Raw genomic sequence first — 72,089 nt, 5'->3', positions numbered from 1 at the left:
CCCCTAGAACACTGAGGTCATGACGGTGCCTGGGTGTGATGTCAATGTGGGGCCCCACCATCTGTACCCCTAATCATCCAACCTCTGTGCTGTTTCAGCAACATAAGTACCAAGGTTTCCATGCCCCTAACCTACAGCTAAACTTTGCTGCAGTAGGGGAGCAGAGCATACTTCTGCCTCCTGAAGATGCCTCTGGCAGATTGACAATCTTCTTCCCTCCAAACACACATGCTTACATACTGGAGGTCACCCAGGTCATGTTGGTCACCTGCTACATCATCAGACCCACAGGGATGGATCAACCGTTAATTCAGTGGTGAGTTTTGTAGACTTTGTAGTTTTCCAGCATGACCTGTGCAGCTCAAACTGTGCACATCTGTGGCACATGCAGTCTATAAGTATCAGCCTCATAGGTTTTACCACTGATGATGTCTTCAGGGATCTCTACTCCTTATTGAAAGTGCTTGGATACCTAAGAACAATGACTGGTGATAGCGTATCACTCTACAAGCATGAAGGAATCATTATAGGATAGGAAAAATTAAGCAGGGATCTGTACGAAGCTATTTGGGCTGTTGAACAAAGTAGGAGTCCCACTGACAGTGAGAAAGAAGCTGTGGGTATCTAGAAGCCACCAATTTTGGATTCCAGATGCTATATTGCCAGTAAATTCCAGTCAGGCCTTTATTGTACACCTGTGTGTGAAATATGCATTTTGCTTACAGGAAGAAAGGCAGAGATCATAGAAACATAGAATCGTTTGGGTTAGAAGGGACTTTAAAGACCATCTACTTCCAATGCCCCTGCCATGCCCAGGACATGGTATAACCAGTAGTGTGAGGTACCTTGAACTAAGAGCAATGCAGTGCTCCAAATCCTGCATGTTCCCCGCTCTTGTAAGTGAGCTGGGAGAGATGCATGGCTGTTTATGGGAATGAGAAGTATAGGAAGTAGTATTGCCTAGACCCCCAGAGCTAGAAATGGCACAAGGCATAAATGTTTGACTTTACTGTTGGCAGAAATGCTTGGATCTGTTTTGTCCCTGTTATGTATGTATTTATTTGATTTTCTTTTAAATCAAACACATATGGGAAAGTACCTATGGAACTGCTTCTACACAGGCTGCTCTTCTTTAATCATAGTTTCCTGCGTGTTCAAGTGCCAATACAGAAACATCTGCATCAGTACCTGTAACATCTCACACTATTCATACCACCTTAGTAAGTGGCTCCTTGGCAACAATCTTTCTGCTAGAGATCTGGTACATTCAGCACTTCTGCCTAGGTACAGATGTTCCATATTGGATCCTGCAGTGAAACAGAGCATGGTTTACAAGTCTCAGGCCTTGCTTGAGCTGAATGATGTATGTTTTTAATGTGGGCAAAGTCAGACATAGGTATCAAAATTACTGATCATAGGTAGCATTCATCTAAGGAGAGGATTTAGGGGGGCAGAAACCTCCAGGAGCCAAAGGAGTAAAACTGTTATTTAGCTATTAAAATTCTGAGCTGGTGCTTGGAGTCCTTTCATATCTCATGATACCATAGCCTAAAGGTCAGGTGAAATTACATTTATCCACGTCCTGATAGTACAACTGGAACACTCTGAAGCAGTACTGTTCAAGGATCAGTAAGAATATTTAATCCTGATTTTATATTGGCATCACTAAGCATGCTAATTATTCTATTATAGGTTGTGAGTAGTTCTTTTTTCTTCTGTATAAATTACTTATACCCTGCTGAGTCTTTATAAGTTATACCAGCATGGACAGTTATGATCCACTTACTAAGAATTAATTTATGCCATACTACATATCACGTCAATTTTCAATAGCAGCTCATTGTAAATGGCAAAAATCAGCACAATGTTTAGAATAAAGATCTAGAGATTGTTAATTTTTATTATTGTTATAGTTCCTCTATATTTCCAGATAAATGTAATGAAATATGTGATTCCACAGGCACATGAAAAAAGGATAGTTTAAAAATCGATTCATAAAGGAAGATTTAATTAGAATTACAAAGGACAACTAAAGCAATGAACTTTATTGGCTGGCATATGGCTCTTTCATATGTAGACCTTTGAAGAAGGTGCTTATTAGCATATTTCTATATTTTGCCTGGGAGCACTTCAACCAGACTTATTCAAGTTTCATTAATATTTTAAAATTTGTAGCAAAAATGTAACTTTAATTATAGGGTTGGATTATTTGAAAATTAAAATACTGCCTTTAGCTGTACTAAAAGAGCACTCAGAAGAGACTTTGTGAGAATCTTATTTCTCCTTAAATCCCACAAGATGGAATCAATTTCTATTTTAATTAATAGCTTATTTGCCAGTCATTTACAATTCAGTGCATAGCCTTGACTGTTAGCACCTCTAAATACCCATCCCTCACATTGGGTAAATTATTTTCTCAGTATCAGGAAAAGGTCTGTGACGCAGTATCTTTTTTGAGGCAATGATGGCCCAATGATATGCATATGTTACTTATGGTCATATGAAGGAGAGATATGATCGTAGAAGAATAAGGCCATCGCAAGGATGCCATGACATGGATGGGCTGCCACCCTCACCAGCAGCAGAAGCAGTTTCTAACTCTGTGCCTGCAGTGCAGGTGGTGCAGAAAGAATTGTTCTTCCTTCATTTCTTCTTTAACCTTAACAGTGTCAAATGTTGATTAAATTAGGTTAGCCAGACATCAAATTCTCCTCTCTACTTCCTTCTGTCCCCCCAGTCCCAAGCTTTCCCACCCCTTCGTCAACACTTCTGTGTGTCCTTATACCAACAAGCAATCAGAATCTGTACTCCCTCTCACAGCAAGACCCAGCCCTTTATTTTCTGCCTATTCAGCTTTGTTATGGCATTTACTTATCTGTCCCATATTGGGACCTTCAACTCTTCCTCACAATAAATCTCTTTACAATTCTCTAACTTCCTACCTCACCTCTCAGAATAACTGGGCATATATTTCTAAGTAGATATACCATTTGTTTACCAACATTTTGCCTGTGTAGCATGGGTTATGTGTTAAAAAAATCCTACATTTGGCAGTAGTATGGCCGTACATATACAGGGGGCTGAAGAATATAAAGGGATGCTTATTAGAGAACTGCTTTTTTTTTCTCCAAGGAATCTCCCCTTTCACCAGTCTTCCATACTCTGCTGTTCTGCATCCAGAAATCCCAATTCTTTTTCCTCTGACCTACAGTTAAAACAGAGCACCACTGCCAAGGACTAGGGAATATGCTGCATCCACAGCTGCTGCAGTGGATGGCAAACCCACACAGCTACGGCTGCAGCTAAAGGAGGGCATGTGAGGATTTGAGTTGCTGCTTTAAGGGAGTGCAGGTTATACACATCAAAACACTGACCTGTTCTCTGAATGGTTATGTTATAAAACAAAATTAATTGCTTACAGAATGTGGGGCCCCAGAAAAGGAAGTTCAAGCAAGCAGTATAGTAAATGCTTTGCAAAGAAGCTTTCAGATTTCCAAAGTCAATTGGCACTTTCCAAAACAGTGTCGCCAACGTCAGCCCGGTAGGTGCCACTGAAAACACCACCAAAGTAAATACTAAAAGGTCAGCTCCCCTTTTGTGCCAGTTGTGTGTGCCTGTTCTTCAGCCTTCTCGCTCTAAACAGACTGGTATTTGTATGTGCACAAATATTAAAACATACATTCTTACACTGGTGCCAGTGTTTGTTTTTCTTAAAGAAGCAATATTTATATATGCAAACAAGTTACAGAAGGTATGGACTGCAATATTTTCACACCACAGTTTCTTCTTGCCTTGAAAAAAAAGGAGAAAACGGACAGGTCTTTCCTGATGTGGATGAGAGCTTTGAGATCTTGGTATCTTTGCAGTAGTACCTGACCAATCTGAGGTTAAGCTTTGTGAACCATATGGTCTTTTGTGACTGGTCCTCCTAAGGATGCTATAAAACTCAGTGCAGCCAAGTGGAAGCAACAATGTTTACTCAAAGTTTGCTTCCTTTGGAAAAGAAATTTGGTGTGGCTTCATTTTATTTAGTTTGTACCTTGCGAGAAATGCACTGACTACAGAGGAGGTGTGAAATGGTGTGAAACTATCAAAATGCAGTAGGGCTGCTGGAATCACAGTCTGGATCTTGCAGGGGACAGGGAGTTAGAAGGCTTCCTCACAAATCAAAGAGGATGCAAAGGAGTCTGTGGCTGGCACAGTATGATTATGCAAGTGTGATGTATATCTGGTAGGGTCAGTGAGCTGGACATTTGTACTACAATGGAAAGATGTCACTCTCTGCTGCTATTATCACAAATGCATTAGACATGTAACTTCCTCACATGCGAGTGGCATGGCTAAAAAGGGGAAATTTTGATTGCTTCATTTCCTCTGTGACAATGATATTGATTCAGTAATGGAGGAAAAGAGGCCCTATCCTTCAAACCTGACTGACAGTCTGCATGTCCTTAGCAGTTAGGAAATCAAAATACTGCTGTGTTTGTGATCTCTGCTATTGCTTGTCAGTATTCTAATAAAATAGCACATATTTTCCGGTCATTGGTCTAGTCTTAGAAAAGTAGTTTTAATATTTGAATATTTAGGGTTTGTAGTATATTCTGTAATAAATGATAAGTGTACAGCAGTTTGTTGTTTTTTAAATCTCAGCTTACCACTTTTAAAAATAGCAAAATGATAAAATTCTGCCACTGCAAAGTTGCCAGGGTGCATAGCAGAGAGATTTTATGACAGGTTGCTTTTTGCTGGGATAAATGCTTCTCGAGAAATTTTCAGAGGTTGAAAGTCTTTGGGGAAGTTTGTGAAACCTGATCCTGTGGTTTTGGTGAAAACTTGTGGATTATATTTCTTATGTATTGGGGCTTTTTTTTCTCCTAAATATTTCATATCACACACATTTATAACCTAATTGCAATGTATAAATGATAGCAGATCATATACTCAAAATAATATTATCACAAAGAAAGCCACACAGCATTGATGTGGTGACCCACCTGACACTGGGCACATGTTAACTTTAAGCACTTTCTCCCGTCAGCTAGGTTTCCCTTTCACAATCACTTCTAGACATCAGGACTACCCATTCACTGACATATGATAAGGTTTAAAAAATGACCTGTCAGCAAGACTCACATCTACACTTAAATAATGATAAGAATAACTGAAATTTCTAAGGTTCCCAAAATAAACATTAGAAAAAATGCTCTGAGGGGGCTATCTAATGCATTATTTCCAGATGTATAACAAATAGTGTGTTTCTTTAAAAAGTGCTAGGAAGGCAGTTTCTTCCAATGCTTGAGACAGTTTAAAGGACAAAGGCACATAAAGGAAACAACAGTAAAGATGGTTTGGCATTGGTAATGTCTATAGAGATTGCTGTAAGGAAACTCAAGGTCAAATTCCTGATAATTTTCAAGATTTTTTAATCTTTAGTTATAATGTATGTATTTCTATGTGTAAAAGAGTGATTTAAAACATTCAAGTGAAAATATTTGTGTCATATTTCACAATCCCCATATCCAACTGCTTATCCAACTTCCATACCTTCCCAGGCTGCAGCTCCTGATACAGTTATCAGTTCTTAGAGTGACATGTCTACTCCCAGCCTTCCCTTATGCTACTCCAAAATCTGTTTGGGAAGCCTTTATTCTTTCTTGGCCTGCAGATGTTCTTAAATCAGGATTTGGACCTCTGGTGATTTAACATTTTCCCTAGTCTCACAGTACATTTGGCAACACAACCCAAGGCAAGATGCACACGTCTCTTGTCAAAGTGGAAAATATCCAGTTGTCCTGGGGAACCCTCAAGAAGGCCAGCTGGCAGTTCAGCTCTTGTGAACAACCACCTTTTCTTGATAGAGTCTAAAAAAATGCCTAACCAGAACGGATACGTTTCGAAGCATTTCCAGAGGGTTTGTATAAAAAACTCATGAACAGTTACATACCATCTACCAAATACAAGGAGTCCACTAAGTTTAACTGGAATGTACTGAAATTTTTGTGTGCAGTATTCAATCTTATACCCTATACTTTGTGCGCTTACAACCATCTTTTATCAAATTCCATATTTTTCTCCAGTTACCCATTTAAAAATATTTTCCACAATTTGCTCCCACAATATTGTTTCAACCATTTGTTACCTGCCAGAATGAATTTTCTCAGTCTCTTTCATTTCGCAGCTTGCTTTATTTTGAGCCTGAACTCTTCCTCCCTGTTGCCTTTCTTATGCTTTCTGTACTTTTCATTCTTGGGACAATGCAGGTGTTTGTTTAACTGTATTCCTTTCTTCAACTTCTCAGCAATTGTTTTCACTTTCCTTGTCTTTATTTAATCATCTTCTGTCCATTATTTTTCTCCTTCTCTACCAGCCTGACATGGTAGTTCAAGCTAATACCACCGCATGAGACTCAGGAAAACACGTCTTCTCCAGCTATAAATGCCAAATAAAACAAAGACAGAAGACAGCTGGGTCTTGTTACACAGATGAGATTTTTACAAAAAGTTTGATTTGTTAAATGTCAAGTGCCTGTTTTTTTGTGTTTTTTTTTTAATGTCTACTTTTATCTTCACTTTTCAAGATGCAATGCAGTTCTATAGCAATTTAATATCACTGCTACAAATTAGTTAATAAAACAAAAGTAGAAGCTACATAGCATGTAGGAAGGGTATGGAGCTTCTGACAGGTAATACTGTGTCTCTCAAGTAAAATTACTTTCTGATCTCATGCCAATTCTCTCCCTCTCCTCGACAGCCTTTCACTTGACTACAGAATATAATATGGATCCTGGCTTTGATATTCTTAATTTTGGGTGTTTTTTGTTTTGTTTTTTTTTTTTGTTGTTGTTATTAGACCTACTATGGTCTATCAGTGAGTGAAGAACCATTTCAGATTTCTGTAAGGAACCCAAAAATGTAGTCTGCCTTGTTTTTTCTGTGATGTTTTCTGCTCATTCTCTGAAAGTATCTTCAGTGATTTTACACAGATAGTAACAAACTGGTATGCTTGTTATAGTATTTCTACTGCTTTGCCTTCCAGGTGTGCCATTTAATCGTAACCATTCCAAAGATGACTTTCTTTGAAGAAAATCCCTAGATTCTTTACTAAGCTCTTAAAACAAGATGGATAGAAAGGTAATTCTTTGGTAAGCCTTTAAATCCACAAAAAGAAATGTTGACATGGCACAGGTAAATTGATGAGCTGATGAGAAAAATCTGAAAGATGAAAACAACCCATAATGAATTAAATGACATTATTTGTAAGCCCAGATCTTCTGGGGAGTAAAATCTGATTTCGATTCACCTCACGTTTTCCCCATTAAAAGAAAATCTGTAATAATATTTCATTAATGAAATAATCCTCCTCATTTAAAAGACTATCTTAGATCAATGCAAATATAGTTTCAGAGAAACACTTGCTTTTTGAGGATAATTTTATGTATCAGAATACTATTAATAGAATATGGATTTATAATTTGACATTTTTTTAAGCAATCTAATGCAGATTTCTTACTTTGTATAATTTTTTTTTTTTTTCACACCTACAAGAAGACTATTTTCCTCCAGGTCAGGGCTGTATTATAGCTGGTAATTCTTTGAGTTTAAAATAAGAAAAACACTCTTATCTCTGTCACTGTTCCTTCCTGGAGTGCTGAATAAGACACCTCATTTACATTTATTAGTTAGTGCTACTTCTCTGCCTTTTTATTCTGTCTTTCTGTCTTCTTTTATATGATTTTTTAATTAAATCTTATTCTGTCCTTTCATTACTTATTAATGTTTTCACTGGGGAAGCATGATTTTCATTCTCCTCACAAAGCACAATTTATTTCAATAACCTCATTTAGACAGTTATCAGAAATAACACAAATAATGCATTTGTTAATTATGCAAATTGAAGTGACAATTTCAGAACACCCATTCCTAACATCATGTCAAATGGTCACACCTGCAATATGGCTTCTGCTTCATAAGCAAATATGTAGACTATTAGTGTGACAGCATCTGGTAGAGATTATTCACAACTTCTAACAGAACATTTGAGATGGTAGGTAGGTAAGTAAGAACATTCTCCCTATTTCAGCAGTTATGACAAATATGTCCATTATGAAGATGACTTTGACCATCAGAGTTAACCTCCTCATGTTGGCCAGCCCTCTACATAAGCCTACGCTGACTATACAATTCAAACTCCTAGTTTAGGTACCTGCAGTTAGGCAGTGAGAATAACCTCTATGTCGCTGCAAATAGCCAGATTTCATTAAGCAAAGTATTCACAAAGATGCTTTAACTTTAGCTCTTGCTTTAGCCACATTCCCATTGAGCATTTTCCTGGCAATACCTCCAAACTGCTGTTACCTGCAAACCTCCATCCACATTTTATCCTGACTGCTACATTTCTTGTAAATTTGCATTCATCAAGTAACGATGAATGAAAATTTTAAGCGAAAGGTTTAAAGTGAATGCCAGCAGGTGGTTTTTTTTACTTTATCTTGGTTCGTAATCTTTACATTGCCAGTGAACCGTTTTCTAGCACTTTCAGTTTTATCATTATAAGCAACAGAAGATTGTAACATTACAGTTTCCTTCATAAAATATTTTACAAATAAAATGTGAAATGACTTCATTCTGCTCGCTTCCTTCAGTTTTCTGATAGCTTCCTATATTCCTATATTCAGGTAACATAATTTCTCCCAGTATTAACAAATAGTTTGCTTACTTTTAATTCTTCACAGTGCCATAGTGCAGAAGAGTACAACTGGATGATTGCATCTTTTTCTTTGGCATGAATCATAGAGTCATAGGATCATATGGCCTAGGTCAAGGTTATAGGAAACTTTAGCATTCCGACATCTTTCTCATAGCTTCTGATACGATATGATTCCAGTGCCTGCCAGGTTCACCATGGCTTGCTGGCTCATCAGTCTGAAAGGAAACAACATGCACAAGATAACTTGCAAGTAAGAATCTCTTGTTTTCAGAGATGCTGCAACATAACCCTGAGGGTCTATTTGTTGAAAGGATATACATGCTTTTGCCACCCAGAGACTAAGCTCAAGTGCCATCAGCAGCTTTACAGTTGTAATCCAAACCAAAACAGTCTGCAGAGTGAAGTATAAGAGCAGTTCACAGCAGCAAGGAGTTGCTGGGTATTGTTTATGTATGCAAGTGAGATGGGTGTACAAGAGGAAGTGGTCTGCAAAACAAAGGATTTCAGTGCTTGCATGAACGCAAACGGGAACTTTTTCAGAGGGGTTATTGGAGCTATGAATTATCCTTTCCATCTGACTCAATGCTCTGTTTCAAGCTTCTCCTCTTCCGTAGCTTACTGGCTCTTGACTAATTATAAGCTAATATGCTAAGAAGCAGTTGCACAAAATTGCCTTCTCTATATTGGGTTTACATGCTAGCCTTTGGCTGCTATTCCCACCACAACATCAGGCTGCTTGTATAAGTGGTAAAAAAGACACATTGGACAGTTAAACAGTAATCACCACTGCAGCCACAGTCCCACAGGGGCACAACCATAAAACTAGCATTCATAAAATAAGGAACTACATACAAAAAGCTGCCTACACTGAAGAAAACAGACTTTTCAGATGCTAGCAGTGTTAAATGTAGATGTGAGCACATTTTCACCAGGGTTGCACAGGAGGTAGCAGTGACATCTGTCGTGGTTTAAACCCAGTCAGGCAACTCATTCACTCACTTCCCCCCCTTCTTGCCCTCCCCCTGCTCCTGGAGGGATGGAGAGGAGAATCGAAAAGAATGTAACTCCCACGGGTTGAGATAAGAACAGTTTAGTAACTAAGGTATAACACAAATCACTACTGCTACCACCAATGATAATAATGATAAAGGAAATAACAAGGGAAGAGAATACAACACCTCATCACCAGCCGACCCATAACTCGCCCCACCCCACCAGACCAAGCACCCACCGATACCTCCTCCAACCCCGCAGTCTACCAGCCCTTCCAGGGCACTCCCAGTTACCTCCTGGGCATGACGTGCTGTGGTATGGAATACCTCTTTGGTCAGTTTGGGTCAGGTGTCCTGCCTCTGCTTCCTCCCGGCTTCCCCTCCTCCCTGGCAGAGCATGAGGCTCAAAAAGTCCTTGTTCAGACCAAAACATTGCTATCAGCTCTGTTCCCAAGCCGAAAGTCAAAACACAGCACTACACCAGCTACCAAGAAGGAGAAACATGACTGCTACTGCTGAACCCAGGACAACATCCCAGAGGCTTAAATACCTTGATGATGTGACATTTTATGGCATATGCCATTATAATTCAACCTCTTTAATTTATTGACATCAGCTCAAAATCTGGTGTGGAAAAATGAAAATTAAGAAGACATGTTGCATTTAATTGACGTATCTGAGGAAAACAAACTGAGGAAATTACAGTTTGATTGTAAGCCCTCTCTATCATGTGACCCGGAAGAAGAATGATTTTAAATGGGGCCCTGAGCAGCAACAAGCCTTTGAGCAAATTAAACGCGAGACAGTTCATGCAGTAGCCCTTGGACCAGTCCGGACCGGGCCAGATGTAAAAAATGTACCGTACACTGCAGCTGGGGAGAATGGTCCTACCTGGAGCCTCTGGCAGAAAGCTCCAGGGGAGACCCGAGGTCGACCCCTCGGCTTTTGGAGTCGGGGATACAGAGGATCTGAGGCCAGCTATACCCCAACTGAGAAAGAGATACTGGCAGCCTGTGAAGGGGTTCGAGCTGCTTTGGAAGTGATTGGCACTGAAGCACAGCTCCTCCTGGCACCCCGGCTGCCCGTGCTGGGCTGGATGTTCACAGGCAGTGTCTCCTCTACACATCATGCAACTGATGCTACATGGAGTAAATGGGCTGCACTAATTACACAACGAACTCGAATAGGAAATCTCAGTCGTCCAGGCATTCTAGAAGTCATCATGGACTGGCCAGAGGGCAAAGATTTCGGAATGTCACCAGAGGAGGAGGCGGTGCGTGCTGAAGAGGCCCCACCATATAATAAACTCTCAGAAAGTGAAAAGCAGTATGCCTTGTTTACTGATGGGTCCTGCCGTATTGTGGGAAAGCATCGGAGATGGAAGGCAGCTGTATGGAGTCCTGGACGACAAGTTGCAGAAACTGCTGACGGAGAGGGTGAATCGAGTCAGTTTGCCGAGGTGAAAGCCATCCAGCTGGCCCTGGACATTGCTGAACGAGAAAAGTGGCCAGTACTTTATCTCTATACTGACTCATGGATGGTGGCAAATGCCCTGTGGGGGGGGGTTGAAGCAATGGAAGCAGAGCAACTGGCAACGCAGAGGTAAACCCATCTGGGCTGCTGCACCGTGGAAAGATATTGCTGCCCAGGTGCAGAACCTGCTGGTGAAGGTACGTCATGTAGATGCCCATGTACCCAAGAGTCGGGCCACTGAGGAACACCAGAACAACCAACAAGTGGATAAAGCGGCTAAGATTGAAGTGGCTCAGATGGACTTAGATTGGCAACATAAAGGTGAATTATTTTTGGCCCGGTGGGCCCATGACACTTCAGGCCATCAGGGCAGAGATGCAACATATAGATGGGCCCGTGATCGAGGGGTGGACTTAACAATGGACACTATTGCCCAGGTTATTCATGAGTGTGAAACGTGTGCTGCAATTAAACAAGCCAACCGGTTAAAGCCTCTTTGGTATGGAGGACGATGGTTGAAGTATAAATATGGGAAAGCCTGGCAGATTGACTATATCACACTGCCAACAACCCGCCAAGGCAAGTGCCATGTGCTTACCATGGTGGAAGCAACCACCAGGTGGCTGGAAACATACGCTGTGCCCCATGCCACTGCCTGGAACACTCTCCTGGGCCTTGCGAAACAGATTTTGTGGCAACACAGCACCTCAGAGAGAATTGAGTCAGACAATGGGACTCATTTCCGGAATAACCTTATAGATATTTGGGCCAAAGAGCATGGCATTGAGTGGGTATATCACATCCCCTACCATGCACCAGCCTCTGGGAAAATCGAACGGTACAATGGGCTGTTAAAAACTACACTGAGAGCAATGGGTGGGGGAACTTTCAAGCATTGGGATACACACTTACCAAAGGCCACCTGGTTGGTCAACACCAGAGGATCTGCCAACAGGGCTGGCCCAGCCCAGTCAGAACTTTTACATATTGTAGAGGGGGACAAAGTTCCCGTGGTGCATATGAAGAATTTGCTGGGGAAGACAGTCTGGGTAATTCCTGCTTCAGGCAAAGGCAAACCCACTTGTGGGATTGCTTTTGCTCAGGGACCTGGATATACTTGGTGGGTAATGCGGGAAGATGGGGAAGTCCGATGTATACCTCAAGGGGATTTGATTTTAGGGGAAAACAGCCAGTGAACTCAATTGTATGCTGTTGCCTGCTGTGTAATATTTTTACAGCTCATCAGCTAGATGTCTCCAGGTCACCAGTGACTAGCCCTGACTTCCCTCCAACCATCATCCCAACAGAGAATGAACTTTGATAGAACCAGATGAGTTCTGCAGTAAAGGAACGACCAGCATCAGCAGGCAACGATCCAATACTGCACACAGCCTTTCCTGCCCTGAAAGATTGTTACAAGAGATGGAACCTGACATCATGGACCGAATGGACTCGGCAGCATTATAGGGATCGGTCCATGCACTAAGAAAATGATCTTTTTCTCTTGGTCTGTGTGTATATGGATGTATATATGTGGGAGAGCGATGGTGTATTGAAATTGTGGGATATGAGCATGACGTGAATGGTATGGAATAAGGGGTGGATAATGTCCTGGGTTCAGCAGTAGCAGTCATGTTTCTCCTTCGTGGTAGCTGGTGCAGTGCTGTGTTTTGACTTCCAGCCTGGGAACAATGTTGGTGATACCGATGTTTTCGGTTGTTGCTAAGTGATGTTTACCCTGACCAAGGACTTTGTGAGGCTCATGCTCTGCCAGGGAGGAGGGGAGGCCGGGAGGAAGCAGAGACGGGGTGCCTGACCCAGGCTAGCCAAGGAGGTATTCCATGCCACAGCACGTCATGCCCGGGGTGGGGGGTAACTGGGAGTTACCCGGAAGGACAGGGGCTTCCGGGTGGGACTCGTTTCTTGGCCGGTGGTATCGTATTCTCTTCCCTTGTTATTTTCTCTTATCATTGTTGTAGTTGGTGGTAGCGGTGGTAATTTGTGTTGTACATTGGTTGCTGGACTGTTCTTGTCTCAACCCGTAGGAGTTGCACTCTTTCGATCCTCCTCCCCGTTCCTCCGGGAGCGGGAAAGGGGAGAGCCCCGGTGGGGGGGGGGGGGAGGGGCCCTCGATTGTTGTCAGCCCGGCACCACTCACTGGGAGTGAGTGAACAAGTTGCCTGACTGGGTTTAAACGACGACAATGTGTCTCTGAATTACCAATAGAGCTGTGTTTCTCAAGAATAAAACAGTTCACAAGGTCCTCAGCAATGGATGTGGCTAAGACATTTTCAGCTGAGGGAATCCATCTATCAAAAGATCTTGCAACATTGGAGTAATTTTGGTTTGGATAAAGGTTTCCTTGCCATACCCACAACAACACAAATACTAACACACATAATTTGTTTACTTCATTTGTTGTCCCGGACTGTGAAGTCTTTTGTGACTTTTGTTACCAAGCAGAGAGTCAAAAAACTGCAGAGGCAGTTTGGGCAAAATATTAAAAGCAAGGCTTTGAGCACAGTTCCTCCATTTTAGCCACCAACTTGCAGATGGATACATTTGCCCTTTTTAGCTCTATGTATATTTATTTGTAAAATGAAAAAGTTCAATCAAAAAGCAAAATCAAATCAGACCACTCAGCAACATGTTGGGCCTATTAGATCTCAGCAAAGGAGCATTCAACAGCCTGCTGCATATCAGGAAGAGATTAAATTTAAAAACTGATCTTCCACCTTATAGACATTTCCCCTTAAAGGTCTCCTGCTTGGGCATTTTTTGTGAGGGTCTGGAGCAATTTGCCACACTGTTAGGACATATAAGCAGAGGGGTGCCTAATTTGAAGGTCACTGGAGCTTACTTACATGCTTGACAGGTTTGTGATACACACAATACCATACAAAATCCAGGGACTGAACTTCAGGTGTACAGAGGGTTTTCCTGGCAAAAACTGTTCCCATGGTTATTAGTTGCCTACAGGACCGGGCAACAACTAAACACTGATTTTGTGGGCCTAATTTTTGGAAGGAAAAAAAAAAAAGTGGAAAGTGGCACCAAAGTCCTGTAATGGATCAGACTTTAATAGCTCCTTTAGGTCAATGCAGTGCTGTGATACTGTAATGTCAAGCAGCAAAGCAGAAGGTATATTAACTGAAGATGTTTAAAATCAACAGAAAGGTGGCCTCGATTTTTCTTCTTCTGTTTTCAATTAAAAGCTCAGCTCTTATAATTTAGCAGGTTTGCTAAATATGTGTGTATATGTTTTAGAGTCTTTCTCTCTTCCTCACTTGGTCGTGTCACTCTTTCTCAACCCAATTATCCACACGTGGGGGCCCTGTGCATTATTTCTATTAGGAACACAAATTGATGATGGAGTAAAGTATCTTTCATTCAGGTCTTTGGTCATTTACAATGACTGATGGAATTCTGCCTCCTCCACCCCTGGAAGACCCAAACAGCAGAAGATACTCTTTCCCTAAAAATGTTCTTTCCTAGGCTTTTCTTGGTGCCATATTCTCAGTGTTTGTACAGCATATACCTGGTGACCCATTTCTAATTTCTTTCAAGTGTTTTGGGGGTTTTTGTTTGCGTTTTTTGCTTGTCACAATTGTTGTTGCTGCTACAGCTGTTCAGAAACCAGTTACTGAATCTGTCTGACTGCAGGTGCCTTTGGGAAAAGATAGTTTTAGTTTCAGGAGATGTAATGGTGCTTAACTCTTTATTGCAACAATTTTAGAATATGGATAGCAGTTATATCTTTGGTGTCAGAGGAATTCAGAATTCATAGAATTCAGAATAACAAAACAGGCGAAAAGGGTCTCCCCCCAAGCTGATAAAGTCAACAGATCCAGGCAGTTACATTTAATTATATATACAAAATTAGGTCAAAATATAACTTGGAAATCACAACACTTTTATCTGGTCACAGATTTTACAGCCATATATCAAATAAGAAAGAGCACAGTTCACAGAGTGTAAAGGGTTTATTCACTTGTTGATAAATTACCTGCTAACCCAAAAAGAGGTAAAGATCAAATTCAAAGAGGCCTAGCTCTTTTTATGGTAGTATTTATTTTATCTAAAACTTGTATTACAATATAATAAGGTCTTCAAAGACCAAATATGATCAAGTGCTTTCTAAGAAGTATGATGAATACTCAGAATGAAAGATGTTTGATCTATACTATGTTTAAAACCCAGCAGATGTCCAGTGCTGAGTGAAAGGGGCAGCTTCTGTGCTTTCCAGTGATTGATAGGAACTCCATTATGTATCTTCACTCCTTTAAAAATCTTCAGGTTTTGCGTACAACCATTAATAGCTATAACAGTAAACCTTTTCTGCAGCTTTATAATGAAATAGCACTTGTGCCTGTACACAGAATAAATGGCTTGGTATGACACACATTCTTTACTAGGTGATGACGGTGAAGCTGTACATTAGTGGTTTAGAGTTTAGAGGTCTACAGAGGATGAAAGTCCACATAGCAAGACAAATGGGATGTGAATATTATAAAAATCCAGATCTGAAATGTAGTCTCCAGCAAGTTCTTCTAGTTTTTTGTTTCCTTTCCCTTTCTTCAAACTCTTAGATGGCCAGACTATAAGCAAGGCTCACTCTTGTACACCAAAAATGACAGACATTAAGGCATCCTGGTGCATAAATCCTGACAAAACTTGCATCTAGTCTGTGTATGCAGCTGCACAGTGGTATTTTACCTCACAGTTTTGCTGGGATGAAAGTGTAGTAGTGCCTGATACCCAGGTGCATAAGTCCATTTCCCAACATTACAAAGAAAAAGTCTTAAAGATCAACCAATATAGGGCATAACAATTTTTTGCATATCACAGTGCATAACAGAATACCTATAGCATCCTGCAAGACAGGTTAGTTTCAAAGTCTTTAGAGAAATTATAACTAGAACGGAGAGAGTACAATAAGAAGCAGTGTGTTACTTGCATGGCATTGTTTCTCTTGGGCCCATGAAATTTGGAAACATTTACAGAGCTGGTATGAAGCCAGCTGGATTCTGATGAATTTTAACCTCAGCCTCTCATTTTCTGAAAAGTAAAATACAGAAAACCTTTGCAAGCTGGTACAGCAATCCTGTGAAGACTGGAATCTGATCAACCCTGCTGTTAGCTCCATGTACCAAATTATACTAAATAAATGAAACATTGTCCCAGTCCTTTTACATACAAAATTCAGGCTAGAAGACTTTGATGAAATACAATGAAAAAGTACATCTCTAATACCTAGTCTTGTGGGAAGCAGAAGTGAGTGGTTACAAAGTTTTGAATTCTACTTCTTAAAGAGAAAACTCATGCTGATGGTCTGATCTACAGTAAAATTCCTGTCCTGGTACCTCCAGCCCTACTGACATGTTCCAGACTTTTGCAGAGCTCGTGTATGAGCACCCAGCTTTTTCTCCTTGCTGCATCTCAGCAGGAGGGTGCTGCTTTAGCATCCTCTCCTCAGATACCAGGGGATGGAGGCGGCTGGGGCCGGGGCTCGGCTCTGCCTTTTATGCTCGACAGCTTTTGCGGGACCAAGGCCAGCTTCTGGCAGGATGCAGAGGACCCAGACGACCCTTCCTGCCAGCCACACTCGAGACACCGCCGGGGGGGGGGGCTCCTGGGAGCTCCGCCGCACGGGGGAGGACGGGCAGCGGTCGAGGGTGCGGGCGCTGATGCGGGGCCGTTTTCGGCGCGGTGCCCGGAGTTTGGCGCATTCCGCCCCGCGGGGTGCCGGGGAGGGTTGTCCGCCGCACGTCACCGCCGCCCGCGATAAAAGCCCGGCGGGGAGGGAGCCAGGAGGAGAAGCGCGGAGGTCCTCGGGGCGGCAGCGACCCGGAGGCCGGCGGGGGAGGCGGCGGCTCGCTCAGCGGCAGTCCTTCGCCGCACTCCACTGCTGGACGTGGCCGCACCGCGGCTGCCCGCTACAGTGAGCTGGGAGAAGCCGTGTCTGCGCCCCCCGGCCCCGGCCCCTGTGCGGGCCTGGCGAGGAGGTGGTCGGCGGAGCGAAGTTGGCTGCAGAGGGAGGAGGCAGCCGGCGGCGGAAGGGTAAGGGCGTTGTAGGGGGGGGGGCTCCCGGCGGCTCCCGCAGCATCCTCCCTGCGGCGGGGGATGCGGCGGGATACAAACCCCGGCGCATGCAGGGTGACTCGGCCAGGAAGAACGTCGGCGGGGCCGGCAGCCCCTCGGCGAACGGGGCCTGGGCGGTGCACCAGAGCGAGCCCGCTCTGCCCCCTTCGCCGCTTTTTGTTTCCCTCGCAGCGGCTGGGTCCGGCGCGGTCGGTGCGGCCGGATCAGCGCGTTTTCACCCAGGCACCCATGGCGCAGGAGTGACCATGGCATTCCCACCTAGAGCACTCAGTCATGCAGTAGGCAGTGTCGGTATATGCTGTTCTTGGAAGTGGTACTACTTTTACAGAGTTATCTCTGCTGTCCTTTGTTTGGTGAATAGACTAACCTCATCAACCCTCATTTGCTTTCTCGAGTTGGAAATCATTAAAAGAAAAAAAAAAAGCTTTAATCAAAGTCGTATTTTGAAATGCACCAAGAGGGGATATTTCGTATCAACTTAATTGTGTTTTTCAGTCATTATTTTGGCAATGGATGCAGGCCTTTTAAGTTACTTTGTTCTTATTCCAGTACTGGAAGACCCTTTCTACAGTCTAATCTTCATTTATGTTTGGCTCCTTTTAAGTAGCTATGAAAAGCATGCTTTCCCGCATGAAGGCAATTAAATGTGCATGCCAGTGTACCATATAAAACAGCTTGAACAGACTGAAGTTCATAAGGTTGAAGATAAGCCATCTTCCCAAATCAACAGTGTATACTTACTAGAGTAAAAACAGAGTAGCATCCTGGTTTCTCCCCCTGAAACAACAGTGGCAAACTGTACAAACTACAGTTGTTGTTGCTTAGTAAGTTCATACAGACCAGCAATTCAGCCTCCAAATTACATTACTCTCTCTTATGCATTTACAGCCAACAGACCTGGAAGAAAGACTTTGTCTTGGACCTAACTCCTGAGCATTTTGAGATCATTCATCATGAAGTATGTAGTACAGGAATGGCTCAGAATAACCACCTTGCTATTCATAGCTCAAGGACTTTCTGCAATGGTTCTTCCCAATGCAACGCTCTTACAGGAGCTTTTGGAAAAGTACATGGATGAAGATGGTGAGTGGTGGATCGCCAAGCAGAGAGGGAAAAGGGCTATCACAGACAGTGATATGCAAAGTATCTTGGATCTTCATAATAAATTACGGGGTCAGGTGTATCCACCAGCTTCCAATATGGAATATATGGTAAGGAAAAACTGATAGTGACGTGCAGAAAGAAATGTGCTTAGAATGGTTGCTGTCACTTTGTAACACAATATACTTTCAGTTTTGGCTTGCTTGTTTTCCAGTTTAAAGCACTTGTTTCTTGTTTGTCTTTTTTTTTTCCTTTTGTACAGAGGTGAACTGTGAGATAAAAGTATCTGCTTGTGGATCAGACATCATGTTCTACCGATACTAATGGTTTTAATCCTTCATAGCTCTCCTGAATTTAAGTGGCAATTCTGCAGTGGTAGGGTTCAATTTCCAAAATTACATTGCTCAAAGTAGTTGATTGTGACCTAAGAAGTTACCATCTAAGAAGAGTTACTGAACTCTGAACTTTCAAAATAACTTGAATACTCTCCCATGCTTCTAGGTTAGATGGAATTTCTGAGGAAGAAAGTCTTCTATTTAACTTGGCATCTGTTACTGGATTGGAGTCCTGTATGTTCCCATGTTAGACAGATTAATAATGTAATGCATAATTTATATTTGTGTTTTTCCCTTAAGAAGCATCTATATTTGGTTTATTATTAGTAGATTTAAATCTCCCATGGTTTTGAACTTTGATTTTATGCCATAGTTCAAGGCTAACTCTGTCCTTGCTAATTAAATCAAATCAGGTCATTAGAGCTTTGAAGAAGTCCAGAGGTCTGACAAGAATGGACAACTTTTCTTCCGTTCTTGTTTCTGCAGAAAAGCACAAATCTCTTTCCTGTGTCCACACTGTGTATTATTTGTGTATCAGTCCAGGCACCAGAGAAATAGCATTACTAAGGGTTGGGTTGTTTATACCAAATGTTACACATATTTATTTACAAATATTGTCAGGTTATGACAGCAGGTCATACTAACACATTTCAAGATGTAGATGTCTTTTGCAGCTTGGAGTGGTGTCTATCAGCTTGGAGATCTGATTGAACTGAGCATATATGTGCCCTGGAGAAACTGTGCTTACTTAAACCATTAATAAAGGCAGTTTAACTTAAGTTTACCTGTATGAGTGTTACTATATTAGACTAAGAGCCATCAGAGAATTAGTTACTATGTTTCATCTCCAAATAAGGGGATGATAATATCTGAAACTCCTTTCTTTAACTCCTTCATTTAAAATAGTCTGCACATCATTGAACTAGTATGTTTCTGTTACGACTTTATAAGACCTTTTTATAATATAAGTTAGCTTCTTGTTTCCAATAATCTAAGTTGATTTATTTCTGGAAAACTTAAGAAAAACCTGTCCAGAATTTTTATAAAATAAGAACAGGGAAAACTGCATTGTTTTCCTATGTTAAAATAGCGTAACACTTTTTCCCAAGATTCTGCAAAAGAGTAGCTTTGATTTTTATTTAAGTGCTTTTTTCCATTCCTAATGATATTTTACATTTACCTGTGTTACATATTTTGAAAAGAACTTGGATATGCTGGTTGGAGTTACACTTCTGACGTCTGTATTCTTCACAGATTCCTCCTGCACTGCGCACACTTTGGCCTAGACCTTGTGTTAGGTCTACATCTGGAACAATTTTTTTGTGTTGTTGTTGTTGTCTTTTTATTTCTGTGCTTCACTGTGACCCCTGACCCAGAGTACAAGTAGCATGGAAAAGAGATTACACAATTTTAGTATTAAGGAGATATACTTATGACCTGTTACTCAGAACAGGACAGCAGCTTTCAAGAACCTTGGATTCAATTTTGGGATAATATCCAAGGGAATCAGGGATTGGGGTGGGCAAAAGTTTAGGATTTGTGAATGGGAAGGGTCTGTGTAAAGAATCTGGCCAAAGGAATGGATATGCGTTCAGAGACAGAGGCCCATGAGAAGGGCATGCAGGGGGGCTGAGAGTCTGGTCAAGAAGATGTTGAGAAATCAGTGGCATGGAGAGAAAGAGCATTTGATGAATAGATGTGGTTAGGGGGAAGAGCTGTGACTTCCTGGTCAAAGAAAATTTGGAAGCAAGAGTTTACGGAGGGAGGTTAACAGCACACAAGTTCACTAAGAGGCTATACAAAAAGACAACCTGTGAGTGAGTGATAAGGGAGATTGTATGTGGAGGAAGCTGGCAGGAGTCAATATTGGGAACTGAGAGGATAATTTAGGAGACAGTGGAAACCCTCCACTGCTTAAAAGAAGGAGGAAATTATGGGATTTCTGATTGTTTGCATGTATTGTTTAATAAGAGTGAAATTTGAGTACAGAATGGTAAATGTGGTGTGGAGCCACAGATTGAACAGCAAAGAAGGAAAAATAAATGATAGCTCATTAAGGAAGCATGGTTTGTTTTGTGTAAAGTGATTCCTTTGGAAAAACTAGCATCATAATCATAGTGCATTATTCATATTGCACATTATATTTATTGCATAATTAAATTACTTGAGGCAAACTCTATTCTGTCATTTCATAACTTTTGAGAGATATAGCTGTATACGTATTACTGCTAGTTTTCTGTCCATAATTAAAGCAAATGCCTGTTTTGACACTTTATAGTGAATTTATTTTTCTAGATTCATATCAATAATAGGATTAACAAGTTCTACTTTTCCAGGTGAAGTGATAAGCACTCTTAGATCTGTCTTTCCAAGGGTCTGTGACCTCTGGGTTAGTTTTGTGATTCTTTTCCAGTTTGTATCTACGCATGGTAGATATGTCTAAGGAACAGAATGTTCTCATGGTTGTCTGGCTGAATTTACCAGATGACAAGTTCATCTTCCCAAGTACTGTGACTCTAGCAGTGAGCAGTAATAGATTCGTCGGGTAAAAGGATAAGATAAAAGCGTGTGAAAAGAGAAACTTCTGCCGTGAACCCCCCCCCAGCTTCCAGCAAACAGCAGCTTAGGGTCTTCCAAAATCTGCTGTTATACTTTTTGTGGCCAATAGTCTTGGGTGGAATTTTCTTTTATGAATCTGAATGCTTTTGAGTCCATTTGTATTGTTTGAATCCATGGCATCAAGTTGCAGAGCACGGTATATTTCAAATCATAGAATAATTAGGGTTGGAAAGGACCTTAAGGTCACCTAGTTCCAGCCCCCTGCCATGGGCAGGGACATTTAATTATGGATTGTGGGAAAAAGTACTTTTTTTTTTTAAGAAATAATAATTTCCTCAATGGTGGCATCTTTTCAGCTGGAGAGTCCTACTCCTCTTACGTGAAAAATGTTCTATCTGGTATGGTTGTACTGTTTTCATTTTAATTCAAAGGGAGAAAAACAAACTCTTGATACTTATGGCATACCACAGATACAGTTTTTTGCTTCCTAATCATTTCTAAAATTCTTTTACTTTTTTCACTGTGCCTGAACTAAAGCTGACATTTTCATATAGATATTCACAATTACTCCAAGATCTTTCCAGTGTGCTAAGAGGTCATTTACTACACTACAGTGTATGAAAGTTGTCTGTAATCTCCAGCAATGTTCTCATTATTTTGCATGTGTTCACACCGAATGCTGTCATTTTGTTTTCCAGTCACTTATTATTAGTGAGGCTCCTAACTCTGTCTTTTATTTTCCTATCTTGTTTTTAACTACCATTAAGTAGTGAATACCATCGTGCATTCCCTTTTCTTGGGCTGTTGTGAAGAAGTTATACAGCAGAGGACCATGGACACATCTTGCAGGGAATTTGAAAAGTTATTTTGTATTCTTATCTCTGTTTTCTGGCTTCTATCACTTTTTTTCTTAAACTCATGATATCTTAATTTTAGTCATTTATTAATGATAATGAATTAATGAATAATTAATTAATGAATTTATTAATTTCAAGACCAGGTTGGATGAGGCCTTGGGTGATATGGTTTAGTGTGAGGTGTCCCTACCCATGGCAGGGGGGTTGGAACTAGATGATCTTAAGGTCCTTTCCAACCCTAACTATGCTATGATTCTATGATTAATTTTTAAATAACTTAGGAACTTTGTAGGAAGCTTAACTGCACTTAATCCTCTTCCACATGTTGACACCTTCAAAATTTAATACATTCAGGGAGGATTTCATATTATCTGTGTATTTAGAATGTTTTTTAATGTTCTGTATGGAATCATCCCATGGAAGTCAGCCTTTAGTCTGCAGTTTCTCAGGATCTACTGGACACTTTTTAAAATATTACTACCCACACTCTGTTTTCTGTTACTGTGGTAATGAGGCCATATTAGGAGAGATTGTGTACCACAGTAATTCTGAAGTTCCGTGATCAAGTTCTTCCAGATTCTTGAAGGATATTGTCTGGTCCTGCAGTTTGATGCTGTTAATGTATTCAGTTCCATCTAATGTGTTCTAAGTCTGATATGGATCCTCCAACTCCCCTTCTGTCTCTTTCTCCATATAGAAGGATTCTGGCAAGAGAACCTGTGTAAGCTCCTCTGTAGGGAACTGTAGTCCAACCAATTCAATTAACTTCTCTGCAGTGGCTTTATGTGACCTTCTGACTGCATGTTAGATCATTCTTTCCTAAACATTTTATTTCAATGCTGAGAGAATTCTTGAAGTGTCAACATTATGACTTAAACAGGGGAAAAAAGATATTTTTAAGGTGATGATGAACATGAAAATGAATGGCAGATACATACTGTTGATGTTTATTGAGGTCTCTCGTCATAAGAGAGATGCTCCAAACCTGTGATGATCCTTGTAGCCCTCCACTGGACCCTTTCCAGTAGCTCCTTGTCTTTCTTGTACTGGACACAGTACGTCATGCATTCTATTTTAAATCATTCTTTTAGTACTGATTCCATGACTTCATGCATATTTTCCCAAACAAATGAGTAAGTCAAATAGCTCATGTAAGACCTATATTCCATGCATGTGCCTCTGTTGTACTGAAAAGTGTTTAGGTTTCTATTTTGATAGATTGCAATGCATTTCAACCTGGTATTTCTCAGCAATTAGCCACACACTGCATTTTGTAATTACTGTAATTAGAAAACATCGGTGTCGTCTAGAACAAGGAAGTCTTTGCTTATTTATAGTTGTCTTTTTTCTAATCCTGCTGATAAATGCTAGGGAAGTCATTGAAAAGCTTGTGCTTTGCTTCTATAAAGTTTTATTTTGCAAACCTTGTGAAGAAAATACAGTCTTCTAGAGGTACTTTTCAAAAAGTTCAGAATGCAGTAATTTATTTGCTATAGCTGCATGGTTCTTAAGGGCAGTTATGGGTGTGTATCTGAATCAGTACTGAATCCATATTTTGTTTACAGAAGAAAAAAATATTCTTACTTTGTGTTGTTATAATACCTCTGAAGGTCTTAATTTTAAAAATTGATAATGATCTGATGAAAGTGCTGATACCATGATACTCCTTTCAAAATCATGACTGACTCATGACTCCTGAGGGGCCTTACATTTTAAGAGGCTTAAAGGTTTGCCTTTCCATTTCAGTAACTTCATGAAAACTTCAGAAGAATATTAGTAGTGACTGTAAATACTTCTCATTCAGATTTTTCTATTTTTTCCTCAGGCATATTCCTTCTGTATTTAAATACAACCCATCGGACTTTTGATCATATGAACTCAATAGCAGGTGGAGCTGTTCCATGAATAATAATGGAACTTTCATGTCACCATAGTGACTGAACAGCTATAGAAATAAATTATTGGCTGTTTTGTGATGCTTTTAGATCCTATGATCTGCATAAGTCTGAAGGTAGAAGTTTCTCTCTCTATCTCTCAGCTTCCAGCTGAGATTTTTTTGTCTGTAGTATACTTAGGAGAACTGAAATAGCATTAGGAAAAATGAAGGAAAGCCTCGTAGTGTACTTTACACATTTTAGTGTAGTGCACTTACACATTTTGGTGAACTTTTATGTGCTGAATAGAAGTGCCCTGTTAAATTTCCTAGACCTTTCTGACAAAACTTGTTCATGTCTCTGTTTAGCGTATCTTGTTCATTTTGCCAAAACTCTTGAGGGACACTTGGTAAAAAAACATTCATGTTCCTTTCGAGTGGAGGACTTTGGTTTGTGGAATCCCTCAAGTGTCTGGAGAGCACTTTGGGTGCCAGGAACAGGGCACCTCTTTTAGAGTGAACCTGCCTGCTTTCCCTCTGGTTTTCCACTTTTCTGCTCCACTTCAAAGGTTGGTGGAAGTGCTTCAGCTCCTCTGCCTGTGCTCAAAGGCTGTTGACACTGCATCAAAGAATACATTGACGTTGACTTATGCTCTTATTCTGTCTGGCAGTTTTAGCAAAGGATTGTGCAATGTGAAGTGTCCAAGAAAGCAAGTGGATAAGTCCGTGGTATGACTTTTACTGATGTAATGCCAACAACAACTAAGCAACTCCAAGCAAAGAAACTGAAAGTGGAAAATAGCAGAAGGGCTCACTGTCTCAAAGTTTAAGGGAGCCTTCCCAAAATAATTAACAACATAGGACAGAAAATGTTCATCTTGTATTTTTGCTGTCAGAGGCATTCTTCATCCTCCGTATCAAAAATATTATTAAAAGTTAATCAGTAGTAGTAGTATAAGAGCTTAAATACAAAATACAGTCTGAACACAGAATCAATAAGATTTATAAAAGTATCTCCATGTAGCCTTAGTCTTTATGATGATACCTGCCTGGGAATCTTCTTTAACTTAAGATTTTTTTTTAACAGATACAAAATACTTATTTTTTTAACAATTTCATTGAAATGGTAGATATGAATTTATCCTCAACTTTAGATTTGGCTTAAGTACAATGACTGCCATAGTTAGAAAAGTGTGATTTATTAAGAAGACTGTCTTCTGTCCATACAGAGGATGTTTTTTATTTTATAATGAAGGAAGATAAGTTTCTATTGAGGCTATTTCACTCATTAAATACAGAATTTTGGCTGCCTGATAGATACCACAGTATATTTGCCCTCAATTCCCTGTTGGATCTCCAAATGATCAAGAACTCCTTTAATACATTTATTAAGTCTTTTTTCTTTCCTTTTTTTTTTTTTAGGTTTTATTTAAACATATTTCTAACAGTCGTAAAAAGTCACATATGATCAATGGGTGCTTTATGGCAGTAAGTTCAATTCACTTATGTCAGATTACAGTGGTCATCTTCTCAAAGGATTCACTGTGACACATGTTTGAGATACTGTGGCTAATTCCTGTTCAAAGTCCAGGAAATTCTGTAGCATCTCTAAAACTGCTGTATGAAAGCAATCAATTATAGCTGGTTTATCGTAGCAGTCACTACTAGGATTTGAGGTAAGGACCCATACTATGGTCAATTTGTGATTAGCTATAAATATTTATGATTACTATTTGTAATGAATGTGTGTAATTCATAATTCAACAATCAACAAAACTCAGAAATCAAGATCAGTGTTTACACTCTTGCTTCTTTTCCATTTGTGTCAGAATTTAGAAGTGAATAGGTATTTAGTCATGTTCTAATAGAAAGTCTTTATGCAGTACTTTTAAAAAGTAGCAAAATAAATGCACTGTTTCAGAACACCTTGGAAAGCTGAATATTCCAGCAAGGTTTTTTTAACATGCTTTGGGTACACACAGAATTAAATGTGATTAGTCATGTCTGCTGGTTCCTATTCCTGGTTTTACTTTTGAACACAAAAAGCTCAAACACATGAAACTCTAATAGGGAGATACTTCTAAATATTGATGCAATGTATTCAGTGTTGGGGAACAATATTTTTGGCTGTATACCACTTTCATGTTTCCAGGCAAAAGCCACAGTTTTCCTGCTTCTTACTTTTGTCCAGAAAAGTGGCTGAAACCTCAAGGTATGTTCAGGGATCTCTGCCCAGTTAAAGCTCTATAAACTCTAGTCCGCCACACGGTAGCATGTAAAGTCCTTACTGTTTTATTTCTAGACAGGTAGTAGTTCTCCAATGAAAAATAGGTGCCTAACTTTCTTGGTAGTATAAAGTTTAACAATTTCAGCTATTCTCTTTCTTTTTGCTTAAAGGATGTATCAGTACTAGTCAGTGTGGTTGTTTTTGTATATTCAAGGAGAATTGTCTCGTGTTTCAGTACTCCTGAGCTTTTGTGGTCACTCTGCTGTATCCTGTAAGGGATCTTGAGCTTGTACAGAGGCCACATTTTTTTCATACTCAAATGGCTGAAAGTAAGCATCTCAGTCATGTGCTAATTCTCATTAGTTTCTATGGATTTCATTCAGCAGCCTTGGTATGGATCAAAATGCCTCACCTAACCATAACTGAAAGCCAAGCTGATGAAAACTGCCAATGTCTGTTCATCAAGAAGAAACCATATCAAGCCAATCTATTTTTTTTTTTTATATGACCCACTAATTGACCAGCATAGTGTAGCAGAGGGGAGTAGTAGGTGTCATATTTTTGACCCTGGAAAGCTTTTGACACTCTTCACCCTGACATTTTTGCAAGTGAAAATTGACAAGCTCCCTGTTAAACTGGCAGATGATTGAAGGTGTTGCTGCTTCTGGAGCCCATGCCATTTGGGTAAGCACTTGGGTTATGACTTGTGTGAGCATACACTTAAAGAATACACTTGAAAATTGCAGAAGACATTAACATGGGCGCAGGTTAGGATTGTTTCAGAAAACACGATAAATTAGAACTTGAGAAGTGGGAGTAGTGGTTTGGAACCAACATGATGAAGTTTAACTGCAAGTTATGGAATAAGGAAGAAATCAAACAGGCAAAATATAAGGAATAAAACGTAGAGGTAACACTGCAGTAAGAAGATACAGGAGTCGCACTGATTTAAAATTTAAAAATTAGTATAAGGGAGCAGTCTTTGAAAGGAGACTTCTCCATGTGAAGCTGGTGAGACCTTGTCTGAAATGCAGTATCCAGTTTTAGTCATTTTTTAAGAATGGTCTAGCCATTCTAGAAGGAATGAGAGGGATTAATTATAAAGACAGCATATGTGCTTTAGGTGTAAAAGTGAAGGAATGAAGCAGCTGAATTTGTTTAATTTGGGAAATAAATGAAGGTTGTTAACAGGAGAGAGGGTGATTTCTTTTTTCCTTGGCAATAAAACATCAGCTAGCATTCCAGCATTGCAGGACAGGAGGTTTGGGTGGCATACCAAGGAAATCCTCTTTACTCTTACAATAAAAATATTCCAGAAGAAAATTAACTATTATTCCAAAAATGTTGTTGCTAGTTTTGATTTAAAAATAGGGATAATACACATATATTTGATTCTGGCTTAGAGGAAGAGGCTAGATAGATACAGTCAACATCAGTCTTCTGAAGTAATTTTCAGTTGTACCTTTCTGTCACTTTGCACTGGTGCCCTGCAGCTGATTTCTAGTTCTTGACTGTATTTCTGGCTTACTTTGCTCATGGCATTTCTCATTCTATGTTTCATCTTTCCTTTTTTTTTTTTTTTGTTCTCAGTGTCATTAAAGAATACAGTGGATTCTATTAAAAAGTAAATAAATACCCATACTGTACTGTGGTATTTACTTTACCACTCTCTATATTTAGAATATATACAGCAATGAGGTATTTATACTATGCCATGGTAAATGTTTACTTTCAGTGGTGCCTGATGGTACTTACTTTTCCATCTTTCCTGAGCTTAAATTTTAGCTTTTTTCTTTCTGTATAGTCCCATTCCATATATTTTTTTCTTCCTTCCTACATACATGAAAGCCTCTCCAATTAAAATGTTATCCCGTTTTATTTTATTTTATTTTACTTTTTCACTGGAAAACGTTTTTTGAACTACTGGGGTCTTCAGTTCTGTTGCAGTACTGGTTGGTATAATTGGTAGGCTCACTTAACACTTTGGATGGGAATGTACTTATTTGATCTAACGCTCATACAACAGAAATGGTGGGAGTCATCTACCACCACAAGCTTTTGATGCCTGTGGTGTATATGTCTTCATTTGAGCCAGTCTTTTTTTATAATTAGTAGAGAAAACTGAGAATTTCCAACACACAGTTTATCTCAATTAAAGGTGGGTAGCTAAAATTACCTCCCTCTACAGATGCTTACTTGTCTGTGTAACTGCAAAGGTAATTTGGATAATTAGCTCAGATGTAGGTATCTGCTTTAAGGCTGTTTAAATTCAGGGGAGGTTAATCCCTGTGTGGAGTGATTAGTTTGGCTGGTGATGAATTGTAATTTAATATGAGGTATCCTCACAGAAACGTCAGCTCCGCCATAAGCAGAGCATTAGTTTCAGTCTACGCGCTACTTGAACCCCATGTTGACAGAGGTTAAATACCGTAGTTTGTAGTCCATAAAGCTAAGCTGGTGTTAGATGCGGTTTATTTTAACGTGATACATTGTAAACCAGAAGCATTCAGAAGATCCTTATTGCATGCAACATTCCTGCTGTAAAACTTGTAACCTTCTGGGGTAGAAGAAGAGTGGGCAGCTGGAGTTGGTAACTGTTATTACCATTCAGTTTAATCTGCCACCTGGGTGGTGGAAAACCTGGTTTTTAGCTTCAGCTGATCTAGCACATGTGGAAAGTTTGTGTAATGCTGCTAGCGCCTAATATATGGGTATGTCTTTGATGTTGCACTGGGTTTTAATAGGATACTGATGAAGGCAGTGCCTGTGTTAGTGAGTGTTGTGGTGCCACAGGAGCAGGTATGTAGAGCAAAAGAACTGGTGCTGAGGGCTTGACATTCATGCTGTCTGTATTTCAGTGGTTTTTATTTTGAACTGGGATTAATCTGTGTGGACTGAATACCCATGAACCACTGCAAAGTGTTAGATGCACTCCTAGAGCACACCTTGCATTTTAGCTGGAAGAGATCCAGTTTGTACTCCAGGAGTGCTCTGTGATACACAGTAAGTGGGAGTGATCAGGAGTTCCATTTCCAAAGCACATTCCTGTTCTAAATTAAGAAAAAAAAAAACAACAACAAACCAAACCCTAATTCACTTTGAGTTCAGTCATGGTGGTATTGCAACCCAGTCTAAAAGATTAGCATTGTTTTCAGGCTGCTGTCTACATGAAAGTGAATGTTTTATATAGTAGATAGTAGATTGGTGTGAAATCTAAGAAATGCAGTAGAAATAGCATAAATAATAACTCAGATGAAACACAAGTTGTTTTCCAAAGCTGAAGCAGGAACACACTTCTGATACTGTAAGGCTGAAGTATATAGAACAAAATATTTTTCTCTTACAGTAAAATAGGTGTTTGCAGGGACTGAAAACTTAGCCAATGCTCCTTCTGTGTGTAGTGGCTTAGGTGAAATAGCTTTTAAAATAGCAGTTTTGCTATTTGGGTATGCTGTTGTGGATAGCAGAAGCATCTGAGCTGTCTATGATGCCTTGTGAGTGGTAGACTATTCAGAGTAGATGATAAAATTAAGTCTTGAGCAGCACTGAGCCTTGACCCTTGGTTTTTATATGAGGATGATGCTAACTGTAAAGACCAAAACATGTTACCTTGCAATGGGAAGAGACTACTTCCTCTAGTAGACAGCTATTGCAGAGATGGGGAGAAAAGAAGTTTTTTTTTCTCATCCATTATCATGATGTCAGAGTGGTCATAGCTACCTAGTTATGTACCTCTCTTTCCCTCCCTCTCATATAGAGCAAGTTTACATCTGCACCTTTTTTGAGAATTTCATGTTGCACTTTGGACACCAGAGGGCAAGACAGGTACAAACCAATGCATATCTGTCCTGGGTTCAGCAGTAGAAGTCATTTTTTCTCCTTCTTAATAGCTGGTGCATTGCTGTGTTTTTGACTTTCGGCCTGGGAACAGCACTGATAATGCTGATGTTTTTAGTTACTGCTCAAATGTTGTGTCTGACCAAGGACTTTCTGAGCCTCATGCTCTACCAGGGAGGAGGGGAACCCGGGAGGAAGCAGAGGCAGGACACCTGACCCAAACTAACCAAAGAGGTATTCCATACCACAGCATGTCATGGCCAGGATGAATAAATGAGAGTTACCCAGAAGGGCTAGATCACTGCTTGGGTTGGGCGGGGTATTATCAGTCAGCGGGTGATATTGTATTCTCTTCCCTTGTTATTTCCTTTATCATTATTATTATTGGTGGTAGCAGTAGTAATTTGTGTTATACCTTAGTTACCGGACTGTTCTTATCTCAGCCAGTGGGAGTTACATTCTTTCAGTTCTCCTCCCCATCCCTCTGGGAGCTGGGGGAAGAAGCAGGGGGAGTGAGTGAATGAGCTGCATGGCTGGGCTTAAACCATGACAATATCCAAGACTAAGAAAATGGTATGTTCTACACCATTTTGTGCACTACAGTCTCTTTAGTTCCATTGTTTCTTCCATGATACTGTTGAATACAGGGCTATCGTTACAAATCCAGCTGTCTTATAAACTACATTTTCTCATCTTAAAATTATCAAGATAGCCTTTGGTTCAGTGCTTTCTAACCTTCTGCATATGTAAATAATTTGAAAAGTGAAATTTCATTCTGTGAAAAGTTGATCCCATTATCTCCTTTCTATATCATACTTAGGCTTTGAATCTTTCCTAATTTCAGCTTTCACTGGCAACTGTATGTGTATAACAAATTAACTTCTTACAACTGCAGTCTGCAGACTTTATCTTACAAGTCACGCATTCTTGGCTTTTACAAGTCATGTAACAGGTTTAAAAACTTACGGACCTGGCCGTAACTAGAGAGACATTAATCTATTCTATTCCATTCTGTATCTAATATTTCATCTCTATTTGAGCACATTTAAACTCTAACGTAGTCTTGAAGAAGTAACAATGGTAAGTTGTACTGTAGGTTTCATGAACTCATCTGAAAAACTGGATCAAATTAAGCATTGGCTGGCAGGATAATAGCAGTTTTTTCTTATGACAGACTGTGCTAGGTGTATGTGCATGGCATCCATGTCAGGTAGTTTTTCTGTGTGGCACTAAAAATAAGGGGTTTAGGTGTTAAAGGCTGAAGAATAAATGAATGGGTCCTTTCCTCTATGGCGCAGAGAGAAAATGTCCTGAATAGCTGTCTTGGTTGTGTAGTACATGCGTTGAGGAGGAAAGCAAGACAAGTTGCATCATTTGCTGCGAACCCAAAATACATATATGCAAGGCTTTTGACATCTGATTCACGTCTCGGAACATGTTGCAGTTGAGGTTATTTGTTGATACTGTGTGTTTGAGTTATGCAGTATGACTGAGTTAATTCAATCCTTATAAAACAGCAACTATTTACTGTAAGATTTCTGATTATTTTTATCATAAAACTTTTTATTCACAATTTCTCATCAAAATTTTGAATGATTAAACTTAAATGAGTGCATGAAATGTATGCTTTGAGATTTCATGTTGTATTTTTTATAAAAAGATAACCTGTCTTTTAATTCCTAAATTTAAATTCTGATATATGAGACAGTTCCCATGAAATAATATTACAGGCATTGTACAAAGGTACTGAAATATGAATTACTCAAGTTTTAAAAATCATCTTCTTTCTCCATTGTTACAAAGATTAGCTAAAGCTGTTTTAGATTAGTGCCAATGAACAACATTTGTCTAGTCTATTATAACACTTTTAAAGTTTGATTAGAGAAAGGAAAATTGAAAAATTTCAGTTGAAACAAAATTTGGTTTTATCTATTGGAGAATTATATTTTTTTGTTTTCAATGAAAACTACCAGAAATTATGATTAGTTGACCTCTAACATTCCCATTACTTCATTCTTTCCTGTTCTTCTTTCATATATGTCATAAACTGATGTCTTTTGTGAAGTTCCTGTCATTAGACCTGTCATTATGATGGACACAGTGATCAAGGAAGGATGGTGTTATCACTGTCTTAATGGACACCAGAGCAGAATCAATAATGAATCTGCTACAAGGAAAGTGCACTATGATGAGGCTCACTTCACCATAAACAGTAGTAAATAAAAACCACAGAAAGCACTAATTGGACAAATTAAAACTCTTAACATAAAAAGAAATAGGGTGATTACTTAATGGTGAGCCTTAAGCTACGACCTTTTTTGCTTAATTACTTGTGCAGATTCCTACTTGATATAATCTCATGCACATAGACCCATTCTTCAAAAACCTGGAGTTGGCTCCTCTTGGCTGATGTACTAACCTTTTGTGCAGTCAGGAATGACTGCAATGGGTAAAAATACCCAAATACCCCAGTCTCATTGTTGATATTATCTCCTGCTCTATGCTTTGTGCAAAGAGCTTTGCTGCATTCCATCTGCTTAGTCATGAAGATTATTTCTTTACTCCATCTAAGGTTGTGGACTAGAAACTTAGAAGTGTGCTTATCTCTGGGTAGGCAAAGCAAGGGAGAGTAAGGACAATATTTCATAGTGTGTGTGAAGGCAGAGAAGCAGAAGCAGCTTTTTGAAAGGCATCCACTCTCAGCAGTACCTTGGAGTGTGGGTGCTCATCTGTCAGGAGGATTGAATTTAAGTTTTTCATCAGAAAGCTATTCTTGCAGAGTTCTGGATGGCTCTGTCATGCATAGCTATCATCATTCTTTAAAAGAAAATTTTGTTAAAGGTAACTACTTCCCAAGCTTGAGGAACTGATTCAAGCAGCTATTATTGACTGCCTAGCTTAACTTCAAAAAATCATTATTTCACTTAAAATAGCTGCATAAAATGTTTTGAAAGTTTTGTGGAGAAAAATACCCACAACAGTACAATTTCTTTATCCACAACTGCTGTTTTAAGAGTTGAAAATGTAAGGGGATGCTTTACCAGAGAATAGATTGTGGTATTCTGAGATTTATAAGAGCTACAAGAAATTTTATCTGGCTTTGGAGGTAGGAATTTCTAAAAATGAGCAGGTTGCCCGCATTTTGGTCTAATGTAAGTCTAATTTACCCTGTATCTGTATTTCAGAACCTGGTTGGTAAAACCATTCTTAAAGAGCAGTTATTTGGGAAATATGTTAACTTTATGACTTGTTCATATTCAGAGCTAAATCTAAGTATTACAGGACTTTAATCTGACAGTGTCATATAATATATTCAGCAAAGACAAATGATAGTGGCTTATATTTCAAAATGTTACAGTCTCATGATTTTATTACAGAATATTGAAGCCTATCATTTATAAGACCAAAACATATATGTGGAAAAGTGTGCTAATCTTGATGGTTTTTACAGTGGGTACAATAGAAAGAAGAACTATTAATAATGGTGAAACAAAGAAAGGGAAAAGATTTGTACAGACTGTCATATAAAACTTTCTGTTTTAAGATTAGAATATTTTCTTAAGGAGATTAAAGAATGCTGTGGCATATGACACTGAAATACTGGCCCAGTAGGGTAAACAGAAAATTCCTACTGTTTAGAGTCAGCGGGGTTCGTATCCATATGCGTGTTAAAAGCTTTATTGTGTCATTATTACATGCTGTCAAAATAAATGTTGCATTTTGTGAGTCAAAATGGACCCTATAAATTTTGTAACTGCTGATGATAGTAATAAAATCTAATTCAATGCATGAGAGACTTCTGAAGAGAAGCAAGAACAGATATGCTAGGATTAAACTGAGTTATATTAAAGTCTTTACATAATCATGGTCTTGCATAACCAAGGATATATTTATTTTTAATGAGTAATCTGATTAATAAGGGGAAAAACTGCATGTCAAAATAATTAGAAAAATAAATTTTAGCACATGGAATTTGTCTTTTATGTTTGTGTATTCTTTGGCTTAGACATGATCTCCAGTGTCTGCATGGAGATTTGGTTTTGGAAACACTGAATTAGTGTTGATTTAGAAATTCAGTCTGAACTTATGATGAAGTAATTGAGGCTCTATCAGGAAAAGTGTTTCCTTCCTGGAAGTGTTTCAGTTTCCTAACCTGAGCATTGATATCAGATAGTCAAGTATCTAGAAACTGTATCTGCAACTACAGGAGTTGTTAAAAGTCCAGCAGTGGTATGGAGACTTTGCACAACAGGGACCACTTTGAGCAAACCGCAGTTTAGCACAGTGAAAATGTGCATACATAGTATTGTATAATTTCTTGCAGTAGGAGTACATTTGTAGTATGCTTTTAAAAGAAATAAACTTGCATTTGCCTTTCAGCTATAAGCCTATTCTTCCATGTCCCTTAAAGAATAAAAGAATAAGTAATTTTGAGGAACAATAATTGATAATCTTTAACTTGTCCTAAGCATGCCTCTTGCTAACATGAATGCCTTTTTTACCAATCTGTCATAAAAATCTGTTAATGACAATCTTACTCTGTTTTTCATATTTTGTGTTTGCGCTTTATTATTTCAACAAAAGCTGATTATAGAAGAGGGAGAGAAAATCACTTTCATTTCAGATATACTGTTGGTTTAGAGGAAGTAAAGCCTTATGTTGAAAGTGTGCTGGATAACATCCTTTTGGCTAAGAAAAGTACCTATTACTAAAAAGAACTCTCACAAGACAGAAAATGCACTTAATATAGCCTCGAAAGTTGAACTAAGTCTTTCAGTTTCATATTTGTGCTTTATTCATTGCAGCATTGCTTCACATGCTTCCTAAAGGAACTGCTGTGAAGGGGTTAAAACTGTTTTTTTTTTTCCTTCTGGTGAAAATGTTTTTTCTTTCTTATGTAACACAAATTTGCATACAATTGTCAAGTCTTACTCTTTTATTTATTCCTCTGCCCTGGCTAGTAACAGAGGCTTCAAAAACGGACAATCCTGTTTTGTTGTTTTTAAAGTAGGAGATACATATTTCTAAGAAGGTGTACCTTTCTTTCCTTTCAAATTTCAGACATGGGACACAGAACTGGAGAGATCTGCAGAATCGTGGGCTGAAACCTGTCTATGGGAGCATGGGCCTGCAAGCCTTCTTCCATCAATTGGACAGAATTTAGGTGCACACTGGGGAAGGTAGTTTGAGATACTGTTTCATACTATATTTTTTAGAAATCTAACAAAACTTGCATGTTACTTAAAGGGGGAATAATAGAAGCTACAACTTTTGAATGATCTAATAGACTACTACTGGCTTTCATAGGTACAGACCTCCAACATTTCATGTCCAAGCATGGTATGATGAAGTGAGAGATTTCACGTATCCCTATCCTCATGAATGCAACCCGTATTGTCCTTACAAATGCTCTGGTCCTGTTTGTACACATTACACACAGGTATGTAGATGGGTTTGGGTTTTGTCAGCTATGGAAAAGAGTGGTCAAGACTTCCAGATATGTTACTGTATAACAATGTAGAACATTAATCTTGCAGCATATACCATAGCACTAAAGCACAAATGGGACTTGTTGTTTATTAGACTCCATAGTTACAATCATTGGGTAGCGGTGACATAGAGTAGGGTTATACAAATCTTTAGATTCCGTCCTCATTAATACCGCTTCCTTAATAGGATTAAGGAAAAAGCTCATAAACCCGTGTTGAACTGAGTGTTACTGCTCAATGCACTTTACAGAATCTAGTCTCTGTTGCTGGTATGTTGGTACTTCTTTCTGTAGTATGCTGAAGAAACACATATTTTAAAAAGAGAAAAAAAGTTTTATGAGGTGAATTCCTCAGCTCAAACAACAGTTTTTTTAACATGCTACTTTAACCTTAGCAAGATTTTTAAATTGGATAAGAATCATTTTATTTGTTACTTCTGAGATCTGCATGCCTAACCTGAATTTTTCCAGAGGGGAATCAGTTGTATTTTCAGTGAATTGAAAACACATGATCCACATGTAATTTTCAATATAATATTAGAAAACTTCAGAATGATTAATTTAAAAATATTTATTTTGTTTACTTGAGCAATTTACAATTGTAGGCAATTTTAAGACAAAAATACCTCCATGTGTTTATTTACCATTTCTGTAAAAATACCTGTAATTACACTTATCAGCTGCATGGGAAATCTACAATGCATATATATGGTTCTTTGTGGTACTAATTCTTCACAGTACCTATCTCTATCAACTCCTAAGTCTTGCTGAAACTACACAGTTGTCTTATCTTGAATTAATACAAATTTACCACCTGTCATATTTGTCTAATTTTAACATTACAGACTTTGTAATTCAGATTATTTTGAGATCTGTAATGAAAATTGTTTCAACAGATGCATAAAGGAGCACAGCCACCTTAGATTACAATGGCATAAAAGCATATTCATTTAAAATCCGAATTTGAGTCTTTCTGGTTTATTAGTGGTTTCTCTGAATAGCTTTATCATTTATGTTACCTGCTTTCACTGCTGACAAACATCTGTTCTCTCAGTCTAACCAACCTAAACCCCTGTGGGTCCTCAGATTGTACTGAGAGCTCCAGGGTATAGGAAGCTAACTTCTAAAACATGATTATCTGTTAATGTAATTCCAAGAATCAGTTCTTCAGATCATGTTTTGTAAATATTTTTCTACACTTTCAAATACATGCTTAGACCATTTATGTAAAATGAGAGCCATGTCATTTTTATGAACGGAAAGGTTTTCTTTCTAGCAAGGATATAACCGAATGGCCTTTTGACAGTTGTAATTAGGTCACTTCAACCCATTTATAACAGAGTTGAATTTAACATCACTTTTGTGATTTGAGTTTTATGTGTTGAAGTTGAGAGTTTTGATTTTGTGTTAATCAGCTTTGGTTTTCACAATTATTTCTCTTTCATTTTCCCATAGGTTGTTTGGGCTACAAGTAGCAGAATTGGTTGTGCAATTAATTTGTGTCACAACATGAACATCTGGGGGCAGATTTGGCCAAAAGCAGTCTATCTTGTATGCAATTACTCTCCTAAGTAAGTAGGCTGACACCCAAAAATATCTTGAGGGGGCAAGATACTTTACCATAATACAGGAAATCTGAAAGGAAATCAGTCTGGGTTTTCTGTTTTTTGTGCTCTTACAAAGTAGAGCATTTTTCCAAATGCAGCTTTTGCCTGCACAAATACTCTGATTTTCAGTTTTCTGGCCTGTGTTTTAGCATCCAACATCAGAGATCTTTGTTGTAGTGTGATATTTGTCTGAAAAATAAATGTATCTATCTCCCCAGTGTGACTTTAAGGAATGTGTAACATGAAGCCCATGGTTAAGATCAAATTCTATAGGATATTCCTTTTAGGAAAGCAGAGCCTGAGCTCGTGTAGTTGGGGAGTTTACTCTTAAGGTGCTATGCCAAAGATTTTAACAGCATAAATAAAAAGATTTTAACAGCAGTTTATGGCAGTACTTCAGTTTTTGCTGCATGGACTTTTTAATTACTTCATGTGCATTTTGTATAGAATCAGGGAATCAGAGAATCATTTAGGTTGGAAAGACCCTCCTGATCAACAAGTTCAACTGTAAACCTAGCACTGCCAAGTCCGCCCCTGAACAATGTCACTTAGTGCCACAGCTACACATCTTTTAAATACCTCTGGGGATGGGAACTCAACCCCTTCCCTGGGCAGACTCTTCCAATGCTTGACAACCCTTTCGGTGAAGAAATTTTTCCTAATATTCAATCTAAACCTCCCCTGGTACAGCTTGATGCCATTTCATCTTATACTGTCACTTATTACTTGGGAATATCAAAACAAAGTTACAGGCTAAGTGTCTGCTGGTTTTCATCATTTGTCCACATACTAAATGCAGTTTAATGTTAATATATTTATTTATTTATTAAGCCATGTTTTGTTAATTTATTCTTTTATGATTTTTTGTGTAAAGGGGTAACTGGTGGGGTCATGCTCCTTATAAACCTGGCCGCCCATGTTCTGCTTGTCCCCCTAGTTTTGGAGGAGGTTGCAGAGAAAATCTTTGTTACAAAGGTATGTTCTATTTCAACAGTACAACTATAAGTGGGAAGAGAAATGCAACTTTCATTTTGCCTTCTTTCCTCATTATCCCTAGTGGAATAGAATATATTATGCATGTTCCCAAAGACCTGGTAGGGGCCTACTTTTTCTATGCTGAATGAGATCATGTAATTATGATTTGTGAGGCTGAGCCTCACCAGAGGGAATGGAGTTTGCTGAACTCCTGATGATTTAAGTGCTGATTGAGGGCTTTTAGTACACAAACACGTAGACTGTCTCTGCTATGTGTATGCCTATCTGTAATTATAGTGGGATCCTGTGCAGTCATTTGTTTATAGGAAAATGTTATCTCAGGCATGTAGCCATGCGCATTACTATAAGAATATCAAGAACAAGCCTAGAAGATATTACTAATTAAAATGTCAGCTGGGATGGTTATTAACTTCTTGCAATTTTCATACTTTAGAGGATTGAAACACAAAATATAATGAAGCTACTTTTTTTTTTAATTTGTTTACCCTGTGTACAAGTAATTAGGCAGGTCTTCTTAATAAATTTTGAAAGTTCATATGGACCATAAGAGCTGGATGCGTGTAACAAAATACCTTCCTTATGGTTTTGCTCAGTGATGAGTATTTAAAAATTATTTTCATTATGTTTGAATAGAAGGCTTAATTCTCAGATGTATGTTTTTATGAAACCAGCTTCTTTAATTGCAAGTTATCTATGAACTTGATAGAACTCTTACGATTGTATAATAGAGATGACATATTTGTTCTAGTTTTTGTGATGGCATAAAGATACTAAAACAGGAGTGTTAGGAGCATTTTCATACTTCAGTTGTGCTGTGTGTACTAGAAATAAAAAATCTATCTTTTGTTAACATCAGAAACATACTTCAGATGTATGATTAATTTTGAGGTCTTATGCTTGAGATGTATGATTAATTTTGAGGTCTTATTATGAAGCAGTGGAAAGTTTTCCTTGCTTTCTTGCTTTTATTCATCCACCTTTTTATGAGGACAAAGCCATGTTACCAAAACATGGTAAGGGATTTACATTCCACAAACACTGGTTTCTTTTTTCCTGAGATTTTTTTATTTTCTCTCCTGTTTTCTGAAACAGATGATTCAGAAAGGCCTTATTCTCCCCAAGAGCCAGAAGAGGAAACCAATGAGATTGAACGGCAGCGATCCAAAGCCCAGGATGCAACAACACAAAGCTGGCCAAGAGCTCATTCACCTTCAGGCTCCACAGGCACTGATGACAGTGAGAAAAATGAAGTAATAAGCACACAGCAAATGTGTAAGGAATTTACCCAATTTGCAAGCGGTCAACAGATTTGAATTACATAGTACCAAATTCATTGCAGTGAAATTGCTTTTTGCTTGTTTTAGCTCAGATTGTTTCATGTGAAGTAAGGCTAAGAGATCAGTGCAAAGGAACAACTTGCAATAGGTATGGTAAATTTTACAGTTGTCATTCTGAGATTATTTTGAAAGGCTCTATTTGTTCATGAGCTGCAGTATTTTCCCTTTTTGTAATCCCAGGATTTTAGACCAAGTTGTATTTTATTTTCTTAGGTACGAATGTCCTGCTGGCTGTTTGGATAGCAAAGCCAAAGTTATTGGAAGTGTACATTATGAAATGGTAAATATTTTAAAATTAGATTCTGCACCAGTAGAATGTTTAATGAAATATCTCTCTGTTGGAATGCTGGTTAAAAACATATTAAAAATGGATTTTGAAGAAATCAATATTTACCAAAAATAAAAGCCTACACCAGATGTTTAAGATCATATCAGATGGTCTAAGTTTGCATCTGCTGTTCTGTGTATATTGTCCAAATATACTTTATACTTCTTATACATGCACAGAAGTAGAATTTTTGTGTCTACATATTTGCATGTAAATATGTGAAGGTGCTGCAGTAATTTATGGGTATATAAATTATTTGAGTAAGAAAGATAGGCCTACTTGTGTAAGCTTAATGGTAGCTGAAAATATATAATTTATTCTGTAGAACTAGAAAAACAGTGTAGGAAGTAATAGCTGTTGTGAACAAGTATGCCAGAAATTAGTATAGTTTGTCCCCAAGTAAGGCTGGAGAGCTTTAAACTAGATTCAAAGGGGGATGGGGTTGTAGCTGGGCTTGCCCCAGTGGGGCAGCACTCCAGAATTAATGAAGACTGGGAGGCCTCCTATAATCCTAGGGTGAAATCGGTGTGCTTAGCTCGCTCCCTGAAATGTCTGTACACCAATGCGCGCAACATGGGAAATAAGCAGGAGGAGTTGGAAACCTGTGTTAAGTCAGGAGACTCTGATCTGGTGGCAATTACAGAGACGTGGTGGGACAGCTCACATGACTGGAATATAGTCATGGAGGGCTATGTCCTTTTCAGGAAAGACAGGCCAGCCAGGAGGGGTGGTGGGGTTGCTCTTTATGTGCGGGAGCAACTACAATGGACCGAGTTCTGTCCAGGGACAGATGACGAGCGAGTTGAGAGTCTGTGGGTGAGAATTAAGGGGCAGGCTGGCAGGGGGGATACTGTTGTAGGTGTCTGTTACAGACCACCGGATCAGGGTGAGGAAGTTGACGAGGCCTTCTACAGGCAGCTGAGAGCAGCCTCACAGTCACAGGCTGTGGTCGTCGTGGGGGATTTTAACTTCCCTGATGTTTGCTGGAAGGACCACTCGGCAACCCAGCCGCAGTCCAGGAGGTTCCTCCAGTGTATGGATGATAACTTCTCCTGCAAATGGTGGATGAGCCGACCAGGAGAGGAGCGCTGCTGGATCTCATCCTCACTAACAAGGAGGATCTGGTTGAAGCAGTAAGGGTTGAGGGCTGCCTTGGTTGCAGTGACCACGAGATGGTGGAGTTCAGGATCTTGTGTGGTAGGACTAGTAGAATACCAAGTAGAATTGCAACCCTGGACTTTAGCAGGGCAAACTTTGGCCTTTTCAAGCAATTGCTAGGGAAATCCCATGGGCAAGGCTGCTTGAAGGTAAAGGGGCCCAAGATAGTTGGTTGACATTCAAGGATTGCTTTTTCCATGCTCAAGATTGGAGCATCCCGACACGTAGGAAGTCAAGGAAGAGGGCCAGGGGACCTGCGTGGCTAAATAGGGAATTGCTGGGTATGCTCAAGTGGAAGAGGGGAGTTTACAGGTCATGGAAGGAGGGGCTGGCCACTTGGGAGGAATATAAGGCTGCTGCTAGAGGATGTAGGAAGGCAGCTAGGAGGACTAAGGCATCCTTAGAATTAAACCTGGCAAGAAGGGTCAAGGACAGCAAAAAGAGCTTTTTCAAATACATGGCAGACAAAACTAACACCAGAGGCAATGTAGGCCCACTGATGAACGGGATGGGTGCCCTGGTGACAGAAGATACAGAGATGGCAGAGTTACTGAATGCCTTCTTTGTCTCTGTCTACTCTGCTGCAGGCAGTCCTGAAGAGCCCTGTACCCCTGAGACCTTAGATGAAGTCAGGTCGACGGAGCGGTTTGCCTTAGTCGATGAGGAATGGGTTAGAGATCAGTTGAGCAGTCTGGACATCCATAAATCCATGGGTCCAGATGGGATGCACCCACGGGTGCTGAGGGAACTGGCGGAAGTCATTGCTAGACCACTCTCCATCATCTTTACCAAGTCTTGGGAAACGGGAGAGGTGCCTGAGGACTGGAGGAAAGCAAATGTCACTCCAGTCTTCAAAAAGGGCAAGAAGGAGGACCCGGGTAACTATAGACCGGTCAGCCTCACCTCCATCCCTGGGAAAGTGATGGAACACCTTATCCTTGGTGCCATCTTAAGGCATATCAAGGATAAGAGGGTTATGAGGGGCAGTCAACATGGCTTCACCGGGGGGAAATCATGTTTGACCAATCTCTTAGCCTTTTATGAGGAAATAACACGGTGGATGGATGATGGCAGAGCTGTGGATGTGGTCTACCTTGACTTCAGCAAAGCATTTGACACAGTCTCCCACAGCATCCTCACGGCTAAATTGAGGAAGTGTGGACTGGATGATCAGGTAGTGAGGTGGACTGCGAACTGGCTGAAGGAGAGAAGCCAGAGAGTTGTAGTCTCTGGGGCTGAGTCTAGTTGGAGGCCTGTAACTAGTGGAGTGCCTCAAGGGTCAGTACTGGGACCGGTATTATTTAATATATTCATCAATGATTTAGACGAGGGAATTGAGTGTACTATCAGCAAGTTTGCTGATGACACTAAGCTGGGAGGAGTGGCTGACACGCCAGAAGGCTGTGCTGCCATCCAGCGAGACCTGGACAGGCTGGAGAGTTGGGCAGGGAATAACTTGATGAAATCTAACAAGGGAAAGTGTAGAGTCCTGCATCTGGGCAGGAACAACCCCAGGTTCCAGGATAGGTTGGGAAACGACCTGTTAGAGAGCAGTGTAGGGGAGAGGGACCTGGGGGTCCTAGTGGACGACAGGATGACCATGAGCCAACACTGTGCCCTTGTGGCTAAGAAGGCCAATGGCATCCTGGGGTGTATTAGAAGGGGGTGGTTAGTAGGTCGAGAGAGGTCCTCCTTCCCCTCTACTCTGCCCTGATGAGACCCCATCTGGAATATTGTGTCCAGTTCTGGGCCCCTCAGTTCAAGAAGGACAGGGAGCTGCTGGAGAGAGTCCAGCGCAGAGCAACAAAGATGATTAAGGGAGTGGAGCATCTCCCTTATGAGGAAAGACTGAGGGAGCTGCATCCCTATAGTTTGGAGAAGAGGAGACTGAGGGGTGACCTTATAAGTGTCTATAAATATATAAAGGGGGAGTGTCACGAGGATGGAGCCAGGCTCTACTCAGTGGCAAACAATGATAGGACAAGGGGTAATGGGTACAAACTGGAACACAAGAGGTTCCACTTAAACTTGAGAAGAAACTTCTTCTCAGTGAGGGTGACGGAACACTGGAATAGGCTGCCCAGGGAGGTTGTGGAGTCTCCTTCCCTGGAGACATTCAAAACCCGCCTGGACACATTCCTGTGTAACATTATCTAGGTGTTCCTGCTCTGGCAGGGGGATTGGACTAGATGATCTTTCGAGGTCCCTTCCAATCTCTAGCATACTGTGTGTGATACTGTGAAGGCAAAGTGGTATTTTCTTCGTCTGAAATAATACCTACATAGACAGTATCAAGCTTATTAGACTATCTACCAAGGTTTTAATGACATGTTGTAGTTAAACCCTGGAGGATTTTGGTGGGGTTTTTGTTTTTTTGTGGGGGTGGGGTTTGGTTGGTTGGTTGTTTTTTCACAAAGAAATTTCAAAGTAAAATAGTGGCTTTGTCTGACATGGAACTGCTTTTCTTGCTCTGTTTTTCAGCAATCCAGTATTTGCAAAGCTGCCATACATTATGGCATCCTAGATAATGAAGGTGGTTGGGTTGATGTCACTAGGCAAGGAAGGAAAAATTACTTTATCAAGTCTTACAGAAATGGCATTCAGTCAATTGGGTAAGTTTTCTTAAAATGTGTGGAAATTTTTTCACCTGTTCTTTTGTATTACATGCAAAATATTTCACAGTAATAGCGTTTTATTCATACTCTTTATCCTAAAGAATATGAAAATGATGTAAAAGGGTATGTGGATATGCAGGTATTGTATCCATTCTGAAACTTCAGCCTAGTGTTTAATGATGGGCAGAAAAGTGATGCAGTCATGATATGAAAGAAGGTGAAATGGTTATCAAAATCACTTGGGCAGTAAGTTAGTATTTGTAGAAATATTCTCAGTATATGAAGGATTAAATTAATTGATTTTTTATGTGATATATTTATTGTAGAAAACAGGGGACTCTTCATTAGGGACTGTAGTGATACGACAAGGCCTAACGGGTTAAAACTTACACAGGGGAAGTTTAGATTGGATACAAGGAGGAAGTTTTTTACTGTGAGGGTGGTGAGGCACTGGAATGGGTTGCTCAGGGAGGTTGTGAAAGCTCCATTGCTGGCAGTGTTCAAGGCCAGGTTGGACCGAGCCTTGGGTGACATGGTCTAGTGTGAGGTGTCCCTGCCCACGGCAGTGGGGTTGGAACTAGATGATCTTAAGGTCCTTTCCAACTCTAACTATTCTGTGATTCTTTATTGTCACTGAAGTGGCTTTGTTTTGGACAAAGCTGGTAATATTTCCAAGGTTGGACCATGGGCACCGTGCATATGAACAGTATGAGCCAAGTAGATAATACACCTCTTCCAATATGTTTGATAGTTGCATCACAATTCCACAATTTACATATTATGCTCCAGTATTTTGCACAATTTCTGCTTAGGCCAGTGGTGAAATAATACTGCATACTGTGGAAGCCTCATTTGGAGGTGTACTATATTGTTTAGGTGCTTGCCTTAAGACAGGTGTACAGAAACAGATCCAAATACTTGTTGACATGCTAAAAGGAAAACGAGTGAAAAAGGGTCTAGAAGTGAATACTTGGCTGTTTCCATATGTAATCATCCTGTGATGGGACAACATCATTATTTGTATGTTTAAATCTAAGATATTATTAGGATTTGCAAATTACACTTCACTATATTTTAATATGTTCTGCAGAGCTGTACATTGCTGTCCTTATTTCTGTCTATTGTTAGTATGTATGTAATAATGGTATGTATATAACAGTTAATATAGGAGTAATATTGACCTAAGAGAAAACATAAGTTTGCTGATGTATTTGGCTCAGGTGTGAACCCAAGAGTAAGGATATACGTAATCATTCGAGGCGGTACTCTCACATACAACAAATGCCACATACTAAGATGCTTGTCAAAATTTCTCTTTTCAACAGATTTACCTAAGCCAGGATAGAGAGAAACACACTGACCAGGTAGACTAAATTCAGTGGCCTATAGTTTGGGCTGCCTGGGTAGCACTTAAATCATTGATTTCGATCTGTTTCTTTGGGTCATCTGATGATCTGACTGTGGTTTAATTTACTTCCTCTAGAAATGAAGATACACACAAATCTCTCTTTTTTTTTTAATGCTGTGAGAAAAAAAGAGAAGTAAATCTTCATTATATCAATACTAACATATTAGGAGCCAGCTTTCTAACAAATGTAGGAGTAGTTAAACTGTAGAAAATCATCAAGCTAGAAGGAATTGATTTCCTGTCACTTGAAATCTCTGTATTTCTATGACTTATGAAGCAAAACTGTATTGAGTGTTTGGTCTACAGAGTATATTTAGCACCTATCCTCTGAGAGCTAGAACTCGGAACAAGGTATTAACACTTGAGTTTATTTGCTATGGGCATGGATAATCTTGTCATTGCTGAACATTACTGTTTTTGTTTTGTGATTCGGATGTTGTAAAAAAAAAATAAAAATAGATGACATACACAAAATACTGTTCAAGGACCGAATCTGTACCTTCCTATCTATAAACATATTTCAGGAAACTCATGCTGCTATGTGTGCACAAGGACGACATAATTCTTCATTAGTGTCCTATAGTATTTAGCGTATCACCTTTTAGAGTGAATTTACAACATTTTATGATCAGGCATCAGTTTCATAAGTCAATCTGTAAGCCAAAGGTTTGGGATAAATAAGGATGATTTACCAAAGTTTCAGCCTTCAAAAGGCCCATCAGTAAGGCCGGGGATGCCTTGCATCTAGCGGGCTCTCACTAGTGTCTCTAGATGGAGCCATGCATAAACTACATATCAATTCAATGAGTAATGCATATTGCATAACAGAAAGACAGAATATGTAATACCAGTGCAACATAAAACAGATCTCCTAATCTTCAGCTCCTTTGATTTAAGATCCGGATTGCTAATACAGATTTTTGTTCAACTGTTGCATTTTCATAGTACAGGATACCATTTTTAATAGTATTTCAACAAGCTAATCAAAGATAGAATCACTGTTTGACAATGCAAGGGCAACAGAAATTTGAGCTAACTCAGTGAAAGCAAATTGGAAGCCACTAAATGAGCAAATATGAAATTGGTGGACCATGCAACTAAATAAACCAATGCAAGCAAACAGTTTCTGAAAGCAAATCACCATGCTGTGGAGCACATGTCTAGAATTTGCTGCAAAGGTGGATAGGGAATAATTTCCTTGGGGTTTTGTGGTTTTTTTTTTGGGGGGGGGGGGGGGAGGGGGTTGTTTTTTTGTTTTTTTGTTTTTTTGTTTTTTTTGATTGGTTGATTTGGTTTGTTTGGTTTTTTTTTAATAATCAGTGACTTTGTGAGTACCAAAAGCGGCACCAGCTTCCTTGTTACATATGAAAAATACTAGAATCAGAGGCATATCCAATGGCTAAAAGGGGAGCAAAAGAGGAGGAAAACATAAGAGGAGGTGTGAAATGGAAGTGTTCATAAATTCTCACAACAGAAAGAGTATACAGGAAACAGATACATCCAGGTACCACGTAATTACTGAGAAAAACAGACTTTTGTATGTTATCATAGAATCATGGAATGGTTTGGGTTGGAAAGGACCTTAATGATCATTTAGTTCCAGCTCCCCTGCCATGGGCAGAGACACCTTCCACTAGACCAGGTTGCTCAAAGCCCTGTCCAGCCTGGCCTTGAATGCCGCCAGGGATGGGGCAGCCACAGCTTCTCTGGGCAACCTGTGCCAGGGCCTCACCACCATCACAGTAAAGAATTTCTTCCTTAATTCAAATATAAAACCACCATCATTCAGTTTAAAGTCATTACTCCTTGTTCTATCACCGCATGCCCTTGTAAAAAATCCCTCTTGTAGGCCCTCTGTAGATACTGTTATACTGGGGTTTTCATGATACTGGTGAAAATTTACCATAGTCACAGGATCCAAAAGTAAAATTTCATTATTTTTTCCAAGAAGACTGCTATGAGAAACTGTGTTAAGTGTTGGAGCTGTTGGTAAGAATGTACCTTTAGGGAGAAGTGAGTGATCTCTTCTGATAGATGGATGCTTCTGACCAATCACAGATTTTGGTTGCTACATTTTGAAGGACAAATAAATTGCATAATTTGTTCCTTGCACACTTAATCTCTTAGCAGATTCAATTACTGAAAGACTTTAACATGCATTCCTGGTTTTCAGATTCACTGGGAGTACAAAGTAAATGTGTCATTGCAATAAATAGATTCACAACGGGTGAGAGGGACTGCAGTGAGTAAAACTTATTTGGAACAGTGTCTTGAATTGATTTTTAGATTCTCTAATCAAAATTTTTCTATTTAAAGAAATCAATGAGATATGTTATTTATTGACTATTTCTATTTTTTCTTCTTCAGAAAATATCAGTCTGCTAACTCCTTCACTGTCTCTAAAGTAACAGGTTAGCATTTATTTGTTATAAACTCAGTACTACTTTGAGTTATGTTTTTTCTAAATAGCACACATTTATTTGTTTCTGTTTTATTTTCTTCAGTTCAAGCTATCACCTGTGAAACAACAGTGGAACAACTATGCCCATTTCAAAAACCAGCCTCACACTGTCCAAGGTGAAATTCTTTGATTTTTATTAATATAAAGTGCTGACATATTTTCTATCAGTTTCTTATTATCTATAGTTTTCATTGATAAAGGTGGGAACAGTAGCTGTTAAAGTGAAGCCAAAAATGGTTTACTGATATTTTGTTCTTTGGTCTAAACAGAAGGCCAGGTAGGTACAGGTGATCTACAGGCTTTTGTATTTGGAGAATCTCTTTTACCCATAAATATCCCTTGGCAAATCTTAGTGAAATCATCGTTGGTAAGACTACAGACTGCACAGAAAAATTCCTTTTTGTATTTCATTGTCCACTATTATATCTGTGCATATTAGGAAAAATACCCTTTGTTTCAGTTTGCTCGTCTGTAAAACCAATAAAATAAAAAGATATGGTACAGGTATTTACCATAGAAGTTATCCATTTGTTTGGGAGTTCTGAAGGATAGAGCAGAAAATGTGAAGTATATATATTTAAGGTAAGGTGTGGTCTGCAAGTCAGTTAACATCTTTAAATAGATGTGCCATTTCTTTAAAGCCTGCATTTTAACTCTTTGAAAGAAGCCTGTGCCATAATATCTGGAGGAAGGAAATCAGTAACAGTTCAAAAAACCATAGATGAGTCAAAGGTAAATACACTATAGCATGATTTGCCGCAAGCTAAGCTGGAGATATCCACAGGATTACTTTCATAGCAATTCTACAGCCAATACAGGAAGCAAGTACAAAGCCAGAACTGCTAGGAAAACATCCTTCATGTAGCACTTGAGTCCATGGACTTGTTTGGTGCTTGACTATGACTCCTAGCTTTTTTGCTGGAAGATATGGAGAAGTAAGCTAAGGAGTGAAATGCAGGAATGGATGGGTACAATCTCATGCTTAGATCTTTTTTTCTTCATTAAAAGCTAAAACTAGCTTAACTAAGGGAAATATAAAGTCTGCCTTTAAGAAAATCTGAAAATAAAAATAAGGTTAAAAATTACTAATTCTGATGCATCAGCTGAAGGAATTTGATAGCAACAGTAGTTCATTCAAGATTCTGTGAATGCCCTTAAGTTAATTCTGAAAACATAGTCTCTGGTGTTTCAAGCAGTAATCAGCTATGGCATTAATTGCACAACCTCATTTTTCCCTCTCATGCCTTAATCATAAATCAGCAGGCCTTCAAAAATCCTCTGACATCTTGCTTCCTCAGACAAAAATCTTTTTCCTAGCTGCATGACCCATTTTTCAAATGAAACAGCTCAGAGTAGACCTAGAGCTGACTTGTTCCTTGGAGCAATATTGGAATTACCAAATAAGATGTTGGATGCCTTCTATACTACTGTTATCCTTTCACATGGTTTTACTGTGCATTTTGGAGCTGTATCAGGCATGCATCACAGTTTTCTGAAAGGTTAACAATATGCAGTTGACTAAAGACAGGTTTGTTTTTTTTTTCAATAGCTTTCTGATATCCTAGAATCAGCCAGGAATCTCATTACTTTCCAGAGTTTTTCAGTTTAGCCACAGATACCAAGTGCTGACCCTCATTTTTAGTTCCTAAATTGTCTTTCATCACCACATCAGCATCATAGCGGGTCCTCATTCAGATCTGCCTCTCCTGAGAAGGTATGCATATGTACAATTTATATAGGATGCTGTAGAAACAATAATATAAAAGGGAAGAGCCTTTCTTCTCACTGGCTTTTCTGCTGGCCTCACATATGTTGAACACGATCTGCTTATCAAAAGGGAAGAAAACCAGACATGTCCGAAAACAGGAATATGTTTTCAAGCAGTTCATTACAAACTACAACTTACATCAGCAATGCTTTCACCTGTATTGTCAAAACCTTGAAAGCTAACAGCCTTTTAGTATTGCCGTAGACCCATATAGGTAGAGCCACAGAATCAGCTAGATTGAAAAAGACTTCTAAGATACCCCCAGGAAAGGGGTATGCATCAACTAGGTTTATACTCAATAATGCTGATGTTAAATATGATGCAGTAGTATTCTGATATCATTCTTTCTAACTGTGTGTGGTTTATTTTTGATATTCCAGGGTGTATTGTCCTCGCAACTGTATGCAGGCAAATCCACATTATGCTCGTGTAATTGGAACACGAATTTATTCTGATGTAAGTATAGTGAGTTACACTGTAGTATGTAATAAAATATAAAACCCTATGAAAAGCTATAATGTAAAGATAATAAGATTTAATACAGATACTTGGTTCTCCTCTATATCCTCATTTTTTACACAGTCTTTTCAAAAATTCTTTTTCAAAGGCTCTCTTTTAACTTAGTACTGAGCTGCTGAAGATGCAGGAAGTTACTTGAAAACTCAGTGTAGACTTCAGTAGTCTCCGGACCTATATTTTGAACTTGTTCAGTATAGGCAGTGTATACTCATTTAAACTTTTGCTCTTTAGACCCTAATGCAACCATAACTTCTGTCAGATTAAAGTAACAAAAAAACAAATATATCTGAGAATAAATGTCTACATCTCATTATTTTGGATATTTCTTAACTGTGCAGATAGCTAAATACTTGCAGTAGGATTTTGATATATTTGTGGTAGTATCTCACACTGTCATATTATTTTAGCAGACTAATACTGGGTTTTTTGGTTTTTGGTTTGGTGTTTTTTGTCATTCTGTCTACTAGTCAACTTTCTTCTCCTTTCCTTTCTGTGTTTAGTTCTGAAGTGGGTAGAAAGAATGAAGGGAGAATTCTTTTTTATGCCTCTCCTATGTCATCTCTCTATGGAGAAGCCAGGATGCAGTGGCAGAGAGCACAGTTTACTTTTTTGTTAGTACATTGTATGTTTTAACTGTCTTTTAACTGTCATAGTGACCAGCAGGGTCAGACAATTATTTTCTCTACTTTCCATCACTTTAAAATGTATAAAAATAATCTGCAAATATTTATTCACCATTATTTTGAAATTAACTGATGTCTGTTGGATTACCTGGGTAGCTTGTCCTGAAAACATTCTTGTCCATAAATATTGTTAAATGTTTCAGAAGTACTTCCAGTTCAGGAATATAATTGATTTGTGCATGTGGAACTTGGTCCTTAATGTGAATAAGAGAGGCAATGAAAACAGATTCAAATGAAAGCCCATTTTGTGGAAGATTGTTTTCTTTCAGTTCTGTGGTTGCAATCAAAGGCTACAGCCAAGGTTTCCTAGTGAGTTAGAAAAGATTTTGTTGTAGGGGAAAGATGACTCATTTCTGTTTAACTTACAGAAGAGAACAGATACAGAATACATACAGAATATATATTTGCCCTGGTTTGAGAAGTCTCATATGACTTTCATTATATTATGCTTTAAAATAATTATAGATGTACTATCTCATTATTCATCTCCATTGTATAGTAATGTGTGCAGCCATACTGCTTTTAGGAAAAAATGGACATAAATACAGGTAAAAAAACAGGGATGGGACTCAGCTTACCGACTTCAGATGCTGTCAAGGGTAGGTTGCTACATTGGTGGTGCCTGTCTAAGTTATACTGACAGTAGCTTGCAGTACATACAGGATAGTGGTAAAGGAGATAAAGGCAGCTGCAGCTCAGGATTCATTTGGCTTTTCAGAGTGTCTGCTTCAGTATGAAGTGAATTGCCTAACAGAGATGTCTATTCCTCTACATTTCCTACAGAAGGGTTCTAGGGCATCTAGCTCAGATGTAGACAGATGTGTCCTACCTGTATCAGTACAGTAGTTTCCATTGATGGTATCAGCATTATGCAATTTTCTGCAATGTTTCTTTGTAGCTAACATTTAAATTATTTTAAAACTAAGAGACCTCTAATTGAAATTTTCACTATATGGCTGGGTATTTTGTGCATTGTTATGTGTTAGTTACTGAACTAGTTTCAGGTAAAGTACTTACAGAGAATATTTGTTCAATATGTGTCCTCTTCTTCATTTTTTCCTGTATTCAAAGTCAGTTTTGTTCATACATACAGAGAATTCATTTACCCACGTCATAGAAAATGGGTTTGAAATTGCAGTCCGTGATCTACTGGATTGAGTCCACAAAACAGATGGGATTTTTTTGTGACATTCCTACAAATTCTTTTGTTTCAAAAATGCATATGTATATTAAATGTATGTATGTATGCATGTGTGCATATATGTACATGACCATTTCTTTTTACTAGCTTTTACTAGCTTAGGCTACTTGCATTCAGTATATGAAGATTTTGCAGAGATACTGAGGAAAAAGCAAATAACATTAATAGATGTCACTAGTGCAAAAAGATAAGTTTACAAACCCATTTTTGTAGCACTCATTCATAAGAATCCAGTTTAACCTTTCCTTTTCTGGCTTTGATCTGATCAGGCATTCATTCTTAAACTGATTTCATATTTTGCAGTGACTTCTTTTCCTCCCTGTTCCTGAGAAGGGTTTTCCTCTGATTTATCAGTAGTGATCTTTCTTTTCCCCAATGATGCCTCTGTCTTTTTCGTATCTCGAGTGTGAACTGAAAATGAAGTTGCTACTATATTATATTACTAGTAATTAATAGTGTTCTCCTAGTTCTTCACTAGTAGTTAATTGCTTATAAACTTCACCTTTTGTTTCTTTAGACTATAATCCTGTATTGTAGAGGCCATTTTCCCCTTGTATATTTGAAATTGCTCATGATCAATATTATCTTTAGTAACTCCCATAGTATACGTACATAAAGAATGCTATAATCCTAAAAATAAGACAACTACTGGTACACAGGGAGTCTTGCAGACTTGGGAGGAGGAGGGAAAGTACAGAGGAACGTAAATGGCATCCCTTCTGGCATGTTCAAACCTGCAGCCAGCAGTGTGAAAAGAAAAACCAAGGTGTCTTTGTAAAAGGTTCTTTGTATAAACAATTTCAAATCTTTACTCCTAGAACTATTGTAACATTAAAAGACAAACTGTTTAACAGTGGAACTGGCAAGTTCTGTGCTTGGAATGAGAGTAGGAAAAACATTGCTATTTTAAATTCCTGATTTTATATAGCATCGCGAAATGCATATATAGCATCAAATAAATGCAATTATTGTTTGAATAGTGGTCTGTGTGACCAGCTATTGATATTTATATTGACTACATTTTTAAGGTTAGTCGTGGAGCCATCTATTGCAGTGAAGACTTTTTTCCACAAAACAACTTGGCTTGAATTGCAGATTCACTGTAACTGTAACTACACTTTGCTGTGCTGTGTCTTGAAGATTGGGACCTGCATTCTGGAGTACCTAAGAAGTTTCATTCTTCTGGCATCTTTTAAAATGCTCAAAGAGTAGTAGAGGACTGCAAGTTTAAGTCAATTATTTAAATTAACATTATCAAGTTTGTTACTGAGCAATCCTTTGTTGGATATTATTTATGCTGCATAGGATCATGAGAGGAATTAGCGGCCAGAGAATGTAGGTTTCACTGAGGTGAAACTGCTGTTAACTTCACAGGGAATTTTCATAGAATCATAGAACATCACATTGGAAGGGGACCTCAAGGATCGTCTCTTCCAACCTTTCTTGGCAAAAGCACGGTGGCCCAGCACCTGGCACAGCTGAATCTTGCAAGTGTCTAATGTTGGTGAATCTGGCACTTCCCTTGGGAAATTATTCTAATGGCTGATTTTTCTTAATGTGAAAAATGTTCCTTTTGTGTCCAGTTGGAATCTCCCCAGCAGTAATTTGTGACCATTACTCCTCATCTTTTCCATTTGAGACCTTTTAAAAAGGGACTCTCCATCCTTGATGTGCCCTTTAAATGCCATTTAAGTATTGGAGCATGGTGATAAGATCTCCCCTGTGTCTTCTTTTCCCCAGGCTGAACAAACGCAGTTCTCTCAACCTTTCCTCATATAGCAGCCTTGCCAGTCCTTTGGTCATCTTTGTGGGCATTCTCTGGACCCTCTCCAGCCTGTCCACAGCTTTTTGTATAGCGGGAACTAAACTAAACACAGTATTCCAGCTATGGCCTGACAAGAGCCAAGTACAGTGGGATAACCTTGTACTAGAATTTGATTACACAAGGTGATACACTTGTTGATGTAACCCAGCATCCTGTTGGATTTCTTTGCTGCAGCTGCACACTGTTTACTCAAATTGAGCTTGCTGTCCCCTGGGATCCTCTTTCCACAGAGCTGCTCCCCAGCCTCATAGATCACAGCCTGTGCTGCATTCCTGGATTGTGTTTTCCCAAGTGCAAGACCTTACACTTGTTGAAATTCATAAGGTTCTGGTTAGTCCACTCTTCCTGCCTATCCAGGTCATCCTGCAGGGTGGCTCTCCTTTCCAGGGTATCCACTTTCCACTCAGTTTGATACCATTGGCAAACTCCATTAGGGTACATTTCATCACATCATCCAGATCACTTATACTAAATAGTGCTGGGCCCAATACTGATCCCTAGGGCATCGCACTAGTAGCAACTTCCCAGTTACAAAGGAGCTATTCAGCACTACCCTCCGAGTATGACTTGTCAGCCAGTTCATCACCTACTGCACAGACCACTTGTCTAGACTATGATGCATCAGTTTCTCTAGGAGTAGGCTTTGGGAAACTGTTGAGAGCCTTGAAGAAATCCAGGTAGACAACGTCCAGCGCTTGCCCAGCATCAGCTGAGCAGGTTACTTTGTCACAGAAGGTGGTCAGGTTTGCTGAGCATGATTTTCCCTTGGTGAATCTCTACTGGCTTTTCCCAGTCATGACCTTCCTTTGACTTGTGATAGCCCCCAGGAGGATTCGTTCCATATATTTCTCAGGAACTGAAGTAAGACTGATGTGCCTGTAATTTCCTGGATCCTCCTTTAAGCTCTTCTTGTGGATGGGGTGACATGAGCCTTCTTTCAGTCTTCTGGGATGTCCCCCAATCTCTAGAATTTCCCAAAGATAAGGAAAGCGGCTTTGCAATGACAGTAGCCAGCTCTCTTAACACCCTTGGATGGATGTTGTCAAGGCCTGTCAATTTGTAGGGGTCAAGCTCCTGTAATAGTTCACACACCAACTCCTCCTCCTTCACTGGTGCTGCATCTGTGTTTGCAACCTGGATTTTTGTTTTCAAGTCTGGTGCACAAAAGTGCTATGTAATCTTGCCTGCATAAAGTTTATGGAATTAGGCCCTGATTTAAAAAATCTTTTGAAGCAGTTGGAGTCTTCGCCTCCTATTTCCTCACGCAGTCTTGAGGAGCTAAAGCCGTTAGTTGGTCATTAATCAACTGGTTTAGCTAAGGAATGATTTTAGGCCTCTATCTTCTGTTTGATGCTCACATTATACTTTTAATCTAATATGCTTTTAGTACTTTTCTCTGCCTGGGTAAGATATGCCTGGGTCTATGCCTGGCTTTGAATATGGATCATTTCACTGCTGGTAAAGGTTTTGTACTTAAAGAAGGAATTATTTCAGTCAATCCCTCACCTTTGGGGTAGGACATCCTTCTAGAAACACATAACTGCATGTGCCTTTGCTATTCTGCAGCTCCCCTGTTCAGCTTTGGCTGGGGATTAAACTGAATCTCCTGTTCTATAACAATTGACTAAGGTTTGGAGTTCACTACATCTCTGCTGTTGAAGTGAAGGCTGATAGAGCCTTTCATTCGAAAGGCTCAAGAATTCAGACATGTCCCTGATCTTTGAACTGAAATAGTCTGAAATAAATGATTTTTGAGGTCATGCTGTGGGAGATCTTTGAAGAGACAATGTCTGTATTCCTATAAAGTGGCCTATTTCCTATGAAATGAGTCTAAATACTGTAAGATGAATAAAACCAATCATGCAATAAATATAATTATTCTATGTTTCCTAGAATTTGGTTTAAATGCCTTTACTTGTTTCTTCTAAACAATTTTAAAATAAAAGGATGAATAAAAACTAATCTCCTCCTCATTCTTTCTTAGATATCCAGTATCTGCCGGGCAGCGGTACATGCTGGTGTAGTCCGCAACCAGGGTGGTTATGTTGATGTTATGCCAGTCGACAAAAGAAAGGTGTACATCGCTTCCTTTCAAAACGGGATATATTCAGAAAGGTAAAGCGCCCAGTTTCAAAGATTACACTTTAATCTTCACCTCAGTAAGATTTACAGTCTTGCTTTGTGTCTGTTTGTACCTGGGCAGTGCTAGAAAACTTGTACCTGGGGCAGTGCTAGAAAACAAATAAATAGGCCAACATGGGAGATTTACAGAGCTTGTGTAACAGCTGTGGTGACTTTGGAGAAGCTGTGGTAATAGAGCTGCCTGCCTCCTCTAAGCTCATAAATCATTACCCTAGAAAGCTGCTTATGAAATAAAATAACTCTCTTGTTTACTTTACTGGTTCTGTTGCAGCTAACATATTTGATAAGAAAATTGCCTTTGCTTTCTTTGGGATGTTTTTTAAATTAACATTGGTTATTTATTCTGTCCAAGTTAGAGGATCTGCAAGAGATAGTTACTAATAGCTAATGCAGGTTCATGATGAAATTCATTACTAATTTACATGGTATTGAATTAGTGGGCCTGAATCATAAATAAATATTAAAAACCATTATAATTCACTACGACATTCACTATCATTAAAACTTTTTTTTTTTTAATGGTTTGACTATTTTTAACTGTTTTTCTGAAAGACATGGAGATGCTGCTGTGTATTTCATTCTCTGATGATAATGAATGGTGCATGCTGCAGGCTAAATTTAATCCCTGAAAGAGTTCTTCTGGTTGTAAAGGAAGAAAGAGAAATTACATTAAAAAAAAATCCCTCTTGCACCAGTCTTTTAGTCCTGTGAAACTGGGAGTGATTGTTGCTTCTAAAACTGTAGGCTTTCCAAGAAACTTGAGTGGGAAGAAACCTCAAAAAGTTTCTGTAAAGAACTTGAAAGTAGGGAAAGAGTATTTTTTTCTTATTTTTAATTGGAGGTGGGAGAATGTGTTGCCTCTTTCCCTCAAAACTTTCAACAAGCCTGGAAACTTCTGAAATATAGATTTCCTTTGCTTAGTGAATGACTTAATTTACATATTCTTTGACCCTTCCCAGTGACCCTCCAGTTACCTCAGAAAGAGAGCTTCCTTAGTGACACTTTTGTTCTCCATATTAATCTCCTCATTGAGTAGAGATGTAGGCAGGAAAAGAGATGCAAATTTAATCCTTAATTGTACTTTAGTATTTCGTTAAAGTTAGGAACATCAGCAATTTAGGAAATAGTCTCATGCAAGTTTCAGATGATGGGTTGATCTAATGCCCTTGCAGTCAACCTGTTTCATTGTGCCCTTCCTTACTTTCACCTCCATTTCCCTTTTGTTCCCAGGTATGCCTCAGACAGTTTGCAAAAGAGAAAACAATGGCACCATTAAATGTGATATATTAGTTCAGTATGTAAGACAAAAAAATATTTATTCTAACGAAATTTCATTGTAGTTGAGTACTTTAGTTTCATTCCTTGTGAAATCAGATATTCATTCAGAAGAAATTTTCTTGTTTTTGTAAAATATCAATTCCTTATAGAAATCTATTCATCATATAAGCAACTAACAAGTGATTTTTTTAGGTCTGCAAGTTCTCTCTGAATATAATTATTAGAATAGTGATTATAAAGATGGATGATTTCTCTTCTTCCTAAAAATTTTTTTTTAGTAGTTTGTTTTAAAGAGCATTATTCTTTAAATAAGAATCTCTCATCATAAAGGATCGCTTGAATTTTTTTATGCTGTTACTTGTTTATAATAAACTGCTTGAAAAAAAAAATTCTTTGTATTTGTAATATTTAAAAAAAAAATTCTTAGCTGAGGTTATGAGTAGTCACAAGAAGAGTCGCAGGATTCTAGAATTGTCTTTAACAATTAAAAAGAAATGTCATTGGAGTGTTGCAGTCTTAAAAATAACATCAGGCATGTTTTTATGTTTCAGTTTACAGAATCCTCCAGGAAGCAAGGCATTCAGAGTATTTGCTGTTGTTTGAGTCTGGCAAGTAAAATGTGAAACAGGCAAGTGAAAATGGAGCACTTAGAAGAGAACAATGAAGGCCATTTCTTATCATTCCTAAAACTTGTATAAAGCTGTAACATTATTGTACAGAAGTTGTATACTGCTTTCCACCAAAAAGTTTAAATTACATATATATATCTTAATGAAAAAAATCTGTAAAAGTAAACATGGGAGAAGAATTCATTTGAAAATCTATAATGATATATAACAATATTTTGAATCCTGTGTTAAAAATTGCTATATTTTCTTAGCAGTTACTCCTATACAGTTAATTTGTAACTCACAAATGTCCTTTGTTTTCTTCATCTGAATATATTTTCTATGGTGCTTTATATATGCCACTAACAATAACCTTAAAGCTATACCATAGGGAGGTCTGAATTTTTATTTCCAATGTACATAAATGAAGCCATCCAAATAATTCTATAAAATAAATCATGCCTCAAAGTAAAATAAATTTATATATAACTTTTTGATGATTTACAATATCATTAGCCACACAAGCACAAATGAGGAGATAGACTGTTTTCAGTTTCACACTAATCATAACAAGTACAAACACCTATTTTGAAATAAAATGGAAAATATAAAATATAGGGAAGTCCTGGGTCATATTAGCATGTTTCGCACAAAAATATTTTCATTAGACTGGGTCATTCATGTTTATTATTTCTTAAATATGTTAGTAAATGTCTATTTGATGCTGCTGAGCTCTGAGTTTGAATAACCGATTCATTATAGCCCAGTCCTTCACATATCTGTCTTGGAATGGGAAAGTGAGAGATAGATATGCATAACCTTGAAAGATCTGAGGAAATTTTCATCCTGAGTAACCTGAAATTAAGGAATAAGCCATCCGTTCTGCAATGCAGTTCTGCACATATACATGATTTATTTTTGCCATGTGATTCCTTTAATTTACCTAAATTGGTTTTCAGCAAAAACGTAGAATTGTACACATAAAAATTGCACACTTGAAACCTTAAGCTGTGCATGGTATCCATATACTGTACATTAATATGAGGGTAAATGTTCAAAAAACAAAGGCTAGTCTTGCTCCTTATGACCTGTCACATACTCCTGCAGGCCAGGAAGTATAGTGGTATGGAGCCCAGTGACTATTATGTCATTTGCTTCATCATTTAAAAAAATTCATTTATGGTGAACAGCCCTGTGCATTAATTTTACCATATTATGGTATATGAAGAACATGTAGTGATGATACTATGTTTCTTTCTATGAAAAGTGTATTGGTGCTTTAAAACTGAAAAGCTGTTAAACTTTATTTTTGGTATATTTTGTTTCTGTTGTTGAATTTATTTCCTTCAAACTTGTGAACTTATTCATATTCTTCATATTTCAGAATACTATATTCTGCCTTCTGTTTTGCTACATGTACTACCTCATGTAGTTAGGCAAGCTTTGTCAGGTTTTTGAATCTGTTTTGAATAAAATTAATTTACATAGTAAGAGTACCTTTGACAGCATTTATTTTTTAATTATTTGTCCTGCCTCAATAAGACAAAAGTAACAGGCATCCAAAATCTGCTTTTTCTGACCTAAACATTGCAAGTGTAGGACCAACCCGTAGACATAATCTGAGGTTCTAAAAGCTGTAAAGGCAATTTAGACACATAACTTCCATTAATTACATTGGGGTTTTCATGGATAAATCTTCTGCTCATTTTTTTTCAAGTGCTGACAAAGTTCTTTAGGAGCAGATTGCTATCTCATTTTAATGGGATATTTAATGCTGTGTCATAAGTGATTATAAAAAAATTCACCACCTTTTATTCTGTCCAGCTCTTTCCTGTTGTGGTGTGCAAACATTCCTAGCTACATTTGTTGGTAACAAGCAGATTTTTATATTACACATGCTTTTTTTGCTTCATAAGAGTCATGGTCAGCTTGAGGGTTCCATGTGGGAAATCTGTTTAATTGATGAGGGAGAAAAGGAGTCTTTGATGTATAACCTGTTTTTTTGCAGGTGGTGGCAGAGGGCCATTGAAAGAAGCTTTATATAGGTTTTGCAATACTGGCATTAACTGTCCTGCAGAATTGAAACCAAAGCGCAAGCAGACCTTGACTGTGGTAGGAATCTCAGTCAAAGGCTTGAGGTAGACTTGTACCTCCTTTCCTTGAAAGCTCCAAGGCCGTAACAGAGAAAAGCCTTGCAGTACCTAGAGCTGGGACTGTCAGAACATAAAATGGAGTAAAGGCTGAGATTAAGGCCATGCAGAACTGCTAAGGGAGGCATTTGGAAAAAAACAGTATAATTGCAGCAGTAGTGTTCCTTTCCACACAGGCAAGGCACTTTCTTGCATCCTGGCCTTGCCACCCAGCAGCTCTCCATGTCCCCTGCCTGGCCTGTGGTCCCAGCAGTTGCCTCAGCAGCCCATGGGAAGCCTGTAAGGTACTGCAGAGCTTGGCTCTGATGACCAGGCCGGTAGGGTGAATGCCTTTCTTTGGGAAGGGCAGAGCCTGGGCTGTTGGAAAGGCCAAGACAGTCACACCTTCCGTCATAACCACAGCTTCCTCACTTTTGCTAGGTGGGTGAGTGGAGTCCCATGCAGAAAGAGTTGCTGCACCAAATTTTTCCCTTTTTCCCACATTTGTTCCTGGTACCTTTTTGTTCTGTATATCTCTGATTCTTGTCCTCTCTCATCTGTAAAGTCCAAACTGCGTTTGCTGGGACTTCCTGTGCAAGGGGGCAGGGCTGGATCCTTGGTGCTTTAACAAACAAGTTAGTGTTTTTTGGGAGAAGTGGGGGCTAGCATCAGTGCGTGTGGATGGTTGGTGTGAGGAGCTCTATTAAGCAACACAGTGACGTGAATAATGGGAGGCAAGCAATTCTTTCTCTCCACATCTGTTCTATAAATTTTGGACTCCTGTTGCCTTTCCACACGTAATGATTCTATTCTGTTATAATAAATATATTCCAGCCAGCATCAGCTTTATGAGAAATTCTCTCATGTATTTACTATAAGTAATGAGTCAGTGAGTAGACATTTCTAAGCAGTTGTAGACTGGGACCTACACACTGGTATTTTTGTCTGCACCAGAAGCAACTGTATGCCAGATGGTCAAAACTAATTAACACAAAGACCAGATGAGTAACTTGCACTCACTTGCAGTATCAGAAAACTTGTTGAAGCCTAATGAAAAAAATTTAGCTGAAAGTAACTTTAAAATGCTGAAGAATCACTAACTGAGCAGTTACAAAATTATGTTCTCGACTTGAAAGTAAAAAAAAAAAAGGATAATGAGAAAGTAAAGCTGAAAGGGCGAAAATATCAAGGAATGTAAACCCACTAAATACAGTAGGTCCTTAAAAGCTTGTGTGAATCAAGGGAGAGTACATATGAACCTTTGTCTATAATCCTGTGGTATTTTCCATTATGACCTGCTCCATGAGGAATCTTTTCAAGAGAAAAGCATAGGAATCATTTGGAGAGGAGTCAAGTATTTGTCAAGCATAGTTCACTTGCCTGGTGAGCTTTTCAGTAAGGAGGCATCTGTCTGCTATGCTGCATCTCTTCCAGCTGGAGTAGCTAATTTCATTACTAAACAAGAGCGAGTATGAAAGAAAGTGGTCAGACCCAAACAGATAATTTTTTAACAGTATCTACCATTTTGATTGCTATATATGGATACTTTAGTTTTAGGGAACTTGGGATGCATACTCATGTCAGCAGATGACTCGTAGATCTAGCTGGACATGAACTTCGAAAACTAAGAAACATTTCCTAAACTCTGTGGATACTGAGGAGTTTTATGGGGTTTACAGACTTCCTTGTATCTGATTTCTGCGTAGGGGACTGTCTGATCTAGAATTTATACATAAAGTGGTTTTGGAACCAAGCCTGAAACACAGGTTGGGATAATGTGTGTGAGTTTACAGGCTTTTAACTGACGAAGTACTCAGTTTCAGGTTTTATGTAAATGTCTAGACTGTCAGCTGTCTGTGGATTCTTAGCAAATTTAAAAGAAAAGGAACATCAGCTTTTGTGTGTATTGATACATTTGCTGAGTAAAATGCACAGCACTTTACTTCAAATGGCAGATATGTAACCAAGTTACTCACATAAACAGTGTCTTCTGTGTGCCAATTGCTTTTAAAGTATGTTTTGAATTTGCTTAAAACTCAGATAACCCAGTTTCCTTTGAATACACAAGGGAAGGTTTATTTCCTTTAGTCATACAAAGGGTCAGATTTAGAACTGTAAATATTTGGAAGTTCCAAAGATTATTCATACGGTGCAATATGCTGTTTGAAAATTTATATAAATACTGTATGAAATACTGTACTGTCACACTTCTATGTCTTAAGGCTTTTTATAGCGTCTGTGGAACTCTAGGGAATTATAAAGGAATGAAAGGCCTGAAGAATTTTGTTTCATTCAGTGTATAGTACGCATCTTACAGAGCTTTAGATATACAAATGATAGCATACTTTAGTATTCAGAAAATTGCATGTGACTTTATAAAAACAGACATTGTGCTTACGGGAAAAGAAGCCATGCTGTCAGCCTTAGCTTTAGCCTGCCTTTGTTGTCAGGAATAAATGATGGAACTAGTATAATACTGATATCATTGTTATTAAATGACCCCTTGTTGTGTGCTAGGGGACAATGAAAATACAATAAAGTGTGATTCCTACTTCATGTTAACATAGGATAGTAATGTGACACTTGAAATTTGCCATCAGCTGTTCAGTGATCTGTGTCAAATATCTTGTTCATCTTAGCCTGTTTGCTAGGAGACAGATGCCTACGTCATTAAGCCTTCATAGCGCTTTGTAAAAAGTACTAGTAATGAGTCTTACATTTTCAGAAGCTAGCAAAAGTCCCCCAGTTGAACTAACTCAATCTAATAAGGCACATGAAAATGCAACTGACTGAAGGAGGAAAGTAAAGAAAATACCAAACAGGCAGTCATCGTGCTCCATGTCTTACTATTCACATTGATTTCTGCAATAATTACCCTAGTTATTCAATTTAATATCAGCCCCCAGTGGTGTATGCAATATTGGTTTTGTCTGTACTAACAATGGGGTGAGTGTTTGAAGGCTAGCAGCAAATTTGTTGGTTAAGAACTGAGATACACTGGCCAAACAACGTGACTAAGTTTGCAGTACTGTGTCTTCAGTTGCCAATGGCAGTAACTCTTGGTCTTTTAATTGCCTAATTTCATTTAAAGCATAAGCCTTAAAACAAAATAAAAATGTCAGCACATGATAACTCTTTAGTAAGAAGTTCAGTTGTTCAAAATCCCATTTATTTCAGCTGAACAGAAATTGCTGTAGCTAACACCAGCAGTATTAGCAATAATCTCCTTGAAATTTTATTTATGCAGTTCAGTAAGCTTTATTTGATGTGTTTGCAATTATTTCTGCAAGAAAGTTTTTTATAAGACAAAATCCTTATTAGGAGTATCATCTTAGAATAAATACAAGCACTTGCATTAGATTTGCTTGCATATCTTACTGCAATTACTTCCAAAGGCTGATAGACTCCTAAGAATTTGTAATAATACTAATTACTTTTAGGGTGCTCAGGACACAAGAAGATCAGGGAGTTAATAATACTTCCAGACTTACTCTACATTTTGAAAAACAAGTACTTCAGTTGCTTAATTATTCACTTAGGCTTGTTTATATGCAATGTAAATAGCAAGCTGGCTTTGACTTCTCATAAATTGCTGCTACTGTACATCCCAAAGATATATTGGCAACAGTTGCTAAATAAATCTCCCTGTAGTCAGTCCAGTCTTCATTCCTTATTTATCTGCTGAAATCCATCTGTTTCTTGGTGGTGGTGGGTGTTTTTTCCCTACTGAAAGAGCATGTCTTCTGAATAAGCATTTCTTTTATTGTGTCAGAACGACTCCAAGACCTTTGGGGCTGCAGGCTTCACTAGGCACAGAAACAGAGCAATCATTTTGTGCAAAAGGACTTAGTTTCAGATTTTGGATTTAGCCCAGTTCAGTACACAAAGAAGGACATTGTATGAATTGATTTAGTGCTTGCTGTACTGGAGGTGATAGTCTTACTCTGGCACAGCTATAACTGAGCCAAGGAATAATTTTGTGAAAAGCTCTGACCCCTTCTCTCTTACCCAGTAAGAATTATGGGGCAAATTAGATCAGTTTGCATTTTTAAATAAAAGGAATAACTAGAGAGATGGGTTTGGTGGCTTGCTGATAAAAGCTTGCCTTTTTGCCACTTATTGAGGGTTTAAGCATGTTATACCAAACACATTCAGTGATGTGCATATCACTGTGATATGTTTTTTTTCCCTTGGCAGTAATGTTAGAACAATTTATATTCAGAAATCTTCTGCTCTAGCAGCTTCAAAGCCCACATAATTTTAAAACCGTTTCCTAGAAATTATTTCTTTTTTTTGTGTGTTAATTTGTAATACGTAAAGATTTGGTATTTTCTCTTGTCCTAGAAATGAATAAGTCACACCTTGAATGAGATGTGCTGTTGCACCTACTACACAACAAAAATATAGTTTTTTTGATTTAGGACTTAATACTTTGAGACAATTTGTAGTTTTCTTTACAATCACTGGAGAAGTACAGTCCAGTTGAAACACCTAAAATATACTTCAGGAAAACCACCATATCTACAATGATTTCTCAGAAGACATTCAATGCTTATTTATCTTACATCAATACAACAACTCAGCATCACTGCTATAGAAATTGCAGTCTCTGGAGTCTATGATTCCCCAGAAGGCTGAGTTTTGAACCCATCTTTTTATTTAGCACTAGTCAAAAGCATAGGCAAAGGACTCAGTGCCCCTTGTAATACGCTGAATAACTTAAATCCGTAGTCAGTTGAAGAATCAGGCTTTAACAGGAAAGGTGAGATTAATTTGCAGCTGAAAGCTAGAATATCTGAGGTCTCAGAATATAAGAAATGCCTTTTAAAAGAAAGCGGGAACTTTGATGTATTAGGAGACAAACTTACATGCCTGTGTCACATGGATCATTAGTAGAAATGGTTGATGTTGCTACAATACAAAGAATAAATCTTAATAAAGAGTGATCTCAGTACTGTCTGTTTACTACCCCAAACAAAATTCAAATCTCATTGTTTTCCTTCGTTGTGTAAAAATAGGCAAATATTGAGGTCAGCAGGGCTGAGAAGGAAAATTTGTGTGTAGTTTGACTAGTAGGTGGATAAGAGCTTTCTGAGGTATACTGATGCACAAAAATCTGATGCAAATTTTTGGTTCATTCACAAGCTCCCAAACTCTCTGTGAACAGCTTTCTAGCAAGCTTTGTTCTTTGTGCACACAAGTCACTTAAATTGGTGTCCATTTGTGTTACATTTACCTGTTTTGTAGGACAGGCAGACAAAACTGATTTTTTTTTTGAGTTTTTGCAAATATGGCTCTATTTAGTGATAGCTGTAAGGTGAAATGAGAAATATTCTCCATTGTATGTCAGAAATACGTATTTATGCCTTGAAAATGCTTATAATACAGAGCTACTCCCCTTAGTATTCTCTAAGGAAATAATAACTATTGGGAACTGGTACCTTTTAGAACTGCTCAAAGAATATGGAGATGATGGATCATGAAGGTCAAATTCAGAAAAGTATTCAGTAAAGCAGAAGACACGATGGGGGGTGGTTTGTTTTGCAATTTTACTACAGAAAGTTTCCCAAATTGCTTAGATTAGTTAGAAAGTGCATTTTACTATGTCTTCTAAACTGAGCAATCATCAGGTTTCTCTTAATTTCTACAGCTAGATATTTAATTATTTAAATTTGTAGATAAAGATGTCAAACCCCCCCTTTTTTTATTCATTACTAAGAACTTAAAAATGAACTGAAATTCCTGTAGTCTCTTCAATTTTGATTGTTCTTCCAAACTGTAGTTCACTGAAGATCTCTACCAGTTCATTGGTCAGCAATACTCTCCATACATACGTATTATCATAGAATCATAGAATCATAGAATAGTTAGGGTTGGAAAGGACCTTAAGATATTGCTAGATAGCAGTGTGTTAGAAGTGAAAAATCCAGAGAATCTGCATTGCTAAGAAAGTTATAAAAGAAACAATAATATGTGGGTTATCCTCACAGTGTAAGGACGATAGTCTGCTCATGAGGAATGCAGTTTGTGCCCCTAAAAATCTAATGTAGAGAAAATAGCTTCTTTCAACCTACCGACTAAATGGTATGCGTTAGCTGAAAGACTTGTTATTCAGTACAACTTCTAGGTTTGACCCTGAAGTTACTAAAAGCATCTGCACAGTTGAAGTTGTTACCCAACTCTCACTCATAACTCATGCCTAGTGACAGAAGTGACTGTGAAATAGAGGTAGTGTCTCTCCTCCCACCTAATCCAGCTGCTTTGAGTCTCAGCAAGAGCATAAATGCCTCTTTTCCTTCCTAGTCAAAGGTGGCATTTACAAAGAAAGAGAAAATCTTGAGAGGATGTCTGTGGCGATACTGCACTGCACAGCAGGGCTAGGGGGATGGCAGACTCCTTGCAGGGCTCTGTCACTGGAAATGTTCATGTGAAATCACAGAGAGGAGAGGGAGGGAATCTTGCCATACCATGAACATGCACAAGGAAGCATGATAACAAAGGCATCTTCAGCCCAGTAACAGCAGTGACAGCAGGCAGGTTTTGTGCACTAGAAAATTTAGCAAACTATTGTGAAGTAGTCAAGCTGTTAATTGCTAGATATAATGCTGCAAGTATGATAAATGGAAGGTTGGGTTATCTTTTCAGTTAAACTGGTGTAAATCATATAAAAGAATAATCCCACCAACATCTGTGATGCTCCTCAAAAACAAGTACAGATAGTTTTGCTTTTCCTAATTGTAAGAATACTTCTGTAAGAAGCAAGGGTTTTTTTTTTTGCCAGATTAACTGTATCAGTGTGCCAAATGTTTTTAGTGGAAGATGGATAAGCATTGCCTGTTCTGAATAACATGTTGGTGCTAGGTGACTTAAGAAGAAGTCTTTATAAACAGGTAGCTAATCCATTTCACTGGGACATTTAAGTGTAGGGTGATCACAGAATCACAGAACACCTGAGGTTGGAAGGGACCTTTGCAGGTCAATTGGTCCAAGCCCCCTGCTTAAGCAGAGCCACCTAGATCAGGCTGCTCAAGGACCATGTCCAGACACATTTTTAATATATCCAAGGACAGAGGCTCCACAAACTAGTTGGACACCTGTGCCAGTGCTCTATCACTGTCAAAGTAAAAACATGTTTCCGGATGTTCAGATGGATCATCCTGTATTTTAATGTATTCCCATTTCCTCTAGTACTGTCACTGGGCACCACTGAAAAGAGCCTGGCTCCGCCTTCTTCACACCCTGTCATCAGGTATTTATACACACTGGTAGTATCCCGGAGCTTTCCCTTCTCCAGGCTGAACACTCCCAGCTCTCTCAGCTTTTCCTCATAGGAGAGATGCTGCAGTGCCGTAATCATCTTTGTGGCCCTTCATTGGACTTTCTTCAGTATGTCCATGTCCCTCCTACACTGGGGAGCCCAGAATTGGGTCCACCACTCCAGGTGTGGCCTCACCAGTGCTGAGTGAAAGGAAAGAATCACCTCCCTCAATACTTTGCTGGCAATACTTTGCATAGCGTAACCCAGGATACTGTTAGCCCTTTTTGCCATAAGTGCAAATTGCTTGACTTTTGTTCAACTTGATGTCCACCAGGACCCCCAAACTGTTTTCTTCAAGGCTGCTTTCCAGCTCAGTGTCCCTAGCATACACTGGTGCACAGAGTTGTTCCTCTTCACTTGCAATACTTTGCACTTCTGCTTCCTGAACTTCTAGGAATTCTTGTCAGCACATTTCTTCAGCCTATTGGGGTCCCTCTGGATGGAAGCATGACCTCCTGGTACCTCAGCCACTCTTCCCGGTTTTGTGTCATCAGCAGACTTGCTGAGGGTACACTCTTTCCCTTCATCCAGACCATTAATGAAGATGTTAAGTAGGCTTAGACCTAGTATAGACCCCTGGAGTGCACTGCTAATTATTAGCCTGCAACTAGACTTTGTACCACTGATGAGAACTCTCTGGGTATGGCCATTCAGTTTTTAACCATCTACCTCACTGTCTGTTCATCAAGGACATAACTCATTCTCTGTGAGGATCTTAAGGGAAACAGTGTTGATCTATTGCTAGAAAGTACCCTCTTTGTGCCTTGCCTGTAGTGTTTCCTGCTAGTCTGCAAATAATCTGCCCAAATGGCGGCTTCAGGATCAGGAAGTTTAATACAGGGATTGGTAGGCATTAGTTGATGTTTCTCATTCTTTAGGTGGGGCAGTCTACAGACGCTAACAAACACTATTCTTGATGTTATACTGCAGTCATATTTTCACATTATTCTCCATAAAAAACTTACAGCCTCATCATATGACTCTTCAAGCTGGGTATATGCCTCTGACCTTCATCTAGCTCTAAACAATGTCCCAGATTTCCACTGTAGGAGCCCAAAACCTACCTGAGAACACGTCCTTTACTAAATAAGTCTACTGAAAGTGATGACTAGTTTTGTTATTTTAGATGGGTGTTATTCAGACTTGTAATTATTCGCAGACCTTTTCGGACCTAAAATACTCAGTCTATTAATGCCTATTTACATCAGCTGAAGGCTCAGCTCAGAAGGCTTGATGTAAAAGGGGGAAGCCTTGCAACACCAGGAGATAATATTCTGTAAAAAGCAAAATTTTTCTACATTAGCTCCATAAACAAAACAGAGAGATCTGAGTGTGATGAATGAACTGATGTAAGAAAATGTTCATTGCCTGATTACACTGGAACAGCTCTGTATGGAAAAGAGGAAGTGAAAAATTCAGGGTTAGAAATGTTTGGGGAAAGAGCATGAATTATAGAGCATTCAAAATAATGGGAGATTATTTCAGGGGAAAAAGATACTAACAAAGAGGTATACAGGTTATTCAAAATGCTTCTTTCAGAAGCAGATCATTTGCTTCTCTGTTATGTAAGAATGACTGGCTCTCATTTTGCTTCAAACAGCCTAAGTAGAACTGTTTATAGTTCCATGAGTAAGCTGAGTCTTCTCAGATCTTGCTCCTTTCCCTCCACTGCACACATCTTCTCAACAGTCTTATCCCCATGTCTTTTTGGAGTGCTATACTATGATCCAGTTGGGTATATCCCTCTGGATGCCAGCTTTTCTACACAGCAAGCTGACTAATCTTGGTACCACCTACTCCTATGAATAACATTAGTACAACAAGGCATAGGAAGATCTTCTTCCAAGCAAGGTAGAATTTCCTTTACCCAAAGGAACAGAGCAGGCATGAGAATGGTCTCTCTGCAATGGGCCTCTCTGCCCAAGATGTGCTTTGAGCTTGGCAGTCTCTTGTGTGGGCTGCTCTCAAACTTGGCATGCCTGAATCTCTTGGGGATGAAGCTACAGTTTCTTTGGCTTTCAGACAATCTCTGTGCTTGACACAGCTGACAGTTCCCTTGACCTCTTTCTGCCAGTGCAAATATAAATAGGGTTTATTGGTTTAAGGGACACAGCTTTAGGAAAATAAAATCTGCTAAATTTGCTGTCAGGTGGATGAAGAAACTACCTGTAATGGCCCATTGCCTCAGATGCCTTTGAGATGCATAGCTGAAACTTTTCTATCCTGGAAGCTTTTGCTTCATTTTCCACTTTGGCAAACAATATTATTCAAAAAAATAGCACCAACATTTAATCACAGGTATTTTAAAAGCTCAAGACAGACTTTCAGCTGGCATCAATCAGGCCAACCACCTTGATTTCAAGGGAAATTTGCTAATTCACCCACGCTGATGGTATAGTCTGCATTCTTCAAAAACAACAGAAATAAACATTGGCAAAGCTTCTTAAAGGGACATCTAAATTGGTTTCATAGGTCTGTCACCTCCACAAACTTATACAACAGAGCATGCATGATTTCCTGTTCCCAAGCTCATTTCCTGGTCAACAACACAAAATGTTAACGCAAACAAGACTCTCTTCAAATTGATGCTATTTTAAAAGATTTAGTACTATTGAAATAGCTGTTTCATAAATACCTGGTTATACAATGGAACATACCTCTTGCAGCATGAAGATTTCAGGGAACAATGCAGGAGAGAATTGGAGTTGCTGCATGGATGGGAGAGAAACTCTAGCCTGCACTGCAAAGCAATTTTACTGTCATTAATTTTCTTTGACTGAGCTCTTTTGGCAACCCCTGCAGAGCCCCCAGCACACAGCCTATTTATGCAGGCTGAATGCAGAGCCAGAATTTAACCTAAACACAGTAAAAATCAAGGATAATGTAAAAAGCCATCTGTTTAGAACAGTCTCACACAAACTAATGGATACTTGTTTTTATAGACATGTGGGACTCATGTTGAGTCACTTCTAGATGATATTTTCCCCAATATAACCAAAAGTGTCCCAGATCCCATGGGACTGCTCTGATGTTTTCTCTACATCTAGTGAATATTTCTGGATTCTGAATAAGGGCCTTTTTAAATAAGTTGTGTGGATTTACTCTCTGCTTTTATTAGGTGGAATTCAGGTTACATCCTATGATTATGTATGGCATTGCACACCCTAAACCTCTCATCATTAGCAATGCTTCAGGATCACTCAGAGGGCAAAAATTTATACAACTCTTGTTTTCTATTAATTGTGAGAAAAATCCAGTGACATGAATGTTCCAAACTGAACCTAATGAAGCAATAATAGTGGGTTTTTTTTAATTAAATAGGTTCTTGTCTGGTTTTGTTGTGATGTTGCAACCTTATATTAGGGACAAATTTTCTAAAAAGTCAGATTTCAGGACTATGGTGTTAGAAATTACAGGTTAGGATATAATATCAGAATAAAACACCACCTAATGCACTTAGTCCTTTGGAAAATCTGTCCCTTGTAGAAGGCACTAGTTGACATCAGAGATCGTTTGAAAAACTAGATATTATAATACATTCCTCTGGGAAAAATATCTACACAAAATCATGAATGCATTTAAACTGCAGTAATGAAACTAGCAATGTGATAGTAATTATTTTTTTTCCTGTTCATTTACATCAGCCTGTCTTGTTTGTATATTTCTTTTTCTTGGTAATAGCACGTATATCTATGCAGAAAATACTCAAGGATGTGAAAGAAAGAGGGTAAGAGGAAAGAGAAAAAAGATATATATCTTTTATGTACTAGAAACATTAATTCTAAATTAAAAGATGTGTGACAATTGTTGTGCTTTATATTTTCTCACAAACTGATCATACTTTTCTGTAACTGGTTTTTACTCTCTGGAATTCTCACAGTATTTTGCGGATAAATTTTGGTCTTTCTGTTTTTTCCAAATTTTCACTGTATCTTTACTCTGCAACTACTTTTCAAAGAGACAACAGAAAAGAAGGATAGTGAGGAGTCCTGAAAACTGCTGTGCATGCATGCATAACCTTTACAGGAGGTTGACCTGATATTTGAGGTGAGTTGGACAGGGCTACACATCCAGTGGGCCACTTTCATAGAACTCTTAGCCAGGAACAGCATGTCTATAGTTACGCCAGTCATCACCCTTCACATCGGGAAGAAATGTTGTTAACAAGGAAATATGAATGTTACAATACAAAGATAAACAAAGTAGTCGATAGCTTGAGTAGTTTGAGAGACAGACATGCAAAAATGGGGGAAAAAAATGGTTCTTTATACGTTTTATCAGTTCCAGGAGGCTGTCCATTAATTTCAGAAAGCTGAAAGATTGTCAGCCTTTTCTTGTGGCTCTCACAGATGGGTTTTATGCAGAATTTTATCTCTGGGCCTTGCTTTTCCTGAGTGCAGTCTGCAGCTGGGAATCTGCCTCCCCTTTCTCTTTGGCTTTGATTTTTCCTTTTTCCGTTATTTCTGTCTCAGAGATTCATGTAATGTAATACTTGAAGTAGCTTAACACTTGTTTTAAGGGTTACTGATTTTCCACACCTCACTTCAGAAATGTTGCTGGTCCTTGGGAATGGATAACTAGAAGCATTTTCTAATTAAGTAATAAATGAAATAAGCTAACAATTGGTCTGGCATTTACTTATTTGAAATCAAAGCATTTGCCCACTCTAAAAAATATTTATACTGTCATCTACTGAGGTGGTTTTTAAATATCAGTAATAACTTTTTATACGGAATACTATAATTCATATAAGCATTATTAACCATCACATTTCATACAATCAAAAAATGGTTAAGGTGAGAAGGGATCTTTGGAGGTCATCTGGTCCACTGCCACTCACACTCAAGCAGAGCCACCTACAGCTGGTTGCCCAGGGCTATGTCCAGCTGGCTTTTGAGTATCTCCAAGACTGAAGACTCCACAACCTCCCTGGGCAACCTGTGCCATTGCTCAATCGTTTAATGCAAGCATACAATGGAAAGCACTGCATGCAGGACACCGCCACTTTCAAGAGGAAAAAACATTACAGAATATCATGAGGTTCTGGTTAGTTTCTGGTGAACCACCCTGTATTACAAAATCTTTCTTTTTTCCTAACTGTACTAAAGTAGGCAGCACCAATCCAAGGATTCCATACAGTTGACATAAAGCAAGGTGA

The 72,089-nt window shown here is 38.8% G+C and overlaps 1 protein-coding gene across 4 annotated transcripts; it reads left to right on the top strand.

Annotated features, from left to right (window-relative positions):
- The first annotated feature begins 17,022 nt into the window (after positions 1–17,022).
- CRISPLD1 (cysteine rich secretory protein LCCL domain containing 1) lies at positions 17,023–58,975 on the top strand. Of its 4 annotated transcripts, none has more exons than XM_061448264.1 (15): positions 17,024–17,231; positions 18,162–18,484; positions 35,124–35,242; positions 35,370–35,502; positions 37,006–37,121; positions 38,032–38,132; positions 39,246–39,425; positions 39,518–39,578; positions 39,704–39,770; positions 43,458–43,588; positions 47,367–47,410; positions 47,504–47,576; positions 49,609–49,684; positions 55,441–55,532; positions 57,428–58,975. In XM_061448264.1, the coding sequence occupies exons 2-15, from the start codon at positions 18,227–18,229 to the stop codon at positions 57,477–57,479; spliced, it is 1,503 nt and encodes a 500-aa protein (XP_061304248.1). In that variant the 5' UTR covers positions 17,024–17,231; positions 18,162–18,226; the 3' UTR covers positions 57,480–58,975. The 4 variants fall into 4 exon arrangements, with proteins under 4 accessions (XP_061304249.1, XP_061304248.1, XP_061304247.1 ...); XM_061448263.1 differs by having other exon boundaries at positions 55,441–55,571; XM_061448265.1 differs by lacking the exons at positions 55,441–55,532; positions 57,428–58,975 and adding an exon at positions 50,930–51,245 and having other exon boundaries at positions 17,023–17,231.
- The last annotated feature ends 13,114 nt before the right edge of the window (positions 58,976–72,089 follow it).

Source organism: Pezoporus flaviventris, unplaced genomic scaffold, assembly GCF_033815535.1.
Source record: "Pezoporus flaviventris isolate CSIRO_AGI_PZ_B2104156 unplaced genomic scaffold, CSIRO_AGI_Pfla_v1 ptg000007l, whole genome shotgun sequence".
Classification (NCBI taxonomy): domain Eukaryota; kingdom Metazoa; phylum Chordata; class Aves; order Psittaciformes; family Psittacidae; genus Pezoporus; species Pezoporus flaviventris.
The sequence above is the reverse complement of the archived record's forward strand: the minus strand, read 5'-3'. Positions and strand labels throughout refer to the sequence as shown.

Coding starts and splice junctions, on each gene's coding strand:
- CRISPLD1 (XM_061448263.1), top strand. CDS start 18,227: ATGAAGTATGTAGTACAGGAATGGCTCAGAATAACCACCTTGCTATTC. Junction 38,133..39,245: donor AGAAAATCTTTGTTACAAAG/GTATGTTCTATT, acceptor TTTCTGAAACAG/ATGATTCAGAAAGGCCTTAT. Junction 47,411..47,503: donor CACTGTCTCTAAAGTAACAG/GTTAGCATTTAT, acceptor TATTTTCTTCAG/TTCAAGCTATCACCTGTGAA.